Below are 72,089 nucleotides of genomic sequence, written 5' to 3'. Positions count from 1 at the left end.
TTACTATTTTTTCCCAATGTCTGGCATTATAAATAAATAATTTACAGAAGGAGATCAGAATACAGGAGTCTATTATAAGAAATGCCTAAAAAATGTTATTGGACATTGGACACTGGTGGTGAGAAAAATTCTGGAAGTGTTTGTCCATATGTGTACATTATATTTCCCAAAGTGAGAACTCTTTAAGAGAAGAACTCTGGAAGTTTATATTATGTTCTTAAAGTTAAGGGACAATGATTGGTATACAATCTCACTCCCAAAAAGCACTTTCAAACAAAAGGCCAGCTGAAGAGGCCTGGAAACTGGTCTGCTAGTACAAATTTAACAATTGCCAGCCTTTACCCCCTGAATAAAATATTTAAAAGACCTGATTTGTAGCATTTGAAAATTTCCTTTGTGTAAATACTCCTACCGCGGTAGACATTAAGTTGCCATCGTAAGTTCCTAAACACAGAATTGGGAATTTACGCCATCGGCTTTCAGGAGCCTAGGGAGCAAGCCGCACCCCTATAGCAAGCACTGCCTTTTTAACGCTTAGAGTTCCAGCAGGGAAGGCTGGCACTCGGTACAAACACCCAACTTTAAGTTAAAATTGAACCCATCATGTAAGGCCTTTTTTGCCCCTTTCCTGTTTCTCTACTCCCCTATTCCTGACGCTGTAGAGACTGGAAATGTGAGGTAAGAAATTCCAGAGAGTAAGGTCAGAAGTACATCAGGGGGAAAAAAAAAATGAAGCCAACCTTGAGTTTCTTTCCTCGTACAGTCTGTGAGAGTAGGTTTAAGTTGAATAATGGTCTGTATTTTTATAAGAAAGGCCTAGTTTTTTTTTCCTTTTTGTTGTTTGAAAGTTTTCTAAAAGCTATGTAGCTTGTCCAACTTTACCTAAGACAAGGAAAGAATAAGAATAATAAATCTTTAGTTGAAATCCCAAAGGTAGAGGTGAAAAATAATAGAGTTGCCTTCAACCTGTGCCCAACCTCATCTAACTGGTTTAATAAATTGTTTCTATAAGTAATATAGGAAGTCAAACAAGAATGAATGCATGAATGCCTAGCAGAGATATAATTTTAATAAAGGAAAGCAATTGTCACAACTAAGCCCAGCTTATCTGGGCTAGCCTCTGCTGTGGCAATCACATTGTGAGAATTAATTACTGCCTCTAACCCCCACGGAAGGTTATTCTTCCTACAAAACTCTTAGCACAGTCTTGCTTGGGTTTCCTCTTGACTACCTAATCTCCTCTGGCTGTGAGTGTTTAGGGCTGAAAATCATGGTGTGTTCATTTTTTGTAGCAGTGTCCTGCTTAGAACAAGTTACACTGTTTACCTACGTGTAGCTATGTACTACAATGATGTACTTGGGAAACATTTGTGTCTTTTACTAGATTGAAAATACTCTTTCTTCTTTGTATAGGATTAATTTGCTCACCACATCACTTTATATTCTCAATGTAAAGGTCAGTTTAATTCCAATTTCAGCCAATAAACTAATAAATTCCACTCAATTAAAATGAAAACCAATGGCATTTTATTATATCCAGTGTGGAAGGTTCTTAGTTCATACCAACCTGATAAACCAGCAAAAGTTGGAAAGAGCAGGTTTAAACAAATACTGGACAAACTAAAGCCTTGTCTCCAACACCATAGAGTATTCGGCCCTATGAAGAATCCTTTCTCCTTGGAATTTTATGTCATATAAAGGATAATTCTTAATTGCATTGTAATAGTGTTAAGGAAGATAGAGAGAAAATGTCAGACATCTTATAATTTATGTAATTAATTTAAATGATATATTAATTACCATTTTGTGGCAACTAAGGAGGAGAATATTACTTTTCCAATTTATCCCAACGAAATCTGTTAGCTCTTGCTCACATACATTCTGTGGTCTGAAATCTATGAATCATTTCACCCGTGTATTGGACTTATCTTTGACCATGTGTTTGGAATTTCCTGGTTCCTGCTCTTGGTGTTCTTACTACCTTACCAGATGTGCTCATACACAGCTTTGCAAGTCAGCTAACACGTTATAGTTGTACTGGACAAAAACCTTGGCATGATCCATGACTACTTTCCTTTCCTCACATTTTACATCTATTCTTTTAGGACTCCCATTGGCTGAACCTCTAAAAATATATGTGGAATCTGACCCTTGGTCCAAATTACCATCTGAAATAGTCATCAAACTGGTATTCTTATTTGTACCTTGCCCCTTTGCTGATATTTTCTCCCATAGTGAACATTATCATTTTATTAAAAATATTAATCACTTTTTACAAATTTTATTTATGGTTCAATGGCTATCTCCTCTACTACAGTGTAAGCTCTACTAAGATAGACATTGTTTTCTCCTTTTTGTTTACTGATGTATCAAAGGCACTTAAAATACTACCTGGAAAGCAGTGGGCACTTGTTAAATATTTGTTGAATGAATGAATGCTTGGTCTAACAACTATATATATGGGTAATGGTCTCTATTTTTACATATATATGTATGTGTATACCATCTACTTTACACAAATCTGTATATATGTGTATAAACACACACCAACACATATATATGTGTGTATTATTTGAACAGACATTTATTTTTTTTGGTAGAATGATTGCAAATGTATTTATTTTGTATCTTATTAAACATAATTCTTACTCTTTCAAAATCCCACTCTACATAAAAATCATGGCTTACCATGTATCTGTAAATTTTAAATCAGTACTTTGAGTAAAGACCACAGTGAAGTAGCACCTCAAACAGACTATGGGGAAACTTAATTAGAGGAACTGGCTGATGTCATTAATGGATACATTCACAAAAACAGCATGTTGCTTATATTATGTAACAGAAGGATGTACTTACTCCTAAAAATATTTCTTTAATATGTATTGCACCCATGTTATGATAAATGGTTTTGTGCACAAATATATGTGTGTGCACAAAAATGAATGAGCCATAGGTATTGTTCTTAAGGATCTAATTAGTAGCAGAATTTATTTAGTGTGAAAATAATTATAACATTTCATACAAGGGGCATACACGTATTTTGATAGGTACTCAAAGAAAGAAGATAAATAATTTTCAAATTGGAAAAGTTTCTCTTCCTCTTTGAATTGAAATATCTATTAATGTTTATTAAAGTTTCATGCAGCAATTAAAAACATTTTGAGAGCATTATTATTTCTTTTTAATTTCAAAACTATTGCACTTTGAAATGTGGGGTGGTTAAATTTTTTTTTAATGTGAAGAACTACAAGAGCTGTGTTTTAACTGAACATTGTAATATGGTTCTTTCAGCAAAACATCTAAGTCAGACACTAATTAAGTATATATCAAAAGGGCCACCCATATGAAAAGAATCTTAAATACCCCCGGATTTAAGATAATTTATGTTTATGATTAAATGTAGGAATAATTAGCCCATTCCTAAATTATAGAATGAGGAATATAAATTCATGTTATAGAAGCAATGATCTCATGTTTACATTTAACTATGAAAAACATGATGACAATGTATTTGCATTTTTGAAAGATAGTAGAATTTCTTAGATTCAAAATTTGTCGTTAATGAACTTGATAATTTCTGGATATAATTTTATTCCTTTGTTACTTAATATATCTATTTTTAAAAAGAAGAGGAGGAGACATTCCTAAGATATTATACTTTCCTCTCAACAAGTCAGCAAATCTCACAAATGCCTGAATTCAAAATATTTAGAAAGTTGTCTTTAATTCTTTTTCCCTGTTCCCACAGAATATAATTCATTTTCTATTATTTATTCTTTTTTTATTCTTACATTTTACTTCCAACCTCCTTCACAAATTTTGCTGACTTTATTATCCATATTACTTCTCTTTTTTTGTTTGTTTAACCTCAATTTATATTCTGCTACGTACTAACACATCCATAGGCTTTTAGATTTGAAGGATGAAAACTCTTATTTGTTGCACTAACATCATCTATAACAATCGAGTTGAGTGACAAGACTTGCCAATTTCTCTAGTGTAAATATTCCCACAGTTCATTGATTTCAGGTTACCAAACCAGCTGGCAATATTCCTAAATATTTACCCATTGGCTTTCACTGGTAGCAGCTGATTCAACACATGTTGTAGGTGTTCAAGAATGTATTTAGTGACCTGAAACTACTTCGTGAAGTAGCCCACGCACAGGTAGACAGTCCAAGTGTTAAAAAGGTCTCCCTTCTATGAACCCAACCTCATTTCCCCTGAAATTTACCCCTGAGTTCACATTAATCTCAATTCAAAAGCTACGTATTATAAGTAGAAACTCTTTGCCAGATGACAGTCATTCAAAGACTTTAAGGCAGCCTCTAAGCCTGGCTTCTTTTCCAGGTTAAGCGCAATATTTTTTTTCCCAACTCTTCTTTATATCTTATGGTTTCCATAGTACTTAACAACTAATTATATTCCTAGGGCTGTACTGTAATTAACTGTCAACGGGGTCTAGAAATTAACACATAGTTCCAGATGCGGTCTGGGCAAAGCAATACGCCAGAGAATTATTACTTTGCTTTCCCTTGCCACTATAATTTTCTTAATGCAGTCTGAGGATTCATCAGATGTTTTTGGCTGCCACATCACACAGTTGGCTTGTATAGAATTGTAAAACTAACTTTATCCACACAGTTTTTTTTTTAACCGAAAATGCAGTTAAGCCAGTTTTCTATCATCCAGTACTTGGCCAACTAATTTCTGCACCTAGGTGTGGGAATTTACATTAATACCTCCTGTATTTTATCCTATTAATTTGGTACTTCTTTTCAATCAACAATGCAATTGAATCCAGGGTCTATCAACTCCTCCCATCTTTATGTCTGTGATATTTTCAGATATGCTTTCTCTCTCTTCAAATAAAAATTAATCAAAAATGGTAAAATGACAAAAATGAATGGAGGGCCTTCCTATTGGAAGCAGTATATGGACAAAGCTTAGCTTTAAATCATTTTATTTTTCTCACCAGATGTTCTCTTTTCCTTTTCTGATGTCATTATTCTGAAATGAGGAGCTATAGCTAAGAAAACACAATACAATTTTTTATATCATCTTCGTGGACTAAAATCCAAATGCTTCTTTGTCTCCAAAATGCAGTTTTCAGTTAGATAAAGAGGTATTTCCACCTGTACAATCCAAGTTCTCTGCCCCAAATCCTTCAGACTTCAACTTAAGATTTCAAAGTAACTAAAGATATAATTCATGTTCTTTCCTGAGACACCACTCTTTTTCTCATGAATCAGCAGAAGAAAGCAGCTGGAGCGTTTGGTCGATCTTGGCAGATTCCTCCTTATCTCAGATAAGAATTTCTTGAAAGATAACAAACACCTTTCCCAATCACCTATGGGGAATGTTTATATACCCCACACTATGTACTTCAGGAGAAAATCACTGGTGCTTGCTATACCTGTTTTCTCCAGGGAACAAGATTGCTTTCTCTGTAGTTGTTTGTGCTTTCTATTTCTTTGCACTTATCAATATAAATATATACTTTCATCAGCCTATGTTGTCATAGACTTTGATGTGTGGCAAGCTGATCTCCTTAACTCACTTAAAATCAAGATCTGCTTTAATTATTTTGTCTTACAAAGAACTGAAATTGCTTACCAAATTTTTGTTAATGTTTACATACTCATCTTAAGTTAAAATTTTTTCAAGGGGATAATTGATAAGTAATATAATTATAAGCTTGATTAAAATCTCTCTGCAAACATTGCTGTTTTTTTTTAAATTGAAATAACAACAATCTTTTTCCCATCATTCCCATGTGAATTAGACAATATAAAACCATTTTGTCTTTCATTCTCATATTTTAACTCATTTTGACAACTTCTTGTCTCCCATATAACTTGCTCCTTCTTGCTCCTTGGTTTAATTGCTTCTACTCATGATACTTCTTCCTGTCCTTATTTTATGTCTTCGTGTCTCTCATGTCAAACCTGGGCTCCAAACAAACCTCTGCTAGGAAAGCCTTTTCTTATCAACCGTACCTGACCTTAGCCAGTGCTTACTATGCATTTCCTCAAGCACTGATGTACTCAGTGTGAAGCACACTAAGTCAAACATTAATTTTATTGATATATTAAAGCTCATAATATTTTCCGATCTTTTTTGTATACCTCCCCACTTACGTTATAATCTCTTACTGGACAGAGACACTGTCAATCTCATTATATAAATCACTGCCCAGAGCCCCTCTGGGGCCTTGGTGATAAAGCTAAAACCTCTTCCACAGGATGTGAAACTTCTGACTCCTCTTCCTCTTCCAGGCTCAGTGATTGATACACACACAGCTCTTCATACCCTAGTCTTCTGCTCTATAAAGTTTCCAGAAGCAGCTGTATTACTCCACACCTAGCTTACTCCTGCTGCTTCCTGGAATGATTGTAATATCTGCTCTTTCTGGACAAAGTCTCTCTATCTTTGTCAGTCTCAACCTAAGTGTCCCTCTCTTGATGAAATCCACCCACTACCTAGAACCTCTGACTCCCACTTTCCCTCCCAACTATCTTTTCAACTTCTGTAGGTACTTTCAGCAAATTCTTAAGAATATTTTCAGAGTTCTAATGAGACCAAAGCCTTTTTTCAGGCACTTATTTTTTTTAATTAAATTTCAGATTTATGAAATGGTAGGAGGGAGCATTATTATACTCATATAGCATGTTCCTTAATTAAAACACACGGCCATTGCAATTTTAAAAGACCATAATAAAAATCATTTCAGTTGTTCAGAACCATACATGGCAAGTATAAATTAAATTAGGCTCAAGTTAAAAATAAGAACAAAAAACAATAGTTTACTCTGGGATAATGTCTACAGGAAAAAGCTAACAAATTATATTTCATTATAAAAGATAAAAATACTGCCATCTATAAATTCAGAAACAAGATTATTTCATTTTCACAAAAGCTATTATAGAGCGATATTCTTTTTTTTTTTAATTTTTATTGTTATTCAATTACAGTTGTATGCCTTTTCTCCCCGTCCCTCCACCCCACCCCAGCCGAACCCACCTCCCTCCCCCATCTCCACCCTCCCCCTTGGTTTTGTCCATGTGTCCGTTATAGTAGTTCCTGTAAGCCCCTCTCCCCACTGTCCACCCCCCCCCCCCGCTATTGTTAGATTGTTCTTAACTTCAATGTCTCTGGTTATATTTTGTTTGCTTTTTTCTTCTATTGATTATGTTCCAGTTAAAGGTGAGATCATATGGTATTTGTCCCTCACCGCCTGGCTTATTTCACTTAGCATAATGTAGAGCGATATTCTTTATCTTTTCTTATATATTGAAAAGCCCCCTAATAGCTTTTCCCAGCTTTGATCTTGACCTACCATAATGACTGCTTTGAAAATTTGGTCAATCTATTCTACCTAACGCATAGTTCTGATCCTATCACATCACCATTCAATAAATTTAAAGTCTTCTCTGTGGCCCACAGTCTTCTCTGTGGGAGTAAAATTTTAACAATCTAACATGACATTTGATGCTGTTTACAGTTGCGCCCTAACCCCATTTAGTGTGATTTCCTCTACATATTCTTCACTGGAGAAACAAACAGAACCCCTGACTTGGCCTTTCCTGATATGACCCACATTGTGCATACTCTATGTTCCTTCTTGAATGCCTTTCACTCTCATCTTTTTGAATAGATGGCAAGGCTATGGAGCCTTGCCAAGTGGAATTATTCACACCCTTCTTTTCTTTCCATGGTATTTAATTTGTAAATGTATTATGGTCACTTGATTTTTATATGAGAATTTTGAATATTGAAATGTGATTTAAAAATTTAAATTACCGTAAATTTTCTCAATAGAAATTTTAAAATGGTAGAAAAATAAGAAAACAATACTTTGTGTTAGTTTTTTTGATATATTAACCTGATTAACAAACATTTATAGAGAGGAGTGAAAGTTAATGCGGCATGAAATTTCTCGTGTCCCATCTCTGCCGGCTCCAGAATCTCCCAGGTTTAGCTCTGTCCCAGACTGTGCTGCACCGTCTCCCATTCCTCTGATCCTGCACTCGTCGTGGTGGGTAGAAAGTGGGTAGCAGCTGTACATTGTCGTTTGCTTTCTGTCCAATGGACCCCATGTTCTCTGTGTGGTGACAGCTTCTGACAATTACTACAGGGGCCTTCTTTTAAAATGAATGATTTTTCTCAAAGAACATGTCACTTGGGATAACTCTAAATTCACAGACAATATTAACAAATATTTGAATTCAATGTCCTCTGGGAAGATCTGGATATATAACTCCCTGTATTCACTGTGTCCCTGCAATGAGTACCTAAAAAATACTGATGTTCAATTCTCAATATGTTCATGAGGTCTGTTATTTTCATATTAATCTGAATGTACATTTTTTCATTTTTTTAAATTTATTATTTTATTGTATTTTTCCATTGCCATTTATTCTTATTATGCCACCTCTTCCCACCATCTCCACACTGTTGTCCATGTCCATGAGTCCTTTTACCTTTTTGCTCAATCTCTACACCCCCTAACCCTCCCACCCATAATTGTAAGTCTGCTCTCCATCTATGAGTCTGTCTCTATTTTGCTTGTTAATTCAATTTGTTCATTAGATTCCACATGAGTGAAATTATATGGTATTTGCGTTTTTCTGACTGGTTTATATCACTTAGCATAAAGTTCTCCAGGTCCATCCATGCTGTCACAAAGGGTAAAACTTTCTTCTTTTTTTACAGCCAAGTATATTCCACTGTAAATGTCCCATAGTTGTTTTATCCACTCATCTACTGACATACACTTGGGCTGCTTCCATTTTTTGGTGATTGTAAATAACACTGCAATGGACATAGGAGTGTTTGCGTTCTTTCATTAGTGTTTTGGGTTTCTTTGGATAAATTCCCAGAAATGGAACACTGGGTTATAAGGCATTTACATTTTTAATTTTTGAGGTATCTCCATATTGCTTTCCACAGTGGCTGCACCAGTCTGCATTCCCACCAATAGTGCAAAAGGGTTCCCTTCCCTGTAAAAGGTTTCTTTCCATCCTCACCAGCACTTGTTCATTAATCTGTTGTGTGTATCTTTTGTTCTGACCACATTTAAAGGAAAGGAATAAATCCCATCACTATATTATTTCACAAAGCATATTAATCATTCATAAATGGGAGGCTGATATATTAAGTTTATTATTCCCTATTTGCCTTCTACATATATATTCCATTCTGTCTGACTTGATTTGGAGCTCCTTTGTAAAATATTTGCCTTATCTATTTATTTTAGCATTGAAATATCCTAATATATTGCCTTATTCACCAGAGTCGATTCATAATGTTTGTGGAATCACATTGCATTTGATTAAATGTAATGAGATTTGATTAAATATGTCACTTGATTAAATATAATTTGAGAAAAGGATAGGTTTAATTTTTAATTTTTGTTGTTTTGTGATTATATACTGCAACATTCACTAAAAGGTCCAAGCAATTTAAATTTAGAGATGTACATTCAACATTACTCTTCATCACAAAAATTCTTCTACCAATTTCCACCCCTCTAGTTAAAAAATGGCAAGAAACATTGACATAGAAACCAAATGATAGGGAACATCTAGCACCTGCTGCCTTTAGGCAAAATCTAAATCAAAGTTTTCTATGTTTAGAAATACTACACATCTAGATAGCCGAAGTGTAAAATCACTTTGTTTGGCAGGATTTTCCTTCTTGATGTGTAGGTATCTGTGGGAAATGTCAATCACTATTCATTGGCCGTGTGACAAAACCTTCGTACCTTTCTATCAGAGGGCTCACTGAATTTACTGACTGGATTTCCTAGGGCTTCCTCTGACTATACTGCTACTAAATTATAATTTTCAATAGGTAAAATCATAATTCTCCTGTAAAATAAACATATGTCAAAGATTTTATTTAACTCACTAATTAATGGAGGAACCCGTAAGATATTACAACAAATTCAAAGGAGAATTGGGACTTCAGAAATGCTTAAATTAATTTGTTAATAGATTTAAAACTGCTTGGTCTTCTATACAGCAATAGGTACTATTTGGTGTTTTCTTTTCTACAGGACAGAAACCAATTATACCTTTTCTTACTGGGCCACACTGATTTGCACTACTTTCATGTATATAATAAGCTATCTTCTACTGTTCCGGATATGCAAAATGGCCTAATGACTAGAAAGCCAGTTAAAGCTGAACACACTCACAGACTCCGATAAAACCCAGAGGGCCCACTGAAAGGGAGTCTAGTACTCTTCTTTGCCAATCTGGGTAATTTTCCTGAAAGAGTATCTATTTTTGAATGTGATCTTGATATTTAATCTTTTACAGGATTTCTTCTCAGTAACAGAGCTTATTGCAATTTATGGAACAACATTACTCGATAGTGTGATTAATTTTTTAAGGTTATAAACTCTGATGGAAAACAGCCTGCCTGTTCAGGATTTAACTAGATACAGAAGCATTCAATCTAGGAAGGAAGTATTTCAAGAACTTCTCATTCTGTGGTTTTTCTGAGCTCAACATTTTTGAAGTCAAAGCTATACCGTCCCTTCTCTGTTTCTCTAGCTACTAAGGATTCATGTTCTGGTTTAAACCACAGGCCCAATACCCAGATTAAATTCAAAGCTATTTCCAGTTCCCTAGGTTAGAAACTAATTCTACTTCCTTCTTCACGTCCATATCCAGGAGTTATTTTAGTCCTAGTGTTCTTGGACCTCTGGTAAACTTCTTTGTTGTCAAAGAAGCCTAGAGTGGTAGTGGAATGGGAGTTCAAACAGATCTTCTCTGACAGTGCATGTCAATGGATCACTTATTACCTGATGAAAGCCAGGAGTAGTTCCACTCCTTGGGGTGGTGATAGTGGGTGGACATATGCCATTAAAGCTACATCTTGTCTCAATAGAGAATGATAATACTCTAAAGTATACTTCAGAAGCACCTTTCTACTTTGAGAAAGAGGGAGCATTTTCACAGACCTAGATTTCCAAGGAGTCAGCTTGTAGGAGAGTAGATATGGGGGTGATGGATTATTATTTTACAGATCAATGTTATTCTATACTTGGTCACTTGAAAAATTATAGGCCAGAGCATTCACCAAGTATAGAAATGTGGTTAGGTGATCCTTGAAGCTACTTTCAAATATACTTAAGTCAGACTTTGTTTATATAAATCAAACATGCTTTCATATTCTGTTACTTAGGAGAGTAATCGAAGGTAGATTAAAGTCAGTTAAGACTGAAGGTAAGGAACCCAACTAAATAGCTAATTCAATAATCCGAGTAATATATAACCGTAACCTGAAACTAAGACAATTGGTGCAGGAGAAGAAAGGGAGGTCATTAGAAAGCAGAATTGGCAGGATTTGATAAACTGAGTGTGAGGGAGAGAACAGGGTCTAAGTTAACTCAGAGGTATCGGGACTCAACATCTCTGCAGACAGAGGTTTGTTAACTGAAGTTTTCTACATGAGAAGTTAGGTATGGGAAGCAGGAGGTGATGTGAAGTTTGGCACTGACGATGTGTTTGAGATACTGCTAACTATTCTACCAGGTAGATTCAGGGTCTAATTTAGAAATATCCATTTGTGGCTATTAAACTTACAGTTTTGTGGTAAAACCATGAGTGATAATATTGGCTAAAAGGCTGTGTGCAGGAAGAGAAAAGACTGATCGATCATTCAAGGACAGAAATCTGATCACAGAGCTGAAAGGGGGACTAGGAAAGATGAATTAAGAGGCCATTGAGAAACTGTGAAGACATAAGTTGGTATTAACTGAGTCACTGGAAAGAGTGCTTAGAATTGAGAACCTTGAGCAAATACACATAGACTGAAGGCAAAGGATAGGATAGAAGATAAACTTGACAGAGGTCCTAGAAGAGACAGAAGATGATAGGTAGAGGTAAGTTGCTTAACTTATCTCAGCATATGAAGACAACCTCACACTCTGACCCTGGAAGAATAAAATACAAAGCATGTAGAGATATAAATCATTCTGTCCAAAGGACAGCTGAGTTAAAACCTCAACTTTATTTTAAAAATGTACATTAAGTTGTTAAACAGGGGAGGGCTTTGTGAAAAAAGTCTGAAAAGAATGGTGCTGAACAGAAAGGAAAATGTAACTGACCAAGATAAATAAAATAATGGTCGAGTGTCCCTGTGGTCCAGCTAAAATGGGATTCATTAATTTGTAGTGACCCAATCCTAGGCAATTCCATGTTTTTCTCTAGTATCAAGAGAAGTGAACTGAGGGCAACTGAGTTTAAAGCAGTAAAAATCTATGAAGTTAGATCTATAAGTAGGTTCTTCTTCTGACCTTGAAATTGCCATGATTGATTATAAAACATGCGATAGAGAAAAATATTGAATACCAAAAACTTTTATCAGTATGAGAAAGTAACTAAAATATTTTTATATTCTAAAGAAAAAAACCAGAGAATGCGTTCAGAGGTTGTCAACTTTATTTAAGGGAGAATATTACTTAAGAGTACAGTGAATGAGTTTGGAAATTAATAATGGTAATCACCCTTCCAGACTGATAGCTTTTGAAAAAGCATATCTTTTCTTCTTGGGAAAGATTTAAGAGAAGAGTTTTCTTCTAGCAAGAGAGGTAGAAAGCATGTATTAGGAATATTGTTGAGAAAGAGTTGGCTTTTGTTTTCATCAATGTTTTCAAAGATTAGACCAGTAATTTAATAGGCAGATTTGAAAAGTGTGGGAAAGAAGGTGAAAGAAAGAAGCGTTCTGTGCGAGAACGAGTTTGGGTAGATAGCATATCAAAGAGTATTTTCCATAGTGAATGACGATCAAGATGTCAGGATCAAGGTCATAAAGCATATTGCAATAATCTGACTATAAAGTTCGAAACTCTAGTGTTAGCTTGGACAGAGTTTCATGATGTCATAGCAAGAGAAGCTGAGATGATATCTTCTAAGGCATTTGCAGTCACAATTGAGGTCTGGAGCATAGTGTTTGCCTTTATGAACAACTTTTAGATGTTCCCCTTTGTTCCAGAAAACATCCTCATATAGCATGGTTTTCTTTTTAAACTTTATCCTCTCTTTTGAGCAACCTATGGCTTTTCAATGTCCCTCTTGATGTGGTATTCACAAATACATCACGTACAAACAATATTCTAGCCTAAACATAGAAGAGAACTAAGATATCCCCAGTGAGTATACCCATATGCGTGAAAATGAAGGGGAACATGCGTCAGTTCAATGAGTTCATTCGATAGTATGCTGTTGACTTAAGTTGAGGTGACTTCCAATAAAGCTCAATATTTTTTTTTTCAAAATGTGTCAATATGTGCGTGCATACAAAATATAGTTAGATTTAATCAGTCTATCAATATTATTTGGTAACATAAATTCACTGTACTGATTTTTCTTCCCAATGTTACATTTGCAAAGATTTGGGTAAGTTGAAATCACAAATATTAATTACAAATTTGAAATAGGACACCAAGACAGAGCCTATGGCGTTAAGTGATATCAAGTTCACACCCATTACCTGTAGTGGTTTGTTCACTCACACACCGTTTAGCGACACTACAATCTTTTCCACGTTTCTGCATTATGGACAACTGTGCCACGGAAAAGGTTGCAGGCAGAGCTCCATTAGTACTATGCGGTTTCTTTACTCCAGGCCAATAATCCATAAATCTGCACTTCGTAGAATTCCTGTGGTGTGAGGAAAATACTGTTAAATCCATCCTTGGAGAGCTCTTGTTTCCCTATTTGCCCAGCCTTCCTTACCTTTGACAACTCTTAAGTCTTTGGTCATTTAGTTTCGTTGAGACAATTATTTTATCAAAAGATTTTAATAGGAGATTTTTAGAGTATCTCTGAGTGGAGAGACTATAGAAGATTTGGGATAATAATAGAAGCTGATACCTAATTTATAAATTGCCCAAGACAATAAAGATCTTTCTTCTCTTAAGACTCAATCAAATTATCTATTCATCAAACAGGACTCACTGTATCCTGTTTATATTAAGATTGCTTTTTGTTAAATATTATATGTATCAGGCATAGGACAGATATGAGAGTACACAAAGATAAATACAATTTAGTTCTTATCCTTAAGGTGCTCACAGTCTAATAACAGAAATAGATCTTGGAATGCATAACACTGCATCAAAAGGGGTATAAATAAAATAACATGAGAATATACAAGACTTAAAGCACATGCCAGCTGGAATCTAAGTGCAAAGAAATTCATAGTCTTCTCAAGTTAACTCTATTTATATAGTTTTGTCTAAAAGGTTCCTCATCGTGTTTTGAGGCAAACACTGCAGGGAAGTATTTTGTCAGACTCCTCTTGGCCCACCAGCATGGAGCTGCCACCCACACCCACGTTCATCAGACAAGTCACATATGTGCTTTTTTGGTGTAACTTGGGATCAGCACAACAGAGTTAGAACACTCTTGGGCACAACTCAGAATGCCGATGAGCAATCCAGTTCAGTCTCTATTTCACATGAACCTGGGGTCTACGTTCCCACACATACTGTTCAGCACAAAGGAAAAGCAAATATATTCATTGCTTTCTGGATGAGAAAGCAGGCCTAGGCTTGTTAACACCTGCCTGTGGCTCTTTTCCAAAACCTTACTTTCAAAAGCTAGATCTCTTTCTTTTGTTGAGTTGAAAAATCAAAGTTAAATAATTTTTTAAAAAGCTCTAAGAACTTCCTTTGTGGAGGAAGAAGCCATGTGTGAAGCATTTCCATCCACCGTGCTAAGGTTGCTAACGGCCAATGTTACTAAGTCTAAATATCTACAGCATTGCCTCATGATTGAATTTGCCTATTCGTGATTAAGAGCAAAAATTACTCAAAAGAAAATGAGCATACTCCTAAAATAATTGCTCCCACACTAATTCTACCCTGTTATATCTTGCTAAGAATCCTTTGCCATCCATTCAGTCCCATCACATTTATTGCCATTTTCAAGCCTGGCTTAATGAGATTCCCTCCCCCTGCCTCCCATCCCTGGCCCCACCACTAAAGCCTACTCCTTTATTACCTTTAAATAGCGTGAGGACTAGATAATAAAAACTTTTAAATTAACCCCATTTGTAACTTGGTTGCTTACCAGGTAGTCAAAAGCTACACAATTTTATTGGTACATTAAAAAAGCTATATGAAAGAATTAAATTTATATGGTTTTATGCTAGTGGCTCTATTGCAATTTCTTTTTCAGTTTCTGTAGAAAGGCCTTTCATCCATAGAACTACAAAATTAAGAGACATCCTGCAGTGAAATAAGTTCCTTTCAAGTTTTAAGTACTAGACTGATTTACAACTCCCCTTTGAGATGAAGGTGCTCAAATTATCCCCCCACCCATCTTTCTTTTCAAGTTTAAAATGAACTAAGTAAATGTGCCTTTGGTGTTTTATAATGTCAGTGAACTTTAAAGAGCTTTTGAAGGAATGGGATTGCCTAGACAACCACTAGGGACGCGATCATTCTTTTCTTTGTGTTTCTATACAATTGAAACTTTCTCATTGATTCAGCTCCCCAACTTGGGTGCCTAGGTATTTCAGGGTATCACCAACGTTGGGAAACTTGCCCAACTGGACTTTCCTTGAGGATGAATTCTCTTGCACCCCTCTAGTGTGAAGAAGGATTCCTACCAGACGGTAGGCTTACTACTGCACTGAAAATCTGGCCTCTGCTTCAAGTTAAATCTCTACCTTTCTCAAGTAAATCTCTTCTTAAGCCTCCTGTTGAGCACCTGAACTTTTTACAAGAGCTCTCCTAAGCCCCATCCTTTCGCACTAGCATGCCTGCCCACCACCCCATCCCATTCAAATTAGAAACTGTCTCATTCCCCTTCTTTCCTCAGGCATCAACAGAATTAGGGACTACCATTGCTACTTCCGTTGCTCTGCAGCTAAATTGCCGTTGATAACCAAAAGGTGAGATTGCTCATGAAGCAAGACTTTCAAAGCTTGAGACTTAATTCACCAAACAGGAACAGGGCATAGCTAATATGAAAATAATGGTTCTTTCCAATTCCGGGATATTATTAACTGTCACAAATGAAGTAGGCTAAGGCCTGTATTTCTCAAGAATGATAGACCTTGAAATAAACACATGCTGCTTCATGAATATGTTGCTGAATCTTGAGAAACATTTTTTCCCCCCAGGGGTGATATTATTCAGAAAAAAACAAAATGGTACTCTCTTGAAAGTTTTCGCTATTTACAGGCAGACTATGTTAAAAGTCTCTTTTCATAATAAAGCCTATAATAAGCATCTCTGAAAAGGTACAAGCTTCTCTAAACAATTACACTTTTAAAAAGTTTTTTAAAAGTAAAATAGCATTTACTTCTTTAACATACTACTCAAGTGTTACCACTGTGATTTTCTCCAACATATTTAGCTACAACTTCCCTCACTCACCTATAGCAATTTTGGGGGGCTTTTATTATACTCTTTTATTATACACTTAATCTTTTCAATTCCAATAATCATTTAGTCTGATCATAGTCTCATAAAATTATATTTGTGTCCAGATATTTGAATAAATAGCTGAATTGTATTTTATTATTAATACCTTTCACAATTCAGTCAAATGTCTTATATGCCCCTAGGTATTTATATACTATCTAAATCATGGAAGTTTTAGAATGCTCTGACAGTAAGTTTTTGAAATTAATTACTCTAACTGTAAGTAAAGATAGAATGGTTTGTTACTCTGTTTTCAATGCATGTCTTTTTAGGCACGTCATATTTTCACTAATAAATGTTTCTTCCTGAATCCAAACACTATGAGGAAACACGCAAGTAGACTGAAATCTACATAGTTATGGCTAAATTCCTAGATTATAGTTGTAAGAACTGAGCTTGAACAGAAAAGTATTTCAGATAAGAAAAGGCCAGGACACACCACCGAGTATGCCAGTTATACCCATCAGATTAAAGTTGTTTCTTACCACAAAGGCCGACAGACGTGATACAAACGGCCCAGACAAGTGAAACTTCAGTAGGCTCCCCAGCTGGTTCTGACCCTAATATTTACCTTTTCTTCTTATTTTCAGCACACTGGATCTGCTGGTAGCATTTTAGTTCCGGCCGACAGCGTTATTGTCTCCTGAGACTCTATGGGTGTTTTATGGGGATTTTTATTCCAGAGCAGCCCATTAGCAAATTGAATTGGGTTACAGGTTATTACCACTAGGAAAACAGAGAACGTTTGCTTCAAACTATTTTATTCCTCAGACTAGAGAACATATGTGTGCTAGTAAAAGTATCATTAATTTTTTAAAACATTTATTCAGCTGAACAGTTACGGCTCTTTCTCATGCGACAATATGCAGTGGATAGCTCACTAAACAGACACATCGAGTGTTCCCAAGTGAACACTAATAGAGGTATACAACCTGTAGGAGACAGACAGACAAACACTCAGCTGAGTTAGATATTTCCAACTCAAGAAATAAATATTCTGCGCATATATGTAGAATTAAGTAAGAGTTCTAAATATAAATATGTGATTATATTCACATTGGCCTACTTTGTATGTAGTGTGGTATTCTGTCCAAATAAATCCACCTTTATATAAAGTGTGGTCAAAAACACTAAGTATAAGACTTGCAGACTTTTCAACATAGGGTAAATGGAGATGTTGTAATAATTTAGTTAACCTAATCTGTGAAAAATTCAATATGGAACAATTCATAAAAAAATAAAATATCGATTCTACATTTTTTTTGGTAAATTTGCATCTAAATTGATCAAAGGAGCATGACTATTGTTGAGTCTTCAATTGATTATTTTATATGGAGAACATAACAAGATCCTTAGGTTTCATCTATTTTATTATTTATTTAATTTTTAGGCAACTATCAAACACCTTAGGACTTTGGTTCAGTATATACTGGAATTGGCCATCAACTCACTTTGTGCATGCTGCTTTTATTCTAAATAATGATGTTAAAGTTTCTTAACTTGGTTTTCCATCTCATTTGTGTGCGTTAGTCTTACATAGAGATGATGAGTATAATATATATATTTAGAATATATTTTTGTATTCCATAATAAGAAATTGTACTCGCTATTTTGTATTAAGTACAGATAATATACTCACTCATTAATTTATTAATTTCTTTCCACAAATAATTAGTGTCTTTTATTTTCTGAACATATAATAACAAATAAACAATTATTTCCACTTCAGTTAATTTCAATTGAAATCAGATTAAAAGATATCTACCAATCTCTCTCCCTCCTGGTAAATCAGATCACACAGTTCAATCTAGATGTGTTTATTCGTCATATACTTGAGAATGGTGTCTCTGTCCCAGAAATTCAGTAGTCCCTATGAGAGAAAATTCTGGTTTGCTTCAAAGTACTATTTAACCTGGATTATGTCTAATGTGCACCTAGAAAGAGATTCTCATAAGCGTGTATTCTAGTCGGTATTCTAGTTGTGCTTAATGTGAAAGCCTTGAATAAAGACTTGAGGTTTCACACTTATGATATATTTGAAATTATTTTATTCTTAGAGTTTCTAAAAATCTCTTTCAATCACCCAAACCATCATGTAACTATACTTTTTCATAAGTATATTTAGGGCCAAAGCTTCTAGGTTTTTATGTTTACTATTATTTTAATTAGGAATATTCCAATATTCCTGTAAGTAAGTAATCTTACATCTCAGATTACTCATGCCTGTATCATACATAGTAGGCTTTAAAATTTCCTAAAATATTTACCTATAATGTCATTCCTCAAGCTCACCAAATGTGTGCTTATTCCCCAACATCTCCTGCATAATTTCTATCACTGGTACACTTTAAAAATCCCCACAAGTTTATTATTATTTCAAAATATAAGTAACATAATTTATTCAAATGGCTCAGAAATTATAAATGAAAATACTTTGCCCTCTGGCACCATCCTGAATTCTCTCAAAAACTAACCACTATAGGGTTTCTTATGTATTCTTCTAGAATAATGTAATTACTATATTTTTAAAAAGTACACAAACATGTTTACAATGATCCAGTAAAAATGTTATATGAGATCTGTCTGTACCAATAACATACATATTTGTGATATAAACAGTAGGTAACATTTCATTCTATTGACATATTATAAATTATTTGAACAGTTTCCTAGTCATGGGTAATTAACTTTACCTGTAGTTTGTTTTAATAATAATAATACAGCAATAAATAACTTTGAACATATGTTTTGATATATTCTTGCGAGTGAATCCAGGATAACATTAATGTATGTGAAATTCTGGAACAGAGGACATGCATTATACATTCTGATAAATATGACCACACTTCCTGTAAAACATTTACATTCACTTACATACCCCTGAAAAATTTATGATGGTGCTTATTTCCTTCCTGTCTAACAAATGCTGGATATTATCTAACATTTCATATTCTTCAACTTCATGTTTTATTTGCATATCTTTATGCATGAATAAGATTGAGAATCAACTCATATATCTGTACCATTTTTCTGAAAGCTACCCTTTTAAATCTTTTCTGATTTCAATTGTTGTAGTACATAACTTTATTGATATTTTGTGTATATATTATTTAACCTGAGAAAGTAAGCTATTTGTTCTTATGGTTGCTATATGTGCTGTCGACACAAGTTCACATTTTGTCCATTTTTTTAAAATTATATTTTTTCTATATAGAAATTTTAAGTTTTTATGTATCAAAATTTATCAAACTTTAAAAATTACATGTGGTTTTGTTTTTCTTGGAAAAGCCACTACTTACTCTAGAATCATATTAATTCAACAAATTATTCTTCTAGCATTTTATGTTTCATTAGTAACATTTAATTTTCTGAAATGTATAGTTAATATTTTGATTTAATAAGGTAACAAAACACTTTATTCACCTTTTTAGGAAGTGCTCAATAACCATATGTGACAACTTCTATATTATAGAACTTGTCCGTCATCACAAAAGTCTCATTGGATACTAAAAGTATAAGGAACCTCCCAATTTAATATTCAGATTTTATTTTTTGGCTAGTCCATTATAAATAAATAGTAACACACTGTGATAAAAGGGGAATGTGTACATGTATTTCTAACATATTCTAGAGCTTAATGGAATGTTAGAGCCCAGAAGAACTAGAAAAATTTTACTACCTGAATCACTAAGTTTGCATTTGATATAAACATACAGTGGGGTGCTAGTGGATAGAGCTAAAGATATTCTTAGAGATTGGCCAGTTTAAACATTTCAGTTTCTGCAAATATTGAGACAAAGTCTTCAGATATTAAGTAAATTTCCTACCCAGTTTAAAAAAAGAACAATATGAAGAATTCAGGTCTGCTGCCTCTCAATCTAATCCAGCAGCGTGCATTTGTTATTAATGCATGTCAGTGTGAAAAAAATAAGATATATTTAGATTTTTTCTATTCTGATAGTTATCCTCTGCCCAAAAAGGAGGGACTCCTTACACTATCTGTTTGAATTCTTCTTAACTCAGAGCTGACATTCTTCAGCATTGGGATATAAACCAAGAGAGGTTTTGCCACAGCAATCCTCTTTATTAATAATAAAAAAATATGGTAAAAAATACCAGTTGACTATTCCAGCAAAAAGAGTATTTTGATGCTTGTAATTAATCACACTGCTATAGAAATTGTGGCTGTTAATGGAATCTAGATATATTTCCGTTTTGCTTAACTCAAAATACAAGGGCTAAATTTCTCCTCAAAGTATCTATGGAGAATATATATATATTCTAAATATATATATATATTCTAAATATATATATATATGGAGCATAATTTTAGAGATATAAGCATGTGAGAATAAAAAGACAGTTTCTTCTAAGTAGGAACTAATCAACTTATAGGAAACTTTTTTTGTATCTAGCAACTGTAAGTATTTCAGTTGTAATAGCTACCTAAATTTGGTCTGACAAAACAAATGTGTTATTGTAGCAATCATTATAAAATTAGAATAACTTCATGCTACAATAACCATGTTCTTGGGCCCACATTCATGAAAACCATAAACCATTCCATTGGTAACTTTAAGTTTATTTTAAGGTTGTGAAAATATATTTTTATAAATGTTACTTTTTCTAATTCTAATAAAATACAATGTTTTAAAAGTTGGTACAGGCAATAGAATAATTACTGATATTAATAAAACATATTTAATTTAGAACAAGCAACAAAATAGCCATTGATAAATAAAAAACAAAGCATTTCATTTGGAAAATCATTTCTTACCCAATTTTTATGTTAACAATGACAATGAATCAAAAAAGAAAAATGATTCCATTTTAGGAATTTAGTACTATAAGATTTAAAAAATAAAACTGAATTAAAGTTGCAATATGTCCAATATTGGTTTATTGGCTTAACTTTTGTTATGTTTTTAGAAAAGGTGTTCAGAGAATAAGTGGGAGTCTAACCTCCTTTAAACAAAAACAAACAAACAAAAAATGCTTTTTACTGAAACAGTGAACTAATTATGTGTCTAAAGAAAAGAAACTCATCCAAACCAAGAGCCTTAGAGTTCTGGCAATAATTCTTTACCTTAGGCAACTAAAATAATTATCTACCTTAATTTAAAAATGTTTTTAAATTTCAAAGTAGAATGTTGTCATCTAGTTGAGTAACATTTGCCACAGTAAATTATATGGAGGTTCTATTACATGTGTGGTTCCCATGAGGCAGAATGTAGGCAAACCACCAGAAACATAGTATGAGGCACACCTAAACCAGAATAGCTTATAGTGACAACATGTATGTGTCCCCGTATGGCAAATGGTATCTTACTGACATTTACACACATGCCGTATTACCTCTAAATGTAAAAAAAAAATGAGACTGGTAATATGTAGGGATAATAATTTTCTACCTCAGGGCATCTTTATGGAGAAAGGTAGGGGTTGGGTCATAGGGGGTGGACACAAAGAATAGCACAGGTGGGAAAAATGAAGAGATACTATAGCTTAGAATCTATTGGATTTCTTTACAACCTTTTTAAATGCCTACTACTTCTCTGAATAGTTTAGACTTAATATTTCATTAGATATCAGATAACTGAATCCTAAGGGGAACATCTAAAATTACTGACCCATAAAGAATAAGTTCAAAACTCACAAACAAAAAGGAAGACATTTTTTTTAAAAGCTCCCAGGTCTATTAGAGAAGTCATATCATTGGTAATCAACAATGTGCAGATAATATTATGTTTCTTGTTTTAATGATGAGGTTCTGCCACTCCTTCAATGTCAACAACCTTCCCAGAGTAAAAAAAAAATAGATAATACTTACAAAGCCAAAGTTTGATACATGAATTTACCTTTTTGACTACCACCATCTTTCTAACTATCACCGTCTGCTTTGTCACTTCATCTCTTCCCTACTTTTTTTTTTTTTTATCAGAATGTGTAGAGCTGTTTTTTTACTTATTCTTTCATTAACAGTGGGTCCATCATGAAAATTTTAGAATACCATTTAGCCTCCAGATTTGTGACACTCTAATTTGCTCTAATTTTTTTTTAAAGAAATAGCATTTAGATTAATGGTTACCACATTAAACTTGTCAGTAAGACTGTGGAGGTGGAAAAATTACACAGCCTCAGGCAGTGCCCGATGTACTTACCCTCAGCACTGATGGGCCTGCCTCAACGGGAAGGCTCTTCTGTGGTAGCTGATTCCAGTTCTTTTTCCAGCGCACCCCTTGGTAGGCCTAAATGAGTTCCTCATATCCCACTTTCTTTTTTGCTACAGGCATCAAAGTGTCATCTCTCTTTGTGACTCCTAGCTATTTACTTCATTTCCCAGGTCTCTGCCTTAGGATTGGCTCTGGGATGTCTCTTTAGAATCTTGTGTACAAAATGCCTTTCTTTGGGCCTCTAGAGAGAAAAAAATACAAAAGTCCATTTTGCTTTAAAGACTGTACTATGAAAATGACAGGGACTGGGGTATTAAATTACACAAATTATGAACATAAGTATGTAACAGTGGTTACAAAATACAGGAATAGCAATATCTTATCAATATAGTTCTCTACTCCTTTCTGAGATGGTAAATAAAAGAAGACCCTCCTAGACTTCTGTCCCACACTTTTACTCTGAAGGGTGGGCTTCAACTACGCCTTGCCATTCATTATCCCCATTGTGCCAGCAGTCACCAGGGGCCCCCCTCCACTTCTTATCACCTAGCACTTGTTGCCACCAGTCACTTCCTACCGCCAGCCACTGCTGTCTTTTGTGTGTGTGGGCTTGATAGCTGCTTCTGTGCAGATCAATCCATCTTAACAGATCACAGATAAAAAATCAACACTTGCAAATTAAGAGGAAAACTTGCTTCCCTAAAGAAATGTAGATTCTGAGGCAAACATTTTACGTAATTGATGTTGCCACAAGCATTTGTGATGTTTTTTTCGTAGCTCCTGGACTTTATAGGTAGGAACAGGTGACTACTACCCAGGTATAAAAATTTGGAAGAGAAGCACGCTATCTGCCAATGTGCTTTTAAAAATTCAATCCAGTGCTTTTTGGTACAGCTGAGATTAATATGCTACTTTGCTGTTTCAAGTTAAATCTATAGTCATACATTTAGATTGCATAGTGTCACTTGCTTTAGAGGTGATATAAAAAGAAAATATTTAGCAATACTGTAACAAATAAAAATGTAAGAAGAAATCTATTTTAAGAAATTTGTTTGTATTTTTTCATTTGCATGTTTAAAAATGTGCCATGAACTTGTATCTTTTCCTTCTTAGGTATCTTTTCATCTCTTTTAAAGCCTATGGACTTCTTAAACGTTCTGATTATATCCCATCCAGTTTATCTTTGCATCTGTTTCCTGACATTTATCCAATATACCATCAACATTTAGACACTATTGCATAGATTCTAGCTCCAATGCAACATATCTAAGTGTGTATTGATTATTACAGTTCTTTATTTTGTGTAAATCCAAATATGTCTGTATCCCCTCAAACACACACTCTTACTCTTTTGACAGATTGACAGAGGCAATTTTGTTTGTAGTTGGGCTTGCATTTCAAAGAGACTGCTGTTTCTAAAGCTTCTCATAGTGCAGAAATGATGGGCAGCAGAGGCATCCAATCATAATTCCATTACTTCCTTTAAGGTGGATTCAAAAAGCAGGTTCCTCTTTGTTAACAGCAACTCTAAACAGTAAGCTGGAACAACTTTTGCATAAAACTATCTCACAAGAATTTTGTGTTTCATATTTCACTTGTACTAATGTGATATTTATTTTTCTGAGAAAAAAACACATCTTACTTGAAATGTATTGAAAATGACTTTTGAGGCTCACATTTTTTTTCAGCTCGAGGTATAATTGAGAAATAAAATCACCAGATATTTAAGGGCTGCAATGTGATGATTTAATAAACATATACATTGTGAAAGGATTCTCCCCATCCAGTTAGTTCACTCCCATCCCCCACATCTCTCTCTCTCTCTTTCTGTCTGTCTCTTTCTTTTTTGGTGAGAACATTTAAGTTCTACTCTCCTGACAAATTTTAAACAGCCAATACAGTATCATCAACTATAGTCGCCATACTATACATTAGGTCCTCAGAACTTGTTCATCTTGTGACTGAAAGTCTGTGCACTTCTACCAACCTCTCCCCACTTTCCCCACCGCTCAGCCCCTGGCCACGACTTTTCTACTCTTTATAAGATTGCTGTTTTTAAAGATTTTAATGTGTATGATGGTATGTAGTGTTGGTCTTTATCTTTTTGGTTTATTTGGTAGCATAATACCCTCCAGGTCCACCGATATTGTCACAAATGTCAGGATTTTCTTCTTTCTCGTGGCTGAATAATATTCCCCTATATTATATGTATCTTACATATACTTGATTCTTTCAAACATCAGTGGACATTTAGGTTGTTTTCATACCTTAACTGTTATGAAAAATGCTGCAATAAGTACAGTAGTATGGATATTTCTTCAAGGTAATGGTTTTATTTTCTTAGGATATATACCCAGAAGTAGGAATGTTGTATCATATGGGATATCTATTTTTAATATCTTGAGGAACCTTCATGCCATTTTCCATAGTGGCTGTGTTGATTTACATTTCCATGAATGGTGCACAAGGATTCCTTTTTCTCCACGTCCTCTATAGCATTTGTTATTTCTTAGGTTAAAAAAATATTTCCACCTATAATTGACATATATGTTTTCAGATGTACAAAATAATGATCAGATGTTTATATACCTTATGAAGTGATCACCTCAATAAGTACCCACCTGGCACCATACATAGTTATTATAATATTACTGACTATATCCTTTATTGCTGTAACTTACATCCCTGTTACAATTTTTTTAAAAAACAATGTTTTGAACTTTAAAAAAATTAAAGATTTTATTTGTTTATTTTTAGAGAGAGGGGAAGGAAGGGAGAAAGAAACATCAATACATAGTTACCTTTCATGCGCCCCCTACTGGGGGGTCTGGCCTGCAACCCAGGCATGTGCCCTAGACTGAGAATCGAACCAGAGACCCTTTGGTTCACAGGCTGGCACTCAATCCACTGAGCCACAGCAGCCAGGGAAATTTTTATAACTGTTGATCTGTATTTCTTAATCCCTTTCACCTTTTTCAACCCTTCCCGAAGCCTTTTTGGCTTTTTGATAATTATTCTAACAAATATGAGATGATCTTATTATGGTTTTGATTTGCATTTCCCTGATGATTAGTTATGTTGAGTACCTTTCCATGTACTTATTGGTCATTTGTATGTCTTCTTTGGAAAAATGTCTATTCAGGTACTTTGCCCATTTTTAACTGGGTTGTTTGTTTAGTTTTGCTATTGAGTTTCATAATTTCCTTTCATAGTTTGGATATTAACCTTTTACTAGATATGTGATTTGCAAATAGTTTCCCCCATCCCATAGATTATCTTTAATTTGGTTGACAGTTTCCTTTGCTGTGAAGAAGCTTTTTAGTTTTCTGTAGTCCCACCTATTTATTTAAAATAATTTTTGTTTCCTTTGCTTTTGGTGTCATATTAAAAAAGTCATTGCCAAGACAATGTCAAGGAGCTTAGCTCTATATTTTCTTCTAGTACTTTAATGGTTTCAGGTCTTACGTTTAAGTTTTTAATATATTTTGAGTTGATTTTTATGTATGGTGTAACATAGAGGTCAAATTTCATTTTTTAAAAAAATATATGGCTGTTTGGTTTTCCCAACACCATTTATCAATGAGACTATTTTTCTACATTGTATATTCTTGGCTCCTTTGTCAATAATTAATTAACCATTTATATATGGGTTTATATCTAGCCTCTGTTTCTGTTCCATTGATCTATGTGGCTGTCTTTATATCTATACCATATTGCTTTGATTATTATAGCTTTGTAATAGAGTTTGAAATTGGGAAATGTGACGCCTCCACCTTTGTTCTTTTTTCTCAAGTTTACTTTGGTATTCAAGTTCTTTTGTGGTTTCATGTAAATTTTAGGATTGTTTGTTCTACTTCTGTGAAAAATGACATTCAAATTACACTGAATCTGTACGCCTCTTTGGACAGTATTAATCTTTTAACGATTAGTTCTTCTAATCCATGAGCACAAAATATCTCTTATTACATATTTTAAATTTCTTTCACTTCCTTGAATAAATTTATTCCTAAGTATTTTATTATTTTGGTGCTATTATAAAAGGGATTGTTTCCTTAATTTCTCTTTATGACAGTTTGTCATTAGTATATGGAAATTCATCTGGTTTTGAATATTATTTTTATGCAACTTCACTGAATTTGTTTTGTATTTCTAACAGTTTATTTATTTTTTTTTTGATAGAGTGTTTAGGGTTTTCTATATATATCATGACATCTGCAAATAAAGAAAATTTTACTTCTTTTCTAATTTGGTTGCTAGTTATTTCCTTTGCTTGACTAATTGCTCTGGCTGGGACGTTCAGTGTTATGTTGAATATAAAGGGGTGAGAGTGAGCTTTTGTTTTGTTTCTGATCTTAGAAGAATAAATGTCAGATTTTCACCATTGATTATGATGTTGTCTGAGGGATTTTAAACATGGCTTTTACTGTGTTGAGGTACCTTCCCTCTACACCCAGTTTGTTGAAAGTTTTTATCATAAAAATGTTGAATTTTGTCAAATTCTTTTTTTTGCATTGAGATAATTACATGGCTTTTATTTTTCATTTTGTTAATGTGATATATCACATTTATTTATTAAATTTTGGATGTTTAACCTTGCATCCTTGGAATAAATCCCACTTGATTATGGCATATGAGTGATACCAAGATCTGTCAGTGCCCCAAAGGGGAAGACCACGTGTGGCACCTAGAGGTAGGCCGCCTAGAAACTCCACCTTCAGGTAGTAGCTTGGAAAGGCAATTAAGCCCCTTCCAAGGAGAAACTAGGAGGTAGGTGTTTTTTGCATCCTCACTTTGCATTGGGCCCATATTCATAGCCTCGGGGAAATGGGGTGGTTCTCTGTCACCTGTTAGGAACTGCCGCTCTGTTTGCTACAGTCCTCTGGGACTCACAAATGCAAGCACTGCTGGCTATCAGAGCGACATGATCTCGGACCCATCTCTGAGGCAGCATTGCAAAAGCTGGAGTGCAGAGATATGTGCAAGATCCTTCCAGGGTGACCCTGGTGCATACTAGGAGGAGACAGCAGGGGAGATGTCCAGAGGTTGGTTTACCCAGTCTTCAGGGAGAATCACAGCCAGCCCCTTAAATATGTGCTAAATTAGAAGCTTGACTCTCAGACAACAACTTTCAAAGTGTGCAGTTGGGCTGCTCTCAGGGGAACACTGGGAGATGTACATTTTTGCCCCCGTTTTTTTATGCACTGAAGCCTAAGAAGATAGCTATAGTGAGTGCTTGCACACGCTGCTTTGTTTGCAATAGTCTGGGGTGTCTCATGAATGCAAGCCTCATTGGCTTTCATAGCTAGATGTTTTGGGGATGCGTACCTTGGGTGGGAGTGTTAAATGTTGGGGTACTAAATGTGAATTGCAAACCATTTACTGGTCTGGGAGTAGCTGAGAGTTGGGAGTGCTTTACTGAGTATACGACACTGTGCAGGGGGGATTTATGCCAAGAGTATGCCTCAGCCTTTCATACCACGTTCAATGTGGATATTTTCTCATTTGCCCAATGTGTAGTAGGACTCACTCAACCAGTTTCTAGATTTCTTTCAGAAAGGATTGTTCCCTAAGTAGAAGTACATTTGGTGTGTCTGTGGGAAGAGAGGAATTCAGGAGCCTCTCATGTCACCACCTTGGTCTACCCTTCTTCACAATTTTTATTTACCATATTTCACCATGTATAATGAGCACTTTCTCACCCAAACTTTTGATGGAAAAACAAGGATGCACATTATATGTGGGTAGTAGTACTAATTCCATATCTATATAAATATTTTTAGTTTTTTTATTTATGCTTATGTATTAAATGTGTAACTCTAGAAAGCAATAACAATACTGGTATGCAAAATAATACCCTGGAATATGATCATTGGTTTTGTTAAACTTCTTAAATAGAATTAATAAATTAAAATGAAAGATTTTTTTCCTGAAAGTTTGGGCCAAAAACATGGGTGTGCATTACACATGGCATAATACGTTATATCTGTTTCCCTAAAGGAGGGACAATAAATCACCAGGTTAAGTGAGGATTATAACTATAAACAGAATTTGACTAAGAATTTCTTGGAAATATGTAATTATTGATAAAATTACTAATTTGCATACATAAAAAAGAAAAATAAAACAGAACAAAAATATGAATTGAATTTAAATATAAAATCTAATGTAACATGTTATATAAGACACATCCAAATAAAATCAATAACCTCAATTACATTCTTGGTCACATGTACAAAAAGTGAACATCTCTTTTAAGGAATGCTCTACTATGTTATGTAGGCAACATGGAAGGTATCACCTTATGTAGATATTGGCTATATTAACCAAAGATATCAACCTTAACAAAATGTATCTACACCTATTGGCAACAGAGATTAACTTGTAACAATTTAAAATATCATTTTAGACACATCACAATAAAATGCCAAATGTGAAAGACGAAGAGAGAATCTTACATGCTCTAAGGAATAAACAGCAAGTAACATACGAGGGAGTTGCAATAAGGCTATCAGCGGATTTCTCAACAGAAACACTAAAAGCCAGAAGGGATTCCAGATAATGAAAAACAAGGACTTACAACCAAGACTACTCTAGCCACCAAAGCTCTCATTTAAAATAGATGGTGAAATAAAGAGCTTCCCAGTAAAAGAAGGCTAAAAGAGTATGTCTCCACAAAGCCACCAATGCAAGAGATGCTAAAAGGATTGGTATAAAAAGGAGAAAGATAGACTGAGAGAGTGGGAGACAGAGAGAGAGAGCAAGAGAGAGAGAGAGAAACAAAGATATAGCAAAAACGGCAATGAATAAGTACCTATCAATAATAACCTTAAATAAAAATGGATTGAATGCTCCAATCCAAAGACACAGGGTAGCTGAATGGGTAAGAAAACATGACCTGCACATATGCTGCTGCAAGAGACCCACCACAGGAAAAAAGATCTACACAGACGGAAAGTGAAGAGATAGAACAAAATATTCCAAGCCAATGGAAATGAAAAAAAAAAAAAAAAGCCAGGGTAGCATTATTTATAGCAGAAAAAATAGATTTCAAAGCAAAGACCATGAAAAGAGACTTAATAAGGAGAACACTTCATAATAACTAAGGGAAGCATCCTATAAGAAGATATAACCATTGTAAACATATATGCACACAACATAGGAGCACGCAAATATACAAGGAAAATCTTAAAGGACTTCAAAAAAAGATATAGACAACAACACACTTAACGTAGGGTATTTTTAACACCTCTTTGTCAACAATGGATAGATCTTCCAAACAATGGTCACCAAGGACATTGTGACACTGAAGGACACACTAGAACAAATGGAACTAATTGATATATACAGAACTTTTCACCCCAAAGAAGCAAAATATGCATTCTTTTCAAATGCACTTGGGACATTTTCAAAGACAGACCACATGGTAAGACACAAGACAAGCCTCAACAAATTTCTCAAAACAGGAAAATTGAAATCATATCAAGCATTTTCTTGGATCACAATGGCATGAAACTAGAAAACAACTTCAGGGAAAAACTCAAAACATTCCAGTTCATGGAGATTGAATAGCATGCTATTAAACAATGAGTGGGTTAAAAATGAGATCAAGAAAAAAATCATAAAGTTCTGGAAACAAATGAAAATGAACACATAACAGCCCACAACCTATAGAGCACAGTGAAGGCAGTCCTGAGAGGGAAGTTCATAGCAAAACAAGCCTACCTAAAAAAGTTAGAAACATTTCAAATAAACAACCTAACCCTAGCTCTACAAAAACTAGAGGAACGACAACGAAGAAAGCCCAGAGCAAGTAGAAGGAAGGAAATAGTCAAGATCAGATCACAATTAAATGACATAGAGACTAAAAGAACAATTCAAAGGATCAATAAATCCTTGTTCTTTGAAAAGATAAATAAAATCAAAAAGCATTTAATCAGTAAGAAAAAGAGAAAGAGGACCTTAATAAATAAAATAAGAAACAAAAGAGAAATTACAACCAATGCCAAAGAAACACAAAGGATTGTCAGAAATTACTATGAACAACTATATGCCCAGGAACTTGACAACCTGGGTGAAATGGACAAATTTCTAGAAACATACAATCTTCCAGAACTGAATCAGGAGGAAGCAGAAAGCCTGAATAGACTGATAACAGCTAGTGAAGTTGAAGCAGTGATCAAAAAATTCCTGACACACAAAAGCCCTGGCACTGATGCCTTTACAGTCAAATTTTACCAAACATTTAAGGAAGAGCTAAATCCAATCCTTTTCAAACTATCGCAAAAATTGCAGGAAGAGGGAAGATTCCCAAACTCTTTTTATGAGGCCAGTATTATCCTAGTTCAACCACCAGTTAAAGACACAACAAAGAAAGAAAACTACAGACCACTATGGCTGATGAACACGATGCTAAAATCCTCAACAAAATATTGGCACACATAGGCAGTAAAATGTCAGATATCCCACGCAGCAATATCTGCACTGATCTATTTCCTAGGGCAAAGGATATAAAGGAAAGAATAAAAAAAGTGGACTATATCAAATAAAAGCTTCTGCACAGCTAAAGAAAATATCAGCAAAATGAAAAGGGAACCAACTGTATGAGAAAACATATTTGCCAATTGATACCTCAGACAAGGGTTTGATCTTCAAAATAAGTAAAGAACTCACACAACTCCACACCAGGAAGATAAACAATCTAATTAAAAAATGGGCAAAGGACCTGAACAGGCACTTCTCCAGGAAGGACACACAGATGGTCTAGAGACATATGAAAGGATGCTCAGCATCAGTAGCCATCAGAGAGATGCAAATGAACACCACAGTGAGACACCACTTCACACCGGTCAGAATGACCATCATAAACAAATCAACAAACAACAAGTGCTGGTGAGGTTGTGGAGAAAAGGGAACCCTAGTGCACTGTTGGTGGGAATGCAGACTGGTGCAGCCACTGTGGAAAACAGTACAGAATTTCCTCAAAAAACTGAAGATGAAACTGCCTTTTGAGCCAGTGATCCCACCACTGGAATTATACCCTAAGAATCCTGAAACACCAGTTCAAAAGACCTATGCACCCCAATGTTCATAGCAGTATTATTTACAATAGCCAAGTGCTGGAAACAGCCTTAGAGCCGATCAGTAAATGAGTGTGTCAAAAAACTGTGGTACATTTACACAGTGGAGTACTATGCAGCAGAAAGAAGAAGGAACTCCTACATTTTGGGACAGTATGGATAGAACTGGAGAGCATTATGCTAAGTGAAATAAGCCAAATACCAAATGATCCCACCTATAAGTGGAACATAATGAACAAAACAAACAAGTGAGTAAAACAGAACCAGAGTCATGGAAATAAAGGACAAACTGATGGTAACCAGAGAGGAGGGGAGAGTGGGAAAACAAGGGAACGAAGGGGAAGGATCCAGTCAAGGAACATGTATAAAGGACACAAGGTAATGGACAATAGGGTGGGGGTTGACTGGGGGAGGGGAGACAGGACAGAAGACAGCAAAAGGGGAAAAACTGGGATAATTGTAAATGAAGAACAATTAAAAAAAATCAAACAAACAAAAAGAATCCAAAAAAGTAGTAGCATTTTATTTAGCATATTTTCTTTTTAATTATTTTTTGCCACAAAATCTTTTTGTTATTTTAACTTAACTTTGTTTCAGTAGCCTTGTAAGAAATACAGAGGACATATACAAAGGAGCCAAATTGATAATAATGTGCTTACATTTTCCTTTTCATTAGTAAAAGATTTAGGTGAAATATATTAACCTCTGTATTTATTTTCTTATAGCAAATTGCCTGTTTTAATGCCTTATGAATTTCTCTTCCTTTTATCTCCACTTTTTTGGCAGTGAGCTAATCCTTTTGAAGACACACATTTACACATACAATCAGGACAAATCTTTGCTTTTTAAATGAGGGAGTTAATGGTAGTCAAGATTATGGAAGTTTGAAATGCTCTTTATAGGTACTGAAATCCAAAATTAACCTGTTTTTGAAATGAATTAATGAAGATTACCACAATTGAAATGTTTGAAGAATGTTATCTATTCATATCCAGAGAAACTTGTTTCTGAGGCATATAACTTTCTTTGTGACAGCCTAATAAAAGGCAAACTCTTCTTTGTAACATTGTAATGCTCTGCTCAGCTGAGCTGGTGGTAGTTACATCAATTGCTGTGACCTGGGCTGCTCTGTCACTGAGATGCATTTTGGAAGAAACTTATTGACCTGGTTTCAGACAGATAAATTTATCATGCTGTTTCAGTTACTTCTCTCGTGAGGGTGGGAGACTCTTGACAGAAATTAATCTAAGTTATTCATTACACCTTCACTTTACTACACTTGCCAAATCCTTTCTATTTGCTTAGTTCTCATACTAAGGAAGTTTTCTGAGTGATAAAAAACCCTTTTATTTGCTTTTCCCATAACTTACCTTCAAGCATCCCTCTAATTATGTTTTCCATTCCTCAGTGAGTGACTTGTCCATAATTAGGGTTAATAATTTTATTTGGAAAGATTCATTTACTTTTTGTTTGTACATGACTGTTGCAAATAACATAGCAACTTCCTATGTATTCATTATGGGAGATGGTAATCAAGGGGCTCCGGAATTTCATGCATTTACTCTCATTGTCATAAAGCTTTTTCTGGACATTTGCATTTCCAGGACAATTTTCTCCTTGATCTTATGGAAAGATAGTCACAGCTTAAGTTTGTGGTTTTACTACAACACACATTCCATGAATTAGGTGCAAAATGGAATGATATACAGATTGGAACAGTTTGTGGCACATGAATCAGTTAAGGCAAAGTGCACACATGTGGGGCTTTATGCATGTTTTTCAAATAACTCAGTTTAACATTCATTTTCATAGGTAAGTCAGGTGCGAAGTTCGTCTCACACAAAGTGGCAACCATTTTTTGGAGCTGCTTAAGACATTGGTTCTCAAAAATATATTTATGAATACATTAAATGTAAATGTCTTTACTCCCAAAAAACTATGAGTTCATTTAATTGTGTTATGTTTCTTTGTTCTAGATGATAATTGTATCAAACAGAAATGATATTAAAAGCAGAATATGTTGATTTTAGAGCGTGCAGAAAGCAATACTAAATAATTTTTGATTTAAACAATCCAATTCAATTACATTAAATGACATTTATCTTGAATAAATTAACCAGATTATTGAAAAAAATTCCTATCTTTTAATTGGAATTAAAATTAAAACTTCAGGGAATTTTATAGCAGTCTAATTATTGTATACTATACTATATACTATAGTATATATTTGATATACTATATAAACTGAATGACAAGATTATCATAAAATATTAACATCTGTTACATTTAAATTTTGCTTTCTCTGGTTAAGATCTTATCTCAAGTATTTTTTCCTAACTTCCCCAAAACAAATCACTTAAACTATTAAATTAGTTTAATATATTCAAATAAAAAATACCTTTGGAAGTAAAAGAGCATGTTATTATTAGAAAAATATTTTACTAACAGAAGCCAATATGTGTTGTCTCTACTGATATCTTTTCTAATAGAATCACTCAAAGTGTTACATCAATTGCTAACAAAGGCTTATTGATAAAAACGGATAAAGAGCTCAGTCTGACTTTCTTCAGCTCTTCTAAAAACAGCTTTTGAAGTCTGTCCAAAAGATATTATGCAGCTAATTCCTCAGTCTGCCAGCATTCTTTGCCTCCTCATGTTTTCTGGCTTCTAGAAAATAGTGCCTGTGTTTAAACTATTAACACTGAGTTGAAATTTCAATTTGTGCTCTATTATATAAACTACAACCTCTCTCCCAAAATATTTTATTGATCAAAGAGTTCATTCTTCTTTGAAACATTAAATATTTTTGCAAGTTCAGCAACAAACACAAAAGAATCTAAAATATGCTAATTATTTTAATTTAGGAAATTTAGCTGAATAAGTTGTCTCTCAAATTCTCTCAAAGTTAATAACAAAAATAAAATAATAAAAACAGTTTATAGTAGGCCTCAATGGGTTCAAAATATGATTCTAGTCCTCCCTGAATGGCTGAGTTAAAATACTGATAATATTTTGAGAGCTGAACAAATACAGGATGTAGGTAATTGACATTTAAAAGTCTCTGGCTGAATACGTCTTATCATTGGCTATAAATAAATGAGGTGTCTCAAACTCTGCTATGTTTCCTGTAACTTTCTTTACTTTTCTTTCCCTCTTGAATAATATAATTTGCCAATCAAGTAAGAAGTGACCATTGGTAAGAAAAGAAAATATATATATATTTGATCTATTAAGCAATTAATGTTTAAATAATTTCTTAGGACTATATATATATAAATACAGGATTTAAAAAGTAGGGATTTAAAATCTATTAAAGCAATAATATTAGGTGTAATAGTGTTTTAAAGAAACTCAGAGTTAAAGTGAGGAGGCATTAAGAAAAACTTGGATATAAAGTATTATGAAGAGATAAAAACACAATTAGATATATAAATTGTGGAATGATTTACCTTGAAAATTATTTCATACATGATTGTGTTGTTTTTCTAATTTATACAGAAATGTTAAGATTATCTTGACCTATGATCTATGAAAACAAAAGGAATTGGAGACTTATGTGATTATTTGGAATAAAATTCACTTTGGGCCTCTAGTATCCCCAGTTCCTAATTCAAATGAGATTTCTACCTCAGACAGCATGTAAGACATCATAGAGAAGTACAGTGTTGACCTGGCTGGTGAGTGAAAGATACCTGGGTAAGACATATATTATAGTAGTTGATTGGGTAACTCATGACTACCTTTCTAGTTTCAATGTGTAAATAAACCACTTGTGTGATGTCTTTTCCACTCACTGGGACTTGCTTATGTACCACTTCTTTGTGCTGTCAAGGAACACTCTGCTTATCTCATTATAGCATTGTAATTTGGGGTTTACTTATTAGTCTCTCTATGGTCTATTTTTCATGATTATGTTCTTTTTCCTACTACTTAGCACATAGTAGGCATTCAATAAATGTCAAATCAAAAAAAGAATGAAAGAATGAGAGAAGGAAGGAAGTGTGGAAGGGTGGAAGGAAAGCAGCACCATTAAGTGAAAGAGACACTCTAGGGAAGGGGAAGATCATTCTTCTGAGTATTCATGTGGTGAATAAGGGGCCACCTGCCCGCCAGACAGACAAGCAATGGCAAGCAGTGCAGGACAGGTGGTGCAACCAGGATACCTGCACACTCCCTGCAGTTCAGGAAGTACAAGTGCAGGGATGAGAACATGGACTTATAGTTGCAGCTGAGAAACAAAGCCAAACCCCATTATTCTCTATAATCTCTATAAAATGATAATCTTCTTGCACAGTATATGCACATTCCTCTTGTATGATTTTATTTATTGCTTTGTAAAGGTATCTGCATGTGCTGACACTACAATAAGAAGACTAATGAGAAGCCCATTTCTCAATGTGTGAATCAAAATATAAATCTTGACTGAGTTATCATAGAATGTAGTGTATACAGTTGGGCCAAATTAATTTAACCAATTAATATTGATTCCTAGTCATTTCAACAAAAGTGATAGCACCTAATAAATATTCTTCATGTCACAAAAATTATGTAAAAATCAATATACTTTTATTAAGAAAAAAACTTCGTCTTCTAATATACACTGGATTTTGTAATATCTATATATTTTTGCAATCACTGGTTCCCATCCACTGACATATCTTTCTATATGATTGGTCACGATCAAGATAACCTTAACATTGCTGCATAAAATTAGAAAAGCAACACAATCATGAATCAAATAATTTTATAAGTAAATCATTCCACAATTTATATATCTGTACACAGTCTAATTAGTAAACCGCATTAAGATGGATTCAAATATATGTGGAAAGGCTTTGGTACTGTGCTGAAGAGAAACGGTCTTCTAACTGTAGTTTCTGAATGATTATGTATGGCAGAGCCCAAAGAACAAGAGTCATGCCATAACGTGATTGTGATGTAACTCACTCAGGAAGAAAAAAGTAAAAAATTCAACATGTATGAGTTCAGTATTTTCTTAATTTGTTTCCCAGAGAGAAAAAGCTCGAATGCTAGGCTTTCCAGTTAAAAAAAAATCTAACAATTAGAAGTCCCATTTATTAATTGTTAAATTTTTGAAAGTATAATAAATAATAACTCTATTTACTTTTAACTTAAGACTTTCACATACAAAACATATTGAGTTAGTATGCTTTTATTCAAAAGGACGACTGAAGTTTACTGAGGTGTGGCTTAATTGTGGCTTTATTTTTAATTTGGTCTTGAAATGGTACCTTGGACACAACAAAAGTAATATACTTTATTGACGTTAAAAAAAACCGAGTCTATTTCCAGTTTAATGCTTGCTCAAATAGTAAACAATTTAAGCCAATAATTTTGTAGACTTCTTTGATACATTTACGATAATTGTAGTTTTGTGACATTGTACAGTGAATTTAAATAGAAACTTGAGTAGGTACTTTTGCCTGCCAACATTGAATGAACTAGCTGAGAAGGTAAATGCTTGATTAAATTTTATATCCTTAGAATCAAAACTTATGTAATGAGGTTTAAACAAATTAAAAAAATAAAAAGCAAATATTTTGGCTTACACAAGTTAAATGCCCAAGGTTATATTAGTACCAGGCTTTTAAATTACATTACTAGGACCCATTTTAAGAATATGTCTTAATTCTGCTCTATTTTGTGGTGGCTTCTGTCAAAGATTTAATGCAAAGATAGTAGCTTCCTAGAGTCACTTACAGTCTGTGGGCATTCGTGTGTGTGTTTGGCAGGGGAGGGTAGAATTCAAGCAAATATCCTGTTTTTAAGTATCGATGGACAAAATTGGGACATATAAACATCCTTAAGTCAATTACCTTGCTCATAGAGTGTGCTGTTGAGTCAACCCCATAAAAAGCTGCTAATGAAGACTGTGGGAGAGGTAATTCAAAAGTCATTCAAGGTATTGTTACCAAAAGAGAGAACAGGTAATGGGTGCTCAGCAAAACTGCTGGAAGCCTACGAGATTACTCAAATGTTCTCTCAACCATTCCAGACACTTAACAGGAAATGGTAGCACACTACTCTCAAATGCATTCAGCATTTAAGCAGAAACTCTTAATGCACTCTCTGACTTAAACATGGCAGGTTAGACACTGAGAGGCTCCTGAGAAGGCAGGAATGAACACATCGAAATGGAAAATACTTTCCTCTAAATCTCTTCTATTGAGCATATATAAAATATACTCTACATAAAATAAATCTGATGTCTCTTGTATCTAGAGTCCTTTAAGTTAGGCAAATATTTTATCCTGAAATCTCTTTTTTTACAAAGCTACACTTGATTAACTTTTATAGGAATCTTTTATATGTTATGGTTTCCAAACATATTCCTTCGTTAAGAACTGTATTATTTTAGATGTGTTCTGACAAGCAGAGTAAAACAAAACTCGTGCCTTCCCTGATCTTCCCCCTATGTTTGTATGGATCGGTTAGTTTTGTTGATATATTCACTATATCATTTACTTATACTTGCATATATGTTTTTTCTTCATATACCTTTATTTAGTTTCACTTTTCCAATTTTGGACTTGAAAAGTTTCTCTTTTTTTAATAATTTGCCTTTTTACTTTAGTGTTAGACTTTATTTCTATTTTAAATTTCACCATTTTAGATTTTTCTCCCTGGAGTTTTTAACCAAGTAAGATTACTTGGCAATCAAGCACTCTAATTTTGAATATCACCATTATCCCCAGTGTTTTCTTACAAACAACTTTCAATTAATATTTGTGTGGCCATTTTAATTTTGAAGATGAAAGAAAATAGGCAATATTTTGGCATATTATGATTTATTATTTCAAGAAAGGTAAAACTGCAACGGAAATGTAAACAAAGATTTGTGCAGTGTATGGAGAAGGTGCTGTGACTGATCGAACATGTCAAAAGTAGTTTGGGAAGTTCCGTGCTGGAGATTTCTCATTGAACAACGTTCCATGGTTGGGTAGACTAGTTTTAGTTGATAGTGGTCAAATTAAGGCATTAATTAGAACAATCAACATTACACCACTCGGAAAATAGTCAACATACTGAAAATATCCAAATCAAGCATTGAAAACCATTTGTACCAGCTTGGTTATATTAATCATTTTGATGTTTGGGTTCCATTTATGTTAAGTGAAATAAACCTTCTTGATCATATTTCTGCATGTGATTCTCTATTTAAACTTAATGAACATATTCTGTTTTTAAAACAAATTGTGATGGGCTATGAAAAGTGGGTACTTTACAATAACATGGATCAGTCATGGGACAAGCAAGGTGAACCACCACCAACCACAACAAAGGCCAATCTTCATCCAAAGAAGGTGATGTTGTGTATATGGTGGGATTAGAAGGGGGTCCTGTATTATGAGTTTCTACTGGAAAACCGAACTATTAATTCCAACTAGTACTGGTCCCAATTAGACCAACTGAAAACAGCATTTGATGAAAAGTGTCTGGAATTAGTCAACAGAAAACACATAATCTTCCTTCAGGATAATGCACAACCACATGTTACCTTGATGACCAGGCAAAAGCTGTTACAGCTTGTTTGGGAAGTTCTTATTCATCCACCATAATACCAGACATTGCATCTTTGGATTTTCATTTATTTTGGTCTGTACAAAGTTCTCTTAATGAAAAAATCTCAAATCCCTGGAAGACTGCAAAAGGCACCTGGAAGAGTTCTTTGCCCAAAATGATAAAAAGTTTTGGGGAAATGGAATTATGAAGTTGCCTTAAATGTGGCACAAGGTAGCAGAACAAAACAGTGAATACATTGTTTAATAAAGTTATTGGTGAAAATGAAAAATGTGTCTTTTATTTTTACTTAAAAACTGAACAAATGAACTATTTGGTCAACCCAATAATAAAATAGTTTGGACATATTGAAACTCTGCTGGTCTTTTTTAAAGTTTTTTTTTAGTTAATATGTCTGGCTTTCACAAGAATATTTTCTTTCTGTCATACTTAAATTTTGGCAAAAAAAGATTTTGAAAAATTAATCTGAAATTTAGTACTAACTACCAAAAAGTACTTTGAATACATGCTTAAATTGTCTCTGTGCTGCACCGAGCTATTCAATTTTGCAAACAAATTACACTTACACTGCATAGTTTTAATTATCAATACATGTGCGGGAGTTTTTGTCACTGGAACACTTGTTTCTTCAGGCTGTTTGCTGCATAGTTGTCAATTTTACACATCATTTTATCTGAAACTGCTAGACCTTGTCAAGACAAAATGTGTTAGGTATGCTAAGACAAGACCCCCATACATAAAACATGAGACCTCACATACAAATGTAATCAGGATTTGTAGTGTATCTGTACCTACCAGGAACACAGTAATTCTGATAATTTGCATTTTGTACAATTCTATTTTTTGAAAAAGAGGGTGAATATATACATTGCCTTTGATGCTTAAGGGAATATATTCCTGACAGAAGAGGACTTTTGTTTTTGTTTGTCTTTGAAGCAGCTACAATCTGCTGTTTAAAGTTTTGCAGACATAATGACTAAAGGAATTTTCCACAGACTGGCTCTGGTTCTGCTCCTATGTCCTTTGAACCTTATTTCTCCTCTGCTGCTCACACACATCTGGTGCTGGGAGATGTAGGGCACATTCATATGGCAATAATACCTCTGGCATGAGCCTTTATGAGTCAATGCCTTGTCCCTGGTAAGTCAATGTGGCGAGCAGTTGGAGTCTTTTTGAAGGCCATTCTAATTGTGGCTAGCAATAACTTTAATTATACACAGAAATGACTGTAAATCAGATAATAAGTCCTACTAAACAAAATTAACTACCAATTTAAGTCAATTTCCCTTTATTCAGACCCCAAAATACCTCTCCAAAGCCAAAAATAATAAGGAAGTGAAGCAAAACCAAGATCAAAATAAGATATATGAAATTGTAAGCATATTAGGCATCAGATATTCTAAGAAAAATTGTAATACATTAAACAATGTGCATTCACACTCAGATGAACTCACCATTTATACCACTGCTACAGTTTTATGCCCTACAAATAGAGAAATTCTAATAAAGTGTACTTTGTATAATTACATAAAACGGAGGGCAATGGTGTGTTTATAATTATAATGGTAAGTATATAGGAAATGTTTATACTGTGATTATGTCTGGCCCTATATCTCGCAATGCCAAGTGAATCAGCATGGTGGGCAGGAGTACACCTGGAGGTTTCTAAGCACTTTCTTAGAACTAGATAGCTTCAGCAGTCATTTGGGTAGAGTACCCCGAGGCAAAAACATTCCCCTCTCAACTCAAATTCTTTTCCTCCCACTCTGCCTTCTCTTGCACTTGTGTGGTAAACCAGATGTCTCACGAAGCTCTGGAAATCATGTCTATGGAATCACTCTCAGGTCTTCTGACAAATCCCAGCTTCCAGGAGGGTGGCCTAGCAATGGCAACTGATGGCCAGAATAATATTTCTGTCATAGATCACATGAAATTAAGCTGCTGGAATGGCACCGATGTGCTGTATTTTGGTGCCTCTCACTCACATCAGACATAGGGCCAGTTAAGGGCTCTGGAGTAACACAGTGTACCTCTGAGTTTTGGGCTTCAGCTTTGTGTATGGGCCTGTATGACAGTTTCTGAGTTCTGACTGCAGGTCAGAACCATGATCTCTGGTTCATGGGACATTTTTGATCCCATTTACTGTTCCATGTAAACATTTTAATAAATCAAATTTCATTTAAACAATTATTTTGTAATATTCTAATAGAAATTGACAAATTTATAAGATTTCTTTCTATAAAAATGAGTGCTACCACCCATAAATATGATATATATTTCCACTTATTCAGAGCTTTCTTTATATCCTTTAATGAAGTTTGGAAATTGTTTTTATTTTTTAACAAATTTATCATACCAACTCTGAATAGGATCTTTAATTTATTTTACTTTCTTTTTTTAAAAACGTTTTTTTTATTGTCGCTCAATTACAGTTGTCTGCATTTTCTCCCCACCCCTCCACCCCACCCCAGCCAAACCCACCTCCTTCCCCTGCCTCCACCCTCCCTCTTGGTTTTGTCCATGTGTCCTTTATAGTAGCTCCAGTAAACCCCTCTCCCCACTGTCCCCACCCAACTCCCCTCTGGCTATTGTTAGATTGTTCTTAACTTCAATGTCTCTGGTTATATTTTGTTTGCTTTTTTCTTTTGTTGATTATATTCCAGTTAAAGGGGATATCATTCTGTTAACTAAAAGGCCTATAGATTTTCATGTGATTTTTGTGTCTAACCACTTTGCTGCAATATTTCATTAATTCTAATATTCTGTCACTTATATATTTTGTTTTATATGTTGAAGTTTAGATAATCTACAAATAATGATAGTTTTATCTAATTTTTGTGCTTAATACATTGGCTGGGACATCAAATACAAACTTTAATAATGACAATGAAAGCAAATGTTTGTCTTGATCTTTAACATTGTATCTAGTGGTTTCAACACAATTTTTTGTTAGCTATGTTTTACCAAATTAGACAAATTCTGACAAGTGTTTTCTTAGGAACTATTTATCTAGGAGGTTTCTTTTCACTTCTCAGTTATGCCTAGCTAAATTAAGATTTCTTCACCATGGTTAGGTTTTCCCAATGCCATGATTATAAATTATGATTTTAGTGAAACAACTTTAATTCAGAAAAATTGATGAAGAACTTTGGAAGAAAGAAAGCATAATGCAAATGTAAAAATGTCATTTGACAGAATAATTCTGAAATAACCAATTTATATTCAGATAAAGTAGAAAACTATAAATGTTACAACATGGGATCTTTTCACAACATGTGGTACTCTAGATATTAAACACAAATGTCATTCTCTTTTTTCCCCTGAATATTATCAGAATCCAGATGCAATCTATGTAAAAATAACATATTTTAACCTATTTTTAATAATTTGGTTAAGATAAATTTAAATATTTATGAAGATAGAGTTTATATTTGAGTATATTTTTCAAAAGTCTATCTCTTCTATTGAACAAAAGCTCATAGAATGATATTAATCAAGGATCATTTTACCCACTATTATTTACTAAACTTTAATCTGAACTAGTTTTTATAAAAGGATGCTTTTTATTATGGTCGATTCCCAAATGAGATAATCTGACTTAAAAATTGCCAGCTATTTTTGTTTCTGGTGATGGATATACCGGAAATTAATTTGAGCGAATCTCTTTTATGCAAAGCAAAGCAATATAAGAGCCTGACCACTTTACTTTTGAGGTTCAACATTACTAAAATATCTTTGATGAAATGAGGAAGCTTGATTGAAGTCAGCAAACATGGACGGCAGATACTTTTTCAGTAAATTATCCTGAAAAAGTAGAAAAATATGGATTGGTAACCTGGATTCAATACCAGTTTCTAGAACACCATGTAGTTGAGACCAGATCGCCCCTCTGACCTGACCACGCTGGCACCACACAGCTTGCCTCCAGGAAAATGGCGGTGACTGTACGTATTTCATCTTATAAAGCCTTGTGATGTTGAACTGCTATTTTAGAAGCCTCACTCTACTTTGTCATGGAGTAGCTACTGCTGATCATAGTGGAGAGGGAGGGAATTACCCTTTTCTCTGTGACCCGTTCTCTGAGAACCTGCCGCAGATGAGGGATATCAGGCTCCCTACAAGTTTACTAGTTCTCACTGGGTAGCTATAATCACAGTACAGATGAGCAGGATTCTCTGACAACTTGAGTAGATCTTCTGGTTTTCTATCCTGTAATCACTATACCCTAAAAACCATTTTTTCCTCATGGCAGAAAAAGAAAGGATGCAGGAAAAACAATAAAGCCAAGCTCTCCACCTGTGACTTGGAGCCTGGGATGACAATTCGAAATACCTCATGTTATGCTATTCTAAGTTGCAGAAGCATAGAACATTTTATAGAAAACTTTAAGCCCAACATTGGAGGCAATGAATGATATGGCTTCAATAACTAAGGTAGAATCCTAGAGACTAAATATTATACCATATAATTTGTTTCTAAAAGTTTATGAAATTCTCCTTTAAATTACCTGATAGGTAGCCAGAAGAATATCTGAAGGTTTGTATGTTTAATGGTGGCATTTAAATTATTTCTACATCAATCTTGGTTAAATAATGAATATTAATATAAATTATACTTATCAGACATCATGAAATGATGTAGAATGTAGAAGAGATTATCCAGAGAGAATGTGGGGTATGAGAAGAGAAAGAATAAGAAGGGCATATGAACAGCATTTTAAAGAGTTGAACAGAGTTATACATACACAATGGAACACCACTCAGCCATAAGAAAAGACAAAATATTTGTATTTGTAACAACATGGATGGACCTTGAGAATATTACGTTAAGTGAGATAAGTCAGTCATAAAAGCTAGGAACTGTATGATTTCAACTATATATGGGATATAAAACTGAAACTCATGGACATAGCTATGTGGTGGTTACTGGAAGGAAGGGAGTGGGGAGGGAGGATGGGAGGTGGGGGGGGACTAATATATGGTGAAGGAAGGTAGTGTCACTTTGTGTGGTGGGCACATAATGCAATATACAGATCTAGTACACTGGAAACCTATGTGATCCTATTAACCAGTGTCACCCCGATAAATTTAATAAAAGGTATTTAAAAAGAAACAAAACCAGAATTAAACAAAGAGTGGGACAGAGTTAGAAGAGCCTGCTAACTGAACTGAGAAGGTGTAGCTAGAGAAGACCAAACAGTCAAGGAGGTCATGACAATGGAGAAGTGAAGGAACCTTGAGACGGAAGACATAGTCCAGCTGGCTGGGTGCGGCACCCAGAAAGCCGCTGGTGATTTGTGAAGATGCTGTGGGATGGCACGTCAAGGGCAAAAATTAGAGTCAGGTGAAAGCTAAGTAGAAATGAGGAAAAAGAGTAATTTGGGCTTTAAAATGAGTAAAATGAGAGATATAGGTTCATACATGTATAGGAAAAGTCAGGTAGCAGAAAGAACTGGTTTAATAAAGAAATGTCATTAGAGTTTCAAAATATCTAGATTTAAAACTTGGGTCTGATACTTGCTGAATGACTTTGCATTGCCTCAATTTCATCATTTTAAAAATAAAGACAGTAATGTTTATTTCACAAAGTGTCATGCATATAAGAAATAATTTCAGTTCTGAAAAATCCTTAAAGATGCTTTTCCAGTGGCATCAAGGTTAAAAATGTCAATTCTAGCTTCTCTCTTTACCCGAGAGTTCATATTTACTTCCCAATTAGGTATAACTTGCCAGTTTAGGATTTCTCTTCCAAACTAGCAACTAGCCTGGAATTATTCAAATGAAATAAGCCCCAATATGGGACTATGCAGGCTGGACACTAGGATATCTTGAGGACACTGCCCAGTTGCCCAGTCCATTTGGGGCTACGATGACTCTTAGCCCAGCAGTCCTTATTCATATAAACGTATTTGAGGGGCTCTTCATTGACTACTTATTTTTCTGCTACTTGATAACTTCTGTAGGCACCTTAATCATCTCAGTAAGTTTGGGCTACTTCAACAAAAATACTATAGACTAGGCGGCTTAAATAACAAGCATTTATTTTTTCACACTTCTGGAGGCTGGAAAGTCTATGATGAAGAAGCCATAGGTTCAGTGTTCTGATGAGAGCCCACTTTCTGGTTCACAGACAGGATATTGCTTTAAAATTCTCCTTTTCCTTGTATCCTCACATGGTGAAAGAGGGAAGAGAGCTCGCTGGAGTCTCTTTTATAGGAGCACTAACACGATTCAGGAGGACTCCCCCTCATGACCTAATCACCTCCCATCTCCTAATACCATCACATCGGGCGTTAGGACTGCATCATAAACATTCAGTGCATTGCATTTATTTTTATTTGTAATGCATCTTCTTCACACATATCCACTTATCAATTCAATCTTATTTTATTGCAAAATTTTCAGTCATTTATAGATGGTTGGCTTCAACAAATGTGAACTGCTCCACCTAAAACAGAAAAAACGCCAAACTTTTAATGCAGTTTTATTATCAATAAACGTGTCTGAGGCACACCAGTCTGCTTGCCAGCACCAGAAACGTTATAGGGTCCATCTTGGAGAGTGATCATTGTTGGACTAAGAAGTCTGTTGTTCTCATTATGAGCCAAATGCTTTTATTCCCTGGCCAATGTCATGTTTTTGAAGTTTATCTTTCAACGTGAAATTTTGATAAGAAGAATGGGAGATGGGGCCTAAGAAAGAAGTTTAATCTCAGTGGATTTTACTCTCTTTCCCAGAGCATATCTATGTCAGACGAGGTGCCAAAATCTAAGGGTAACATAACAATGTTGCTAGCTATTCTTAGTTGACTACATACCAGGTTACAAGGACCAGGCAAAGTGCTTTACATGCCTTATTCATTTATCACACAAAAAATACTCTAAATGAATTTTTCGCTGACGAATTTGATTTATAATAAAATTAAGCATGAGCAGGTCAATACCACGGCCACATTTTAACTGTTGCTTTGTAGTCTCATTTACATTTTGTGTACAGGAGTTTTGTTAGTATAGGAGACGATTAACAAAAGTAGTAGTGTGATTTGGAATAAAGAAACAAAATGAGTTCAGAAAAAATATCACTGAGAAAATATTTACTTTTGTATGTATGGATGTATGAAATGTATAATACATGTTTGTGCATGTGTGTGTACATATTTAACAAGCATAATATAAAAGTTGCTCTTCTAAGCCCTTCACAAACATTAACAGATTTAGTTCTTATACCAACTTTCTAAGGAGAGTTGACTTATTGTTGCCACTTCAGAGGCGAGGAAAGTGAGATACAGTGAAGTCAATAATTTGCCTACGTCATATTGCTGGTTAAGTGGCAGAATGGAATTCAAACCAAATGGTCTGGTGCCCATACTTTCCCTTCCCTGGTAGATATGCTGACAGGTGTGAAGGGAGTTCCACACACTCTCATGTCCTCATTTCCTTTTTACTAGGCTCAAATGCCACAGTGAATCATTCTAAACAATGCCTTTCATATCCTTTTTTTCTTGCCTACTTGATCTTTTATATCAACTTACAAATATGTCATTATATCTCTTCTCAATCAAAAATATTTAAAAATTATGTTACTCCAATTTCTTTTTGCAAATGCTACCTCATTTTCCTACTGATCTTTACAATAAAATTGTAGAGTATGTTTATATACTTATTATCACCAATTTCTCTTCTTTCACTTTTTTTTATTGTTGTTCAAGTACAGTTGTCTCCATTCCCCCCCACCACTCCCCTCACCCCAGCTATTCCCACCTCCCACTCTTGGTTTTGTCCATGTGTCCTTTACAGATGTTCCTGAAAACCCTCCCGCCTTTTTCTCCCCATTGTCCCCTCCCACCTCCCCTCTGGTTATTGTCAGTTTGTCCTTAATTTCAATTCTTTTTGCAGCCACTTCAGGTCTTCCCTCTATCAAAATTCCAACTACCATCATCATCACTGACTTTTGTTGCTCAATCCAGAGATTAATTCTTAGTCATCATATGTTTGAGCCACCAACAGTTTTTAATGCTAAAAATACTTTATTTTTTCACTTTGTCTTTCAGAACATTACCCTCTCTTGGTTTTTCACCTAACTTTCTGGGAGCTCTGTCTTAGTGCGTTCTTCTCTTCCCCCACATCTCCTCTAACTTTAAGTAATGGAATGTCTCAGGAATCAGGCTTGGATATCTTCTCCTGATATCTATGTCTTTCTATCTATATTTAGTCCTTATATAATCTCATCCAGTCTCATATCCTACTAACATCACTCCAAAATTCTATTTCCAACTTACATGTCTCCTCTGAAATGCAAATATATGCATCCAATTGCTTATTCTATATCTATATGTGGATGTCTAATAGGCATCTCAAACTTAACAGGTCCCAAACTGAGTTCTTAGTCTTTTCTTCCCTGTATCCTATTTACACTCTTCCCTCTGAATATTCTGCTTCCACTCCATGTCCTCTACCTGTTTGCCCCCCTTCCTCCACTACAAACCTTCGCTACTCATTTTTGTCCCATTTCAGTATATGGAAACTCCACCATTCCTTGTCTGATGGCTTTATCACACATCTCAGAGAATATCTTGTCTGCCTCAAAGTGTACCCATAAATACACTACTCTTCATGACCCTCTCGCTTCCACTCTGATCCTCTGGGTTGTACAGTTTTCCTCATTGAATCCATACTTCTTTCCTAGTCTGTTTTCCACAATGAAATTGGATATGCACTATGTGTTAGGCATTATGAGGGGGGAACCTCCTAAAAACTGGAATTATCTTCTGAAGGGTGGGCGTCTTGTACTACAGGCTTGCCCCACTAAGTGAATGTTCTAGGAACCCTTCTGTATCAGTGTACAAGCTGGTGTTGTCATGAGAGGCTGTGTTCAGCTTCAGTGAATTTTTTTTGAAGACTCTTTCAACACATTTGCCCATTTCATGATGGGTGATTTGTGAGTGCATCTGCCTACACAGCACTGAATATTCAGAAGTGTTTGACCCAAAATGGCCCGACCTCCATGACCCACCCTCCCTATTCACCCGATCTCTCCCCAAGCAACTTTTTTTGTTTTCCTGGATGAAAAATGTCCTCAAAGGGAAATGTTTTACCAATGTGGAAGAGGTTAAACAAAAACTGGAAGAGGCGCTAAAAGGTTTCTAAATTAAGGAGTGCAAAAACTGTTCTGAGTATTGGGAAAAATGTCTCAATAGCTGTTTTGCATCAAATGGAGAGTACTTTGAAGGTAACAAGTTTAAACATGTAAGAGTAAATACACAATTTTTAATAAATAAATTCCATTTGGGGGAGTCTCCCTCATAAGATGCTCCAAGATAGTAATTTGGTCAAGTTTCCAATGCTAATAAGTAGTGGAGTTCAGGTTAAACTCACTCTTATAGACAGGAAGAAATGTGTAGTAATACTCAATACTTCTTAATTGAATAGATAAATATTACTTTAGAAGGTCTTTGAAAAAATGTGTGAATATATGTCATTTTGGTGAACCTTTAAAGATAGATTGTTTAATTTCTTTAACTGAATTATAGGGAAGCAAACATTCCTGTAAATTATATCAGTTCTGTTGTTAATAAAAAGTACTTTACTGACTGGTATGGCTCAGTTGATCGGGTGTCATCCCACAAAGCAAAAGGTTGCCAGTTTCATTCCATGTCAGGGCACATGCCTGGGTTGTGGGTTCATCTCTGGGGGGCACGTACAAAAGGCAACTGATCAATGTTTCTCTCTCAAATCCATGTTTTTCTCCTTTTTTTTCTTCCTCCTTTCTCTATTCTCTCTAACAGAAAGGAAGGAAGGAAGGAAGGAAGGAAGGAAGGAAGGAAGGAAGGAAGGAAGGAAGGAAGGGGAAAGAAAGAAAGAAAGAGAAAGAAAGAAAGAAAGAAAGAAAGAAAGAAAGAAAGAAAGAAAGAAAGAAAGAAAAAAGAAAGAAAGAAAGAAAGAAAGAAAGAAAGAAAGAAAGAAAGAAAGAAGAAAAGAAAGAAAGAAAAGAAATGGAGAGAGGAAGAAAGAAAGGGAGAGAGGAAGGAAGGAAGGAAGGAAGGAAGGAAGGAAGGAAGAAGAAAAGAAAAACATTATAAAATGTTACCCAGGGCAAAATGACTTTAATATGAATATTTATATTGCTATAAATGTTCTGAAAATATTTATATTTCATTCATTTTCCTTCCTTCTGTATCTCAAGATATATTTATTGGACATTTGCAAAGAGTAAGGAGGCTTCTTCCTAAAAGCATGATATTAATAAGTGTTTGCAAAAAAAATGCTGAAATATATTAAATGAAAAGGAAACTGAATTTTGTCTTAAAATAATCAGATTATCTTTTATGAAAAATAATGGATTACTTTCTCAAATGTAGAAATGGTTTTCTCTAGGGTCTACACAAAACTAAACTGGATGCTTGTTAGTCAATTAATGATCAATTTAATAGCACTTCAGGGAAGATACTTTCAAAATTTTATTCATACAGAATCAGGGATTATTTCACTTACTTTCTATCCAGTCACTAGCTTTTACTCTTTTTAGCTTCCAAGAAAATTTTTTGATCTCTCATGTCACATATTTTCTTAATTTTGCACATACTTAAGAATCTATGTATATAATTTTGCCACCTATCATCCTTTCCTGACTATAATAATTTTATGAATTAAGTTTTGCATATTACCACTGCTCTGGAGCATTTGATGGAAGAATCAAAGTAGTGAAACTTCTCTTTTTTTCTGTAACTATATGTTTTCTTAAAAGTTTTACCTAATAATAAGTGCTGTATGTTGGGATCTGTCATATTTATCAAGAATCGTAAGCACACTGGTAGGTGACCAGAAAGATTAATTTCTAAAGGAAGTTGACAGGATCAAATACCAAGGAAACAGACTTTACATGTGAATTATACACCATAAAGAATTAGGGCTTTTGAGTTGGACGGCTATTAGTTCAAGTCCTTGCTCTGTTTCTTATAACTTAGGGAATTTAATAAAACTCTCTGAGACCTAATTTATTCTTTTGAAAAATAGGAATAATACCTACTGGTATAGTTTTGTGAATATTGAATTTAATATATAACTATATAAAATGTTACATATATAATTATATTTTCTATAGTTAATATGTATTCATCATATATTATGCCATGTGAAATCATGTATTATAACACACTATATATTGAAAAATGCCTATTGAGTGGTAGATATGCAAAATATGTAAATACTCAAAAATAACTCCATATAATAATAATTTATTGTGCTTATTCCAACTTGTAACTACCATTAGTTCCCAGTACAAGTTGGGACAAGCACAGTAAGTTACTATAGCTTGAGTGTGGGTTTGCTGCTACAGATTAGGTAGCAAGGAATCTAAGGGATCCAAAGTCACAGGAGGCAAGTTTTTAATCAAATATTCGATTGTCAACTATAATTGAACCAGAGTTGAGTAATAAATAATAATAGTAATGTGTGGATAATAGTTAGCAAAACATGAATTTTAATATTTTAGTTTATATCGTTTATGCTTTTTGTGATGGAGTTAATTTTTTAAAAAACCTGTGGTAGTTGACAAAGAACATGCCTTGAATGGTTTTTGATGGTGTATGAAGCACACAGGAGCGAAATGAGGCTGCGTGAAGAACAGTTCTATCAGAGGTGATGACACAATGCATATCTTAAAACCTTTGAAATCTAATGAAGCAAAAGGTATGAGTTTTGGCACCAATTAAAGCTACTGTGATTTTAGCATTTATTTAAATATAATCTTTGATCCATGATTAATTAGCTGTGCAACATTTCAAAAGTTATTTAATCATTTGGGCCCTTTTTTAAATTACCTTTTAAGATCAAAATCAAATATCTTTGATATTAAAAGATGCCTTTTGTGTTGTTAAATAGGTATTATACTGTTAATGTTTATAATGATGCTTATAAAAGGAGTGTAACACTTATATTCATAGTTAATAAAAACAAATTTGGACATTTTTGAACAGCAAAGATTTTAAAATATTAAATAATTTTTGTATCTATAGATCATTTTAACTTTTTTCTCTTTTAGAAAATAAAAATGATGCATCTTAAATACCTTCAGTTTTATGAAAATGAATCACTTCACTAATCTAGTTCTCAAATCAAAGCAAAAACATGTAGCATCTGGCATAGTAATTAGTAAGCAAATAATGAATTGCCACATTTACATCAACTATATTAAAAGATACAGGTGTATTCTGTTTCCTTTAAAGCTTTAGGGATTCAGAGATGACTGTTCACATCATTTGAAATTTAAACTACATAGCAGGTGGATGCTTTGATGAGCTACCTGCATTGTTGTCCACTTTGCAGGAATGGACAGCCCTGTGTCCCTGTGTCCACTATCATGTGTTCACTGCACGTGACAGTGTTCACTGCAGATGGCTCAGAAGTTGAAACTTTTTTTAGGACCTATCCCCAATCAAAGGAGCTGCCTTATCCAAGCTTATTTCCTCTGTTGGAGGTTGCCTATATCCAATAACTTATTAATGCTGTGATACAAGGACTTGGCATCGTTTCCTTAACTGAAAACAACACAGAAGGATCAACTCAATGTAACTGCATTGTGGGTCAGCTTTTTCCTCTGCTTAATTCTACTCCCCTTACTTTACAGGGTGTTTCTGACAGAACTCCTCAAAAACCTTCTGCATACAAATATCTATCTCAGGATCTGAATTCTTGGAAACTTGACATAAAATAATTTGTATAAGGAATGCTCTTAACAGGAACAAAAATAGAATTTTGGAGATAGAGCACCAGCTGGAAATGAGGACACCATCACTGATGACAGGTAGCTGATGGCTCCTAGCACACTTGTGGTGCAATTGCTAAATTTTTACTAATGATAAACTGGGATGAGATACCTGTAGAATGGGTTGCCTGTGGCTGCTGCAATACCTCACATGACTCTTAGAAAAAATGACAAGTTAACGGCTCACATTCAGTGACGTCTACTCACCAGAAATGCTATGGCAGACAGTGGAAGACAGAATGATAAAGGTCATAAAAGTAAGCATGGCAGGGGCCAGAGCATCCAGGAGCCACCCATGTTTTGTGGGAGAACTGTTAGACTCCGTTAGCTAAAGCAATAAGGAATGCACTGGCAAGACTATTGTCTTCATCACTGAGGGAGATTCTCTTATTGAAGCCAGCCAGGACTGATGGTAGTATTTGGCTCCCTGATACCAACGAAGATGATAGGAACCTGAAGTAATAGAGTCAGGTAACAGGTCTTAACTGTGAGAAGCAAAGTAGATGCAATTACATTGTCGTTGATGAGCAGTAGATCAGAGGGTTTCGGCCCACAGAGACTGTATAGGTAGTTAATAGAACACAATGACACCAAGAGCAAGACATGTGGAAGTCCAACAAATGTAAAACTTAATGTATAAACCAAAAGAAATCATCGTGGATGCTTAAAAGGCAGAAGGCAACTATCTCAATTAAAAATTAATAATTCCTTGCCTAGTTTCTGGGGTTGAGCCAGGGTTCACATACAGAACCCAATCTCAAAAGAGAGATTGTGTTGTATCCAGCATTGAATATAACTCCAAATGATCCCTTATTAGTTCTAAGAGCATTTTATAGATTCTTTGAGATTTTCTATACAGACAATTGTATTATCTGAGAATATGCATTGTTTTGTTTTCTCTCACTTTCATATGTCTTTTCTTTCTTTCTTTCCTTCTTTCTTTCTTTCTTTCTTTCTTCCTTTCTTCCTTTCTTCCTTTCTTCCTTTCTTCCTTTCTTTCTTTCTGTCATCTTACTTCATTGGCTAGGATATTTACTATGGTGTTGAATAAAAATGGGATCTTGTCCTCATCTAGGAGAAAAGCTTTCTGTCTTTGACCATTAAGTAAGGTGTTGGCTTTATATATTTCTCTAGATGCCATTTTTGGGGGGCTGAGTTAGTTCCCTTCTATTCCTAGTATCCTGAGAAATTTTTAAATCATGAATTGATGTTAAATTGGATAACCATGTACAAAAAATAAACCTGTATCATGCCTTGCATTTTATATACAAACATTAAGTAATAATAGATGGTAGATTTAAACAAAAAGCTAAAACTATAAAACTAGAAGTACAGCAGGAAATCTTTGTGACCTTGGATTGAGCAAAGATTTCTGAGATCAAGCACCAAAAGCAGGGTCCATAAAAGAAATGATGATGCAACAGACTTCATAAAAATTAAGAATTTCTGTTCTTTGAAAGACTTAAAAGAATAAAAATGCAGGCCACTGTCTGGAAAAAAATATTTCAAATAACATGTTGGATAAAGTATTTCTATGAAAAATATATAACAATTGAAACATATTAATAAGAAAGGAATCTGATAATAAAATGGGCAAAAGATTGAACAATTTACCGAATAAGATGTATAGATGGCAAGTAAGCTCATGCAAAGAATCTTGACCATCATTCGTGATTAGGTAAATTCCAATTAAACACAATGAGATACTACTATATGACTATTAGAGTAGCTAAGATTTAAAAAAAAATAAACATACTAAATGCTGAGGAAGATGCAAATTCCCTGGAATTCTCATATATTGCTGGTGTAAATGTAAAATACAATAGCCATTATTGAAAACAATTTGGTAGTTTTTAAACAAAGCAAAAACTTAGCATATGACTTAGTAATCTCAGTCATATTTAACCAAGTGAAAAATAAACCTATATTTACAGGAAACCCAGCATGTAAATATTTATAGTTACTTTTTTGTAATAATTAAGAACTGGAAACAATTCAAATATTACTTAAATGTAGAAAAGTATAGCTCTGGCATTAATTATCTAGGGCAATAGTACCTAGCAATAAAAAAAGAAACAGGCTAATGATACATTCAAATACTAGGGTAAATAACAAATTCATTATGCTAGTGAAATAAGCCAGTCTTTAAATAGTACATACTACAAGATCCCATTTATATGACATTCTCGAAAGGGCAAACTATAAGATAACAGTGTTGTGGTCAATAAAAGCAGGGGAGGAGTGGGTTGAGTTGACTCCAAAAAGGCACAAGGGGATGGGAGAGAATGACAAAACTGTTCTCCCCCTCTCCTTCCTCCTCCTCCTCCTCCTTACTTGTGAAAGACGCTACCCACATTCACAGACTTTGTGGAGGCGAGAGCTGAGAGCAAGTCAGCATCTGAAGAATCAAGCTGGAATACTACACAGCAGGCAGAAAGGAGCTCCTACTCTTTCTGACAGCATGGATGGAACTGGAGACTATTGTGCTATAGGAAATAAGCCAGTTGGTGAGGGACAAATACCATATGATCGCACTTGTAAGAGGAATATAATGAAAAAAATAAACTGATGAGTAAAACAGAATCAGAGACATGAAAACAGGGAACACTCTGACAGCTGCCTGAGGAAAGGGGGTAGGGGGGAATGGTGGAAAGGAGAGGAAGGGACTAGTCAAAAAACATGTATGAATGACCCATGGACATGGAAAACAGTGTGGGGATGGACTGTGGGAGCAGGGTGGTGGGCTGGACAGAGGAGGGAAAAGAGGGAAAAGTGGAAACAACTATAATAGAATAAACAAACAAACAAACAAAAGAATCAAGCCAGAAAAAGAGGTAGAATACAAAGATGCCAGAAAGGAAGATATTGCAAGCCAAAAATCTTACCTTCCTCCTCTTAGGATCTGTGGCTCCAGGTGGGCCTGAAAAGTCAACTGACATGAGAGAGATGAACAAGAAAAAAGGACACAGATTTATTTCCTTTAAGTTTCATGTGACATAATGAGCCCTCTTAAGGAAACCAGAGAAGACCTGGAGAGGTGGCAAAACGTAAATGCTTTGATATTGGGTCAAACAAAGAGAGGCAATTGTGGAAATGTAACTACCCAAGCAGGGAGGCTAAAGCAAGTAAGAATTATTGTTAACAAGGTCTGTTGTAAGAATGCTCTCATTCTCAACTCCCCATTGTTTTAAACTGCTTGTAGTTCAGAACAATATCCTGGTGTTCATTACACCCGAGTCTTTTTTGGCATCTGACTGCTTTTGGATATTGTCTCCAGCTCACCTGAGTGGTGTAGTCACACCGGGATCAGATTGGGTTCATGCATGCATGCGACTATGCCAGAGGAGAGGAAGGGCGATAGTAGTCAGTCACTGAGCTTAAGGGAGTGACTAAAGGTATTTCTAAGGTTGTTACTCTCTCTAAAGGAAGTGAAGTAGAAGGAGACCAGCTAGATTTCTATTTGTTGGCTGGGTATTTCAAGGTGATTGGGGCTGGGGCCAGGGGGCTTGATTGTTTATTTTGGTGGACAAAAGGCAAGAACTCTTACAGTAGAGGTGTTTCTTTGAGAAGGTCTGGCAGGATGGGAGGATGCAGGCCAGTCCATTTATTAGAAAATCTGGAGAACCTGTGGTAGCTCAGACTCAGGCTGTTGAAGAAACAGAAGAGAGGGGAATGGTTTAGCTTGGGTCCTTCCAGCAAGTGGCACCTCAGTAGTAACAACAGAGGTTTCAAAAAAGAACCAAGACACAGGAGCCAGGTGTGCCCAGCAGCCCTCAAGGCAGGTAGCCAGCAACTGTGGTCCCATGGTCCCATAGTCCACATTCCCTCTTCCACATCCCTACCCCTCCCATCGCCCCAGCCCTCTTCTTATCTAGAGAGGTATATGGGAAGGTGGTTCTTGAGAAAGTCTCCTCTCATCCATAAACATCTTGCCACCTTGACCGCTTTGGCTGAGATGCCAACTCAGTTTTATGCCTGAGTGATTTTCCTGCTGACCAGAGGCCTCATTCACTGCTTAGCACAAAACCCCTACCTTTCCATTCCAAAATTGGGCAGGCCTCCCTCCAGTGGGTGAGAGGAATGGGGATGGGGCAAAGGTTGGGGTAGGGAGGGGACATCAGGGCTATTCATTCCAATTGAAGTCACTCAGTGACTTCATTCAAATGCAGAAAGCTCTCTGGTCAGGTCAGAGCCTTTGACCTCACCTTGGGCTTCTTCAACTCCCCCACCCTTAGGCCTTAGGCTGCAGCTTCCAAACTGCAGGGAAGGGGGATGTTTGAGAAACAGGTCTGGTCTGGGACAAAAAGAATATACTCCATTTCCCAACCCAGAAAACTGTCCTCAACCATTTGAGAGTCGTGAGTAGGGGTGAAGGAGGTAAGGGGCGTGAAGGGGATGAAGAGCATGAGTCAAGGGTCAAAGGCAATGGTAAGCAGTAGATCTCCAGGTCACAGATTCCCTAAGCCCAACTCAGGCTTGGGGCTATGGGAGCCCAGGGGGGCCCGGTAGAGGCAGGAACTGTTCTTTCTCTGTACTGTGTTTGAAGTCTTGTGACTGCATGTTTACCAAAACTCACAGAACTATACACTGAAAAATCAAATTTACTACAGGTAAATTATAGTTTAATTTAAACCTCTAAATTTGGCCTCCGAAAACAGAAATAATAATTAATTGAAAGGTTTTTAAATTATTGAGAATAAATGCACTATATAAATTGAAAAACTATGACATTCACTCAAGAATTCACCATTTGGAAGAGAAATCTTATTTAAACATTGTATTTAAATCTTATTTAAACATTGTTGGAGCTAGGGCTGCTCCAACAAAGTACTACAGACTGGGTGGCTTAAATGACAAGAATTTATTTTTTTCACAACTCTGGAAGTCAGAAGTCTGAGATCAGTGTTTGTGTCACTAGACAGGGGACCTGGCCCTGTGCGGGCCTGCTTAGAGCCAGCTGGTAGTGTGTGGGTTCTTGACTTCATGTAGCAAAGTTTTCACAAGTCCAGGTGACGATGAGGATTCATTTATTAAAGCTGGGGACAGTGAAACAAGGAAGGGCTAAGCATAGAAGAAGCAACGGGAGAGTTTAAGCTGGGCTGCCTTAGCTCACTGGGAAGTCAGAGAAAAGGGGGCCTTGGGGACAGGTTCAGGGGATCAGCCTGGGGCAAGGTGCCAGTTACCCATTGTTCCCTGGGTTGCAAGTGTCCTGCAGTCCCTTGGAGTTTAGGAGATACGTGCTGTGGGGGAGAGAGAAGGAAGGGAAAGGTGTGGGCATGCTCCCCAGAGGGAGGACAGGCACGGGGTTCTTTGTCTTGAGAGTTTTCATTTCTCTCATGCAGGCTGGAATCTTAGGAGAGGTCTCAGGAGACAGTTTCAGCAGAATATCCATCAGTTTTCCAAGTGTGTCCTTTTAGGGTCATGGTCTCCACTAACTGGTCAGCACCATGGCAGAGGGTCATTAGTCATTGCAGCTAGTCCTGGCATGTCCCACCTGGTTTTGCTGCTTTTCTGGGCCTGGAGATGCCATTGCTAAGGAAGTGACCTTCTGTATCTGGCTGTAAATTGCTTGTCTAGTTTGTTTGCCTCTGTCTCAGGTTCCCCATTCTACTTGCTAAGGAATTTTCCTAGCTTGTTTCTACCCTGCCTCATTTGCAGCATTGTGTATTCTGAGCGCTTTCCTGGGCTTATAGATAGTTCCTTTCTCCCTGTACCTTCACATCATCATCTCTTTGTACATTCGTGTGTCCAAATCTCTTCTGCTTATAAGGCCACTGGTCATATTGACTTATAGCTTTCCTAATGACCTCACTTTAACAAAATTACCTCTTTAAACATCTTATCTGCAAATATAGTCACATTCTGAGATACTGGGAATTAGGACTTTAACATGAATTTTGAGTGTGTCACAATTCAGCTCATAACAAACACAAATTTTTCAATTTTCTGCATTAAGAGCATTATATAATATTAAATGAGTAAAGCTTATATGAAAAATATTAATTTATCAACTTCTGATGTTTAAATATCCCAGTTCAAATGTGAACTTTAATCACTTTATCTGACAGTTTATATCATGATGATTTGATAAATACATACAAGTATCTTCTAGGTTACTTAACTTCTCTGCTATCCTTAAAGATAAGTCACAATGCAGCTAAAAATCGACAACATCATTATTGGGACTCCAAGTTATCCATCATCAAAACTTTGCTCTGTTCCTGAAAGAACACAGGTAGTTCATATTTTCCCACGAGTGTCATGAAACTCATTATTTCTGGAATCTTTTCTTTTAGTTATTACCTAGCCCCACGGTGAGCTCGTGCCTTTAAAGAAAGGAGCGCACCATCCGCTGTTACTAGGGCAAAGGAGCCAGGGCACCACTACTCCCCTGCGGGTTTCGCTTCTCCGCCCACTGTTTTCCTGCTGTCCACAAGCTCAGCTCCTGTGAGTCCCAGCGCCCATTCCTGGAGAAGGAAGACAACAGGGGACATTTTTGCATTCAAAGTTTAGCAAGGACACCATTGGTTTAAAGTAAAGGTTTGCTTTTGCTAGTTTTTTTAAAGAATACTTACACATATTTCTCCATATTATTATGAGGTCTTGCCTAAAGCCAGGGAATTAGAATCCACGTGTTAAATTAGTGCTGTGACTCTGATTCTTCCTGCAGATTGCACTCGGAGGTGTGTGCGTGTGCATTTTCCTTTATCTTGCATTATATCCTTCCCTCACATTCAAATAATGGAGGTAATTTTCAGGAAGAATAATTTTTATAAGACTATTTGGTAACGACTCTGCCATTTAAATCTATTTAACTACAAATTGTTGCTTTGTTGATCCCTTAGATGTAAAACCAATTTTCTCTTAAAGTCTGCACAGCATTCCGGAAACATAAGTGGGAAATAATGCCATAGGCAAGATTGCAAGAAAAATGACACATTTCTCTAACTGAATGCAGATGTATTTCATGAAGAGAGTAAGATTTGCACTAGGAGACCATAGCTGAGGCCAGAACTTCTCTGGTGGGAAATTTCTTAATGGCCCTTTCAGTTATTCACAGAATCATCTTTTTCACAGGCTGACATGGCCATTAATTTAAAGGCCCTCTCCCTGAAAAAGTTACCAAAAATTTAAAATATGAAAGTGTGTTTATTTTCTTTGGACACAGTATTACTTAAATCATCATCTAAGTCAGGGTTTCTCGACCACAGCATTATTGCAGCCTTGGACTAAAAACTATATCGGTGGAGAAATTCTTGTACATCGCAAGATGTTTACCAGTATCTCTACCCACTAGATTCCACTGGTAGATGCTCTTTTCTAGTTGTGACCATCGAAAATATCTCCTGACATTGTCAAATACCCTGACTGTCCCCAGTTGAGAACCACTGATTTAAACATATGTCTGCCATATTCTGCTCACATTATACCAAGGGAATTTACTTTCTCAAACCTCGGTACTACAGTCAAACATTTTCTGAAAGTTTGTAGCATTTCTGGATGCTGAAATGGTGAATATACTTTCAATAAAATAATGCAAGTTTTCACTGAAGGAAGTGGCCATTTTTAGGTAAAGAGTCTATAGGGACGGGATCATAAATTTCTTCAATTAATAGAAAGGAGACACTTATGGGAAGGTTTTGTCTTTTCTTTTTTTTTAATTTAATCTTTATTGTATTTTTTTCTGTTAGCATTGAGTCCCCTTGTCTTTTCTATGCTGACTCAGAGGCTGAATCAGGTACATCAGTGGAGGTTACAGTGGGAAAGATAATAACTGAATAACTTAAACAGTGCATTACTAACATGGTACTTTAATTTTTAGTGCTTTAGTTATTACTGAAGTTACACATTTTAAATATCTATTGATCATATATCATATTGTGAATTATCACGTCATGTTCTTTGTTGATTTTACTATTGTGGTGTTTGTATTTTCTTATTAATTTGTCAGAGCCTTTTGTACAGAAGGCCTTTACCTTTTACCTTCTATATATTATATATATTTTTAAAATCTCATTTATTTTTGTCATTTTTGATAGAGAGCTTCCCTTAAACCTTTGTGTACTCCAAACCGTTAACTTTTTGTTGTTGTTTCTCCATTTGCATTTAGGCCTAGTAAGCTGGTCCCCATGAGTAGAAAAATAAACTCACATACATACAAATATATATATATATGTACATATATCTATATCAATATATATGTATATATATCTATATCTTTGCCAAATATGTCTATTTCTAACTTGTACAGTAATTTTATATTCTGTCTGTAAATTCTGAAGAACTTTTAGTGCTGGGCTAATGAATCCTGGAGAGAGAGACAAAAGTTCTAAATGACTCAGTAGGTTGTCAGTTTACCGGAGGCCTACAGCATGTTTGACAGGGTCCTGGGTGGTTTGCAGGTCAGGTCGTAAATGACCTTCTCTACTAGGACATCACTGTTAACACAGTATCATTAGGTGCACTTTATAGGTGAGGAAATTGAAGCCTTCAGAAAGCGTAATAGTGTGACCAATGACGCAGTCAGTAAGTGATGCGGCGGACATTTAGACCGGTTCTGTCTGACCTAAAAGTCGTGTTCATTCTATTACAGCAATATTCTTTGAGCAATAGGGAGTCTCTTGGACTTTTAAAAAGAAAATGACATGATCGGAACTGTGCTTTAAGAAAGTCAATTTGGCAGTAGCTTAGATGGGAAGTTCTTTTGTAAAGAAAAGTCTGGAGGCTATTTAAGTACACCAAGTCAAGAATAATGAAATCTGAGTATCTCAATGAAAATAGTAGCTAGAAATTGAAGAGTAAAGATAGAGAAGAGATATTATGGAGAAAAAATTGGCGGGACAGGATAACTGATTAAATTTGGGGGAAAGAAAATTCATGTGTTGAAGATGGCTAGGAACTTTCTGACAATTCAACTTGAATGAATATATGAGTGATTTTTCAAATATAAAGTTCTGAAGGACGATTATAAGGTCAATATTGGACACCTGGAGATGCCAAGTGCAGAGAGAGCCCTAGGCCATGGTTTAATGTGTAAGACTGCTCGTGAGACAGGAAAAAGGGATTAGAACTGAGGTAGAGATGTGGGAATTATCTGCCTTGATATAAGAGAATTATTTATATAATAGAAACTATGGTGGGAATAGAACAAGAATATAAATACCAAAACAAAGATGTGAGTGAATAGAAAGTAAAAACAGACCAATCAGACTGTTTACACTAAGCATACCTTGAGGGGTGAAACAAATTGGAGTTGGGGGAAGGCAGTTAACTAAAAGTAACAGCTACATCTGGGACAAACTTGTTTGAACTCAGAAGAGGGACCTTAGAGAAAAGGGACCCAAACTTTAACTTTCAACCTCATCCTTCCCTAATCCTAACCCATAGTTTAGAGGAGGGGCCTTTAAGCAGACAAGGGAGGAAGGATATGTGACTTAAGAGTTAAAATGTGTGCAAAACTAGAACAGAGTTATATTTTTGCTAATATTCTGCCTCTAATATGTTCAATCTAATCTTTGAGATTCCCAGATAGTGGTCAAGTTTAATAGCATGAATGAAATCGTCATGTACTGTCATGAGAACCATTTCCAGAGAAGAGGCACCAGAGGAAGTTTGGGACCCAGGTGTGCAGTCATTGAAGGAAAAATTCCCCCAGGTTCTCCTGGAGATCAATGGATGGGTTCCATTTTCATTTGTCAAAGATGTACTCTCCCACTTCATCTTCAGAGATAGTAAATCAGGTCAGTTTTCTGGTATTCCTAGTCCTATGGGGCCTTATAAAACCCCTTTAAATGTACAAGTGAAACCAAAACTGAACATACTCTCTTTTTTTTAATTTTAAAAGATCTATTTATTTATTTTTAGAGAGGGGAAGGGAGAGAGAAAGAGAGGGAGAGAAACATCAATGTGTGGTTGCCTCTCGCATGCCCCCTACTGGGGACGTGGCCTGCAACCCAGGCATGTGTCCTAGACTGGGAATCGAACTGGTGACTCTTTGGTTCACAGGCCAGCACTCAATCCACTGAGCCACACCAGCCAGGGCTGAACATATTTTTTATTGCAGTACTTGTCAGAGATTGTGCTATGCTAAATTGAATTATAAAATTTGCATTGTGAGGGCATAGTATGCAGTATTTTGCAAATCTATCTTACCATAGACTATTTTGCCATAGGGAGTATTCTTCCAGAGAACACACTTTGGAAAACACTCTCCTAATGTGTTTCATTAGCTAATAATCCAGAGTGACCTGAGTTTTGAGATCTTTGAAAAGGATTTGCTGTGTTTTTAGGAAAACACATTTTCCAAAAGCGAATGAGATTTCTTTCACAATCCTTATGAGGCAAATAAATCTCTTTAAATCACCTCTCAAGCTGCCATATAGACACTATTAATTTCCTATGAAACAGTCATTTCCCCCTTTCTTCCCCTTGATAGATGGGCAGTATGCCCTCTTTCAGGGGATGAATCATGAAGCATTTAATGAAGTACCAGCGATCATCTTTCATTGTGTAAGTGCTGCTCTAGGCATTAGGAATGTGATGTTTTGGCCAGTAAGGCAAAGAGTAGTAATTCTTTCTGGGTTTCTGTGAAAAGAAAATTAATGAAAAAGGTGGAGGGACAAACCCCATTTTTGTATTTTCCCTCCTTCCTGCTTTGAATATCACAATACATCCTCATAAGTTATCACGGCACAGGTTGCGATGTTCAGGAGACTTACAGAAATTACATCTATACCTTTGATATGTTTGATCTAGTTGTAGAACCACCTGTGAGATGGCAGTCAAGTAAAATTATATAGGTCTGTATTAACTTAATTCATTGTTATCTAGGTATTCTTTTACCTACAGCAGAAAGAATTCTAGCTGATCCCTAAGACACATGCGGAATGACAAGCTACATATTCTGGCTGCCCCTGGGGATGTGGTAGTACCTAGAGCCCTAACTGTAAATCCTCCTCCTCTTCTCTTCCTCTTAAAAACCATATTAGCATAAAATGAGAGTAACACTATTGCATAAATCACTTTGAACTTCCTATAATTTAGAAAACAGGAAAGTTATTCACAGATTGTATTACTTATAATACTACTTACAAGTAACAAATAGTGTGGGACACATTTGCAACTGAGTGACAGACGTCAATGCTCTGTAAAGTTGTGTCTGAAACCACTGACACAGACAAGCAGCCCAGAGATTTTGCTTGTCCAATTAGTCTGATAGGTAAGGATCCTAAATGGTCTACTCCAGGGGTTCATGGAGTTTCTCTGTAAAAAGCCCGATAGTAAATATTTTTGGCCTTTTGGGGCTATAAGGTTCTCTGTCACCACTACTGAACTCTGCTTTTGCCGTGAGAAAGCAGTTGTAGTTTGCAGTCATGGCTGGGTTCCAATACAACTTTATTTACAAAATAAACAGGAGGCTGAGTTTTGGTCCATTGGCTATAGTTTGCTGCCCCCTTGCCAAATCCACCATTTTTTTTCTCCCTTACCACTATCTGACTGATAATTGAAAAAAAAAAATTCCCATTTTATGAATGAGAAACTTAAAGCTTAGAGGAATTCAATAACTTGTCCACAGCCAAGTCACAGGGAAACTGGGATTCAACTTCAGTTCTGGTTCTCAAACATGTGGTCATCCCTAGCACCCTGACACTGTCCCATTTTGGGGATATTCTAGGAAGATCCATTTTCGAGCCAGAAGTCCACTTTGGTGGTGCAGCAGAGAGAGCTAAAGGGCTACTTCTGAACAGTGAAATTTTAATCAGACAACTCAAAATTGCAAAAGTTGGTTATGGTCCTTCTTCCTTGGTCTAGGAATTATTCTCTCAATTTGTTTCTAGGGATAAGAAGACGATCTTTTATCCCAGTGTGAATGCGCCTGGCTGGTATCTTTTTAAGCTTATCAAATTCTGACATGGGCTTTGCCTTTGTGTCTCAACCCAAGGGAACGGGCTGTCCCTGCACGCTATTAGGACATTTTTCTTGGATCACTTGTTCTCCAACCTGGGCCACCTCTGGGCCCATGTCTGTCAAAAGACTCTCCTATCCCACAGCAAACTCCTCTCCTACAAATGCTGAAATGACCTCTGAAACCAACACTGTTTGCCAGTTTGTTCTTAAAAGTGTCAGAACTGTAATCAGATGAGGTCAAGAAACAATTTTCACAGCTGTTACAAGACACTGCTAATTGCTCTGAGGGCTTAATAGAAAACACAGTGTGCAGCCCGGAAGTGGTAATTACTGCAACTCAGGTTTCTTGGCCTAAATTCCCCCACTGCATGTTTTCTTCCACCCAAAGGGGGCGGGGGGAAGGAGAGCAAAACACCAAACACTACAACTTTAGTAATAATAACACAAAACTGTGAAAAGTATCCCTAACATGTAGAGTTGTTCTGACCACTCAAATTTGGGTCCTTTGTCAACAAGACAATGTAAATCTCACAAGGGAAGGAAACTCTGACGATTTGGACCCTCTACCTCATGTTAAGAAATATTGATTGCAACTCACAAGAAGGTTTTCACTTAACCACATTTTTAAAGCTTTCATAAATATTGAAATAAAGTGAGATTCATTCCTAGTTAAACTCTAACACCAGAATGGTTCTTATCATCCAGATGATGGAGCTGCTGGCAAGAGGAAACCGGGACAGTAGGGGATTTATACAGCACACCTTGACATATCTTCTTGCAAGGTAATAAAGGCTGCACTCCACATTTGAGTCTAATGGCGAATAAACAATTTTCAGAAAAAGAAAAAATTAAGGTGGTGGAAATAGTGTATTGGGAAATTCCACTTGCACCATAGTTAATTATTTCAGGGCCCAGCTATATTATATACTTTTTCCCCATTTAGTATAGCTTGTTGGAAATCCTACACCAAGGGAATTAAATGTCAGGACGGTGTCCAAATGATTATAGCATATTTCTCATAACAGATTCTCACTTAAAACCTCTAAATGATTTGTGATACTGTTCATAGTATTTCATAGTAAAATTAGTCAACTGATAGTTTTAATAAAGAATCTTTGATAATGTGTGATTTAAGCCTGCTGACACGTAAACCTGATTTTTTTCTGCTGTTTTTTATTGACAAAGTGAAAAGTGCTGTCCAAATCTGTGCTTGCACGTGTATCTTTGAACATGATACTGCCTTAGTAGCGTTTGCATCCCTACAGTCACCCAATAAAAGTGTACAAAGGAGTGGTAGATTCATTGTTAAAGAATTAGATGAAATTCCCATTTTATTTGAAGTGCCTTTAACTTTAAGCGTGAAATAAAATATAGACAGTGGAGGAAGTCATGTTAGAGGGAAAATGAAGATAGAAAATTATGAAAAAGAGAGAAGTTAATATATAAAATATACGTGCTGTTCATTCATTTCCCAGAGACCATACATTTTATTCTGAACTTCTTGGTTTCCCAAAGAAAAATGGTAAGTAGTCATAACATGAACATGATATAAAGCAATTGTTCATGGGTAGACATGTTTTTTGGTACTGAGACCAAATGATGAGAAATCTGTCCTATGAATTCTTATAAAGAAAAACCTATGTAAACCAATGAACTTCATCTTCAAAAACCTTATGACAGTAAGTGTATGAAAGTATCTTATACAGCTCTTTCTCAGAATAGGTCTCACTCAGTGTAGGTGAGCGGCAAATTGACACAGCATAACTCTGCTAGAGCAGCTGTAGTGGAGAAGGGCTAAAATAGCGCTGAGTAATTGAAGAGCTTATGGGTTCTCTTTGTTCTTGTCCCTCCCTCTTTCTGCCTGCCCTATTAACTTAACTGGTGTTTAGTTTTTCATACTTTTTTTTCCTACATTCCCTTAGGTTCACACACACACAAAATACCTGCTCTAGGAAATACAAGTAGAGTTATGGTCATATGGTCATGTTGGGACCTAATTTGCATCTATGTGTATGTATGGAGAGAGAGAGAGAATGTGTGTGTGAGTGTGCATATATGAAATTTTAGAAATCAAGGCAAGCAGCTAGGGTTCCTATGTAAAAAGGACCTGAAACTTTGCCTAGTTCCTGGTGTAATTACATTAGTGCCTCCTTTGATGCTCAAAAGTATCTCAGTTTGGAAGTAAAGTACTGTGGTCACCTTACTTCAAAACACTCTAGAATCAAAAGAGGGAGGCTAATGATGCTGCCAATTAGTTTTCCCTGGGCCAATATGGCAATTATTGGGGAACATGGCAGAAATTCCATGGCGGAGGAAATGGCCAACCTGTAGTATCAAAGCTACTTTTGAGTGATTCTAAAGAACTGGAGCACTGGGCAGCCCAATTATCTGTACCACATCAGAGGGTAGGCCCCTTTCTACCTGAAACAGACAGAGCTCTGACTTTAATGGAGATACAAGAACTTGGGTCCAGCAGCTGACTGTGAACTGCACTACCCACCATGGTGTCTAAGGGCTGCATGTGGCCCAGGATGGCTATGAATGCAGCCCAACACAAAATAGCAAATTTACTTAAAACCTTTTTTTATTTCGCTTATCAGTTTTCATTACTATTTGTGTATTTAATGTATGGCCCAGAGATGCCAAAAGGTTGGACACCCCTGATTAGCATCATTGACACAAGGGGATAGGATGGTACTGAAAGGTGGCTGAGATAGAAGCAGTGGCACTTAGTGTCAGAAAGCAAGATCAGAAAGGTCATGAGCCATGAGGGATGGAATGAAAAGAAGGAGAGAGAAGTCACTTTCTTGAAACTACATACATCCTTTACTACTGTATAAGCTGAGAACCATAATTAGTGACCCTGATTTCTCTGTGTTTGTGTGTAGTGTGTGCATGAGAGATGTTGAGAGTGAGATAGAAAACAAAAATGAATAGGGAATGATGGGGATTGCAGAAAGAAGAGTTTGCTGGTGAATAACTTGGAGACCCAGGGACAAAACTGAGAAGAGCCAAACATCTCTGAGACTGCAAACGAGGCTGAAGGGAAGCAGTTTTATAAATAGACTTGACTTTAAAATTAGATCAGCAAGCAGTGAAATGAACTTTAGACTAAAGAATTTTGCTATTTTATTTAGAATTCCATGCTAAAATTCTGTTTTTTAAACTGTAAATTGGCTGCCTTTGTTTCAACTAGCAAAAAGAAAAAGAAGTAAAGACTGGAATATCAAGTAAATCAGGTATAAAAATAGACCCTAAGAGGAGGGCATGCTCATATGGGACAGATGACCTTGACCTAGATAAGGTGTAAGAAAATAGACTTGTGTCCCCTACATAAGGTCCAGAGCCTCAAAAAACTACTCATGAGTAATTAGCTGGGGAAGTAAGTGTTTGCTTGACTATTTTTGGTCCATGGACTATATTGTGTCAGAACAACTAACCAGAAGAAATTGAAACCCAAAGCTTCTAGCCTGGGTGAGCAAGCAGTCTGTATTTACACAGCTCATGAAGTATAGGAACTCCAGAGAGGAAATTAACATAAAATCTATCCAACAAAATGGATAACTTAGGGATTCTGACAAAAGGAAACAAGAATGGTTGTGCAAAACATACTGAGAATACGGGGCAAATAGAACTCCCAAAGGTAAATAATCCCCAGTGAAATTTAATTCACAATAAAAAATTACAGATCTGTGAGTTGACAGGTAGCAAGAAAGAAGAGAATCAATATTACAACAAAAGGAAAAATAATAGAACATATTGGAAAATAATATACATTACCATTTTTAGAATAGATTAAAGGTATTAAGGGAATACTGGAAACTATAATAAAAATGAATATGCAAAATAATATAGGGTATATAATAAATAGATAGACAAAATAATAGTTTTGAAAGAAACTAGTTAGGAATTGTAGAAATAAAAACTATAGTATTTATAATTAAAAATTCAGTGGGTGAGTTAAATGATAGATTAGATAAAATTGAGGGAAAACTGAAGGAATTGGAAGAGCAGTATGAAGAAATCACCCACAATACAGAGCTCAGCAATGGAATATATGGAAATGCAACTAGGGGATGTGAGGGAGAGCACAAGAGGACATAAAGTGCATGTAATGTAAGTTCTAGTAGGATGGAATAGAGAGAACAAAGAAGAGACAACATTCTAAAATAAATTTTTCATGTTTGAAAAACAATAGCATCCTCCAATTGACTAAGCACATTAAGTCCTGAAGAGGATAAATAAAATAAAATAAAATAAAAAAGCTATACAGTGTGGGAAACTAAAGAACATCAGAGGGAAAAAGAAAAGAATGTTCTGTAACAGAAGCATCACTACGAGATTGGTATACTTCTCAACAGTGACAATGGATGGCAGAACACAATGAGATAGTAACTTCTAGGTTCTAAGGAACACCCTAAACCTCATTTAATAATGTGAATAAAGCAGACATTTTCAGAGAAAGAATAAGTTTACTAATAATATAATTGTATAAGGAATTATTTAAAGATGTTCTTTGCTCTCTATGTTTTCTTACAGGACTTTTATGGATTCAAGTCTAACATTTTATTCTTTAAAACATTTTGAGTTTATTCTTGTGTATAGTGTAAGAAGGTTGTCTAATTGCTGTGCATGCATCTCTCCAATATTCTCAACACTACTTATTTAATAACCTGTCTTTGCCCCATTGTATATTCTTGCCTACTTTGTCAAATATTAATTGGCCATAAAGGCATAGGTTGATTTCTGAGATCTCTATTCCGTTCAGTTGATCTACATGTTTATTTTCATGCCAGTGCCATGCTATTTTGATTACTGTGGCCTTATATACATTGATATCATATGATATGATTCCTCCAACTTTGTTCCTCTTTCTCAGGATTGCTGGAGCTGTTCAGGGTCTTCTGTGGTTCCATAGAAATTTTCAAAGTATTTGTTATAGTTCTGTGAAATACACCATTTGAATCTTCAAAGTAATCAAGTGGAATCTAGAGATTGCTTTGGGTAGTATGTACATTTTAAAGATGTTTGCTCCTCCTACCTATGAACATGGTATATGCTTCCACTTATTTTTATCTTCAATTTTTTTCTTCAGTGTCTCATAATTATCTGAGAATAAGTCTACATCCTTAGTTAAATTTATTCCTAGGTATTTTATCTTTTTGATGCAATTGTAAATGTGATTGTTTTTCTCATTTCCCTTTCTGATACATCATTACTGATGTATAAAAATTCAGCTGATTTCTGGATATTTATTTTGTATCCAGACTTCATCATTTTTTGTAGCTTTTTGGTAAAATCCTTAGTGTTCTCAATATACAGTATTGTGTCCTCTGAAAATAACGACAGTTTTACTTCTTTCTTTCCAATTTGAATGGCTTTTATTTCTTCTTGTCTGATTGCTGTGGCTAGAACTTCCAGTACTATGTTGAATGGAAGTGGCAAAAGCAAACGGGTATCTCTAACTTGTTCCCAATACTAAGGCAAATGCTTATAGCAATATTTTGTCTGATATGTTTCTTCAGGTAAGAGAAACAGAGAAAAAAAAGAAATAGGACTACATCAAAATGAAAAGTTTTTGCACAGCAAAGTAAACCATCAACAAAATTTTAAAAAAAACTACCCATTAAATGGAAAAACATATTTACAGTGACATATCTGATAAGGGGTTAGTATAAAAATGTATAAAGAACTTATAAAAATCAATACCTGAAAAGCAAACAATCTGTTTTTAAAATGGGCCAAGTATCTGAATAGACATTTCTCCAAGGAGGACATACATGTGGCCAATAGACATATGAATAGATGCTCAATGTCACTAATCATCAGAGAAGTGCAAATTAAAATCACAATGAGATATCACCTCATACCTGTTATAATAGCTATCATTAACAAATCTATAAATGACAGGTACGGACAAGGATGTGAAGAAATGGGAACCCTCCTGTATTGTTGGTTGGAATGCAGATAGATATAGCCACTGTGGAAAGCAGTATGAAGTTACCTCAAAAAATTAAAAGTGCAACTACCTTATGACCCAGGGATTCCACTTCTGGGAATATATCTGAAGAACCCCCAAACACTTATGTGAAAGAATGAACTCACCCTATGTTCATTGCAGCATTGTTTACAATTGCCAAGATTTGGAAACAGCCTTATTACCCAACCAGAAATTAGGGGTTAAAAAAGTGGTGGAATATTTACACAATGCAACACTACTTGGCTATAAAAAGAAAGGAAATCTTATTCTCTGGGACAGCATGAATGGACCTGGAGATTATCATGCTAAGTGAAATAAGCCAGTCAGAGAAAGACAAGAACCGTATGATTTCACTTGGATGTGGAATTTAATAAACAAGCTGAACTAACAAACAGGATAGAAACAGACTCACAGAGACAGAGAATGGACTGTCAGTTATTACAGAGGGGAAATGGGGAACTAGATGAAAAAAGTGAAGGAATTAAGCAAAAAAAAAAAAAAAAAACTCTCATAGATATAGACAACAACATGGTAATTACCAGAGTGAAAGGAGGTTGGGGGTGACAAAAGAGGTTAAAGGGGGATAAATGGTGATGGAAAAAGACTTGGGGTGATGAACACATAATACAATATACAGACGATATATTATAGAATTGTACAACTGAAACCCATATAACTTTATTAACAATGTCATCCCAATAAATTCAATAAAAAATAAAAATAAGCAAAGATGTTCCTTAGTTAAAAAAAGAAAGAAATGAACCAAAAAGAAGGAGCATGAAACAAAGAGATAGTAAACAAAACAATTATAAATATGTGAATAACCTAAGTAAGCATTCAGTGTAAAAATAGAAATCTTGTAGAAGATACTCATTTTAGGGTTAGAATTATTTTAAAAAATGGAATAAGTGCTAAACAACAATAACATGGAAGAAAAAAAAAGGATGATTTAAATTAAAATATTCTGGGGTCCTTGTATTATTTAGGAGGGAAAAGGAGATAATGATTAGTTTTAGGTATTACTGAGTGAAATATACATGGTAAAACATTAGGGGTAGCTCATAACAATAAAAATAGAATGTCTGCTTTGATATAGATTGAGATGATAAGTGGAATAAAACTTTATCATTCCAAGTGGAGAATGAAAAGAGAGAAATGAAGAAATGAAAGATACAGTGAATGGAAAACACAAAACAAAGTGGTAGAAACCCAAAATACATTAGGAGTCACAATGCAAATGGTATAAATTCATATGTGAAAAGAAAATTTCTTAGATTATTCTTTTATGGAACAAAATTAAAACTTCCTTTGTTAAATTTATTCCTAGATACTTTATTTTTCTTGCTATAATAAAGGATTTTTTCTCCTAGTTTCTCTTTCTGATAGTTCATTGTTGGTGTACAAAAATGCCATCAATTTCTTAATATTGACTTTGTATCCCACTACTTTGCCAAATTCACTTATTACGGAGTAGTTCCTAGGGCAAGGGAAATAAAAGGAAAAAATAAACAAATGAGACTACATCAAATTAAAAACTTCTGCACAGCTAAAGAAGCCATCCTCAAAATGAAAAGGGAACCAACCATATGGGAGAACATATTTGCCAATGATACATTGCATAAGGATTTAATCTCCGAAATATATAAAGAAATGACTCAACACCAGGAAGACAAACAAACCAATTAAAAAATGGGCAAAGAGCCTGAACAGACACTTCTCTAAGGAGGACATACAGATGGGCCATAAGCATGTGAAAAGATATTCAACATCACTAACCATCAGAGAGATGCAAATTAAAACCACAATGAGATATCACCTCACACCTGTCAGAATGGCTATCATTAATAAATCAACAAACAACAAGTGCTGGTGAAGTTATGGAGAAAAGGGAACCCTAGTGCACTATTGGTGGGAATGGAGAATTGTGCAGCCACTGCAGAAAGCAGTTTGAAAAGACCCCCCAAAATTAAAAAGGGGACTGCCTTTTGACCCAGCAATTCCACTGCTGGGAATATACCCTGAGAATCCCAAAACACCAATTCAAAAGAACTCATGCACCCCTATGTTCATAGCAGCACTATTTACAATAGCCAAGTGCTGGAAACACCCTAAGTGCCCATGAGCAGATGAGTGGATCAAAAAACTGTGGTACATTTACAATGGAATACTATATAGCAGAGAGAAAGAAGGAACTCCTAC

This window comes from Desmodus rotundus, chromosome 3 (assembly GCF_022682495.2).
Source record: "Desmodus rotundus isolate HL8 chromosome 3, HLdesRot8A.1, whole genome shotgun sequence".
NCBI lineage: Eukaryota > Metazoa > Chordata > Mammalia > Chiroptera > Phyllostomidae > Desmodus > Desmodus rotundus.
The sequence above is the reverse complement of the archived record's forward strand: the minus strand, read 5'-3'. Positions refer to the sequence as shown.